Here is a 72,089-nt window from a genome sequence, read left to right on the forward strand (position 1 = left end):
GCTCTCAATAGGGGAGAATTATGACCCCAAGTCACTGGAGATATTAGGCATGTGAAGGCATAAAATTAAACCTGATTTGGGCTGAAAATGAAAATAAAGGCTGTTTTGTGTAAAAAAAACATACAATGCATAGTGGGGATAGTTGAGCACATCTGTAATCCTGGAGACTCAAGAGGCTGGGGGAGGAAAATTTCAAGTAGGAGGCGAGCCTCAGCGATTTAGCAAGGTCCTATCTCAAAAAAATGAAAAAGGGGGCTAGGGATAAAGTATCCCCAGTACCAAAAAAAAAAAAAAAGGCTAAAAGAAAGAAAGGAAGAAAATGTTCAATGAAAGATTTCCTAGGTTACAATTATTAAAAAATATTGTAGGAAGGTTATCAAATTATTCTACAATGATTTCAAACTTTTAAGACATTTGTACATTACAACTTGTGTGCTAAATTAAGTGTTTTCCTAGTGCAGTCACTAAAGCAGAACTTTTTGACTAGTCATCTATTTAAATAGATTGTTTATATAACTTAAAAAAAAACTCTTTAAAATCATTCTCTAGTTCCCGTTTATAACTTTGCTATAGAAGATATGTTACAACTTACTTTTAGGTAGATCTTATCTTAAGATGCGTGGAGACAGTTTGATTTTAATGCTACTAATGAGAGACCTCTCTATATCTGACAAAATTATATCACCTTTTTGCCTTGTTTGTCAGGAAACTCAAGGGTAAGTTTTATTTTATTTTACTTTTTTTAATTTATGTACGACAGCAGAATGCATTACAATTCTTATTACACATGTAGAGCACAATTTTTCATATCTCTGGTTGTATACAAGTATATTCACACCAATTCATGTCAATATACATGTGCTTTGGATAATAATGATCATCGTTCCACCATCCTTGCTAACCCCCGCCCTCTCCCTTTCCCTCCAACGCCTCTGCCCTATCTAGAGTTCATCTATTTCTCCCATGCTCCCTCTCCCTATCCCACTATGAATCAGCCTCTAGAGAGTAAATTTTAATTAAACTCAACTTCATCTGCATTTTTTATATAAATAGAATCCTGACCTCATCACTACATAATTATTTTTAATGATACAAATCAATGCCTGTATTGAGGCAGCATATTGTTGAGTCTCTTTTAAAAAAAAAAAAAAATCCAATCTGCCAGTCTATGTCTTTTGATTGGTGAGTTTAGGCCATTAACATTCAGGGTTATTATTGAGTCCTGATTTATATTTCCAGCCATTTTTGTTTATTTTTGATATTTAACTTGACTCGGTTTCTCACTTGATTAGTTTTTCCTTTAGTGTAATACCTCTATTTGCTGATTTTCATTGTTGTTTTTCAATTCTTCTTCGTGGAATATTTTGCTGAGGATGTTCTATAGTACAGGCCTTCTAGTTGTAAATTCTTTTAACTTTTGTTTATCATGGCTGGTTTTTATTTCATCATTGAATCTAAAGCTTAATTTTGCTGGATATAAGATTCTTGGTTGGCATCCATTTTCTTTCAGAGCTTGGTATATGTTGTTCTGTGATCTCCTGGCTTTGAGGGTGTAGGTTGAAAATTCTACTGAGATATGAATTGGTCTCCCCCAATGTGTGATCTGATTCCTCTTTCCTGTGGCCTTTAAGATTCTATCCTTGTTCTGTATGATAAGTATTTTCATTATAATGTACCTTGGTGTAGATCTGTTGTAATTTTGTACACTCGGTGTCCTGTAAGCCTCTTGTATTTGGTTTTCCAATTCATTCTCCATGCTTGGGAAATTTTCTGATATTATCTCATTGAAGAGATTGTGCATTCCTTTGGTTTGAAACTCTGTGCCTCCCTCTATCCCAATAACTCTCAAATTTGGTCTTATGATGCTGTCCCATTATTCTTGGATGTTCTGTTCATGGTTTCTTATCATCTTCACTGTGTGGTCAACTTTATTTTACAGATTTTATACTTTGTCTACATTATCTGATGTTCTCCCTTCCAAGTGATGTAGTCTGTTGGTGATGCTTTCTATTGAGTTTTTATTTGGTTTATTCCTTCATTTCAAGGATTTCTGATTTTTTTTTTTTTTTCAGAATCTCTATCTCTTTCTTGAAGTAATCTTTTGGTACCTATACTTGCTCCCTTATCTCTTTGTTGGTTGATCAATGGATGCCTGTATTTGTTCCTTTATCTTTTTTATTGGTGTCATTAAAGGTTGCCTGTATTTACTCTTATCTCTTCATTGGAGTGATCAATTTTTGCCAGTATTTGCTCATTTAGGTCATTCTTTAATTCACAGATAATATTAATTGTGAACATTATGAACTCCTTCTCTGATATTTCATCAACTTCACTGTTCATGGGTTCTGTTATTGTAGTATCCTGATTTGTTTAGGGCACTTTCCTTCTTTGTTTTTTCATATTGTCTATGTGACTTCCTTTATTTCAGTGTGGATCTGAGGTATTACTATAATCTTGTAGTATCTGTGCAGCTTTCCTCATCTTGGTGTTGGGCTTCCTGACCCTACGGGTGTCCCAGGATGGATACTACTGCAACTATCAGTGGTGGCGGAAATAGCAAGATGTAACTCAAGATAGTAGCAGAGGGGCCCCAAGATGGATGCAACATCTTCAGAAATGGGGCTGAAAGGGTGGGCCTTACACTGGCTTTGGGATACATACTGCACGATGCAGCTGCTTCTAGGGCCTGTCTGTTGTCCCAAGGTAGAGACTACTGTGTGGGGAAGGCTATGGGAATGGCTGCAGTATCTCAAGATGGAAGTAGGTTAGACCTAGGCTCCCAGGTGGTGGTGGGGAGGGGTAGAGCCAAGCCTACACTGGGCCTGGGCTCCCACAAAGGTTGGCGAGGTTGATCAGGGCCAGCCAGGCCTGAGCTCTGGCGGGTGTTTATATACTCACTCTTTATTTTCATTAGTTTTGCCTATTTTATTTAGTATTTTTTGTAAGTTAATATACTTGAGTATATGATCTTTTGCAAAATTTCTTTTTTTTTGTTAAATTCTACATTCATTATTATTTTCTTTCTTCTAATTCTTGAAATTTAATTTAATAAATTTTGTAATTTCCATTTATTTGGGGGACTGAAAATAATTTAATAATAATAATAATGTTCACAATTAATATTATCTGTGAATTAAAGAATGACCTAAAGCTCAACAACTTTCTTATTTTCTAATATATGAATTTAGAATTACATACTTTTCTTAAATTTATCCTTAATTTTTGTATGTAACTTATTCATTGTTTTAATGATTTATTTTTTGTAATTTCCATTTATTTAGGGGACTGAGAATAATTTAAATGTGTATTTACAAATGCAAATTTTTTTCTCCTTTTACATTAATTTTATGTAAATAATGGTTTTTTTCATAGTACCTGGTTTAAATGATATTTTTTTTTATCCTAACCATTAGACTCTGGTATATAGTGAAGTTTGCAAATGTTACATGTGTACTTTAGAAATATTTGTATAGATGAGTATCCATGAGGACATGAATTTTTATTACCTTTGTTCACAGCAAAAACAGCAGTCCTCCCATAGAGAAGTCCTTTAAAATATATGTAAGTCTAATAAATTTTCTACTTGTTATATGTAAAAATGTGCTGTGTTTTATTTAAAGAATGTAAAGTTCATCCGTATTTTTCTCCTCCCTGGAAAATATAAAGCACCCAAGGCTTTATTTCTAATCTTCCATCTTTCATTTTATTGTTGCATAGTACGTTAGTTCAATTTTGTTTGACTTTATATTTTTATTTATATGTATATTTAATTTCCACTATAAAATTGAAGCCCAAGGCTCCAATTTTTATTTCACGCCTATTTGTTTCTCATCACCAAATTGTACACAAATGTAAACCAATGTAGGATAAAGTTATTTTGCTTACATTATATAGTTAGTAGATTTATTTAATGAATACATATAAATAAATCAAGCTGATGAGATAAATTCCAGGACTTTTATTTTTATCTATTCTAAATCAATTTTTGTTCATCTTAAAGTAGTTCATGTAGATGGTTTAAAAGTTAATGCACAAAAGCTTATAACAAATATAGCTTTTCCTCTCACTCTTTTACTTCTTTAAGTTGCCTCTTATTTAGTTTTTGAACTGTAAACATACAGACATTCACTCCTTGAATATTCTAATGTGTTGATTCATCAGATATTATGATATTAAAGAAATAAATATGTTTTGCCTTCCTTCCTTTTACTTCTCTTCCACATCCATTCACTATAATGCTATCATAATTATTAATTAAATCAATTTGGTATTTTAAGTATTACAATAAAATGTTTTCTACTGAACAATCCATTTTCTTTTCTTTTGATTATTTCTCATAGTTGACAATTTTTCACTTTCTTATGCTTCTTATCAAATTGCTCCATACCTTCCAAGAATTCTGTAAAACACTTTTCAGTGCAATATTACATGGTATCAGATAAGATAGACACTTAACCAAAAATATCCTTCTCAACTACTCCACTTTCCTGCTTCAAATAGAACTTTTCTACCTGCACTGTCTATAGATACTTTGGCTGGGTTGTTGGATTGTACGAGATTGTGGTGTACATTATGTGTGGCACTAAGTGGCTTCTAATAATAGATCTAATAATTAAACATACTTATATGCACAGTCAAAAACTGGGGTGAAAAACACCAGTACACACATTTCTACTCTATAACTCATAACATAGAGGAGAAGAGTGAAAGTCAGGGCTCCTGATGGCAAGTAGCTCCTAAATAAAAAGGGAAGCAAAATAAATGAGACCGTTTATATTTGGAGACTTCTCCCAAATATACATTCCGAATTTATTCTCTTTCTCCAAGAGACAGGTGATGAGGAAACACAGAGAAGCCTCAGTATTACATTGAATATCATCTTTCCACCTATGTATTGGCTTCCCAAGGCTGCTGCAACAGATCCTCATAAACAGAAATATATAATTTTCAGTTCTGGAGGCCAAAAGTCTGGAATCATGTTGCTGGTAGGTCTACACCCCTCTGCTGTGGTTTGATTGTGTTGTTCAAAGTTCATGTGTTGGAAACTTGATGTTTAATAGAACAATAAGAGATGGAAGCTTTAAGCAGTGATTAAGCCATCAGGGCTTGCCCTCATGAATGAATTAATACCATTATCATGGGAGGGGTTTGGTTGTCACAGGAGTAGTTTCCTTATAAAAGAAGAAGTCTGGCACATGTACTTTCACCCAACCCTCATGGCCTTTATAAAAGAAATTGGCTGTCCCACCAGAGTTGATGCAGGAAGAATGCCCTCACCAGTTGCTGGCACTCAATCTTGAACTCGCCCCACTTCCCGACTCATAAGCCAATAAGTTTCTATTCACAATTATCCAGAAATTTATGTTCTGTTATAACAGCATAAAGCAGACTAAGAAAAACCCCCTGAAGGTTCCAACAGGAAGTAAACAGATAGGAGAGCTCCTTTCAGAGAGTGACTCATCTTTGTGAAGAAATTTTGATCTGCCTGTTCCTCATAGATATTGAACTGCTAAAGTCTAAACGGGGACTTACTCTTGCTTGAACTTTAGGGGAGTCACAAAGCCACCCTGTTAAACTAGCTGAGGCATTTTTCCATTGTTCTTGCTTTTAATAAGAGAAGCAAGTGGGAAGGGTGAGCTTGGTTCTGCATGAAGAAGTTATGACAAGAGGAAAGATGTCATGGTGGTGGCTGTAGATGAAGCTTCTAACAGGTTTTGAGGGAGACAGAACTGACCCAGGAGATTTTGAAGTCATTTCCTGGAGAATGTGTGTTGAGAAACCTCTACTCATATCCCTAAAGAAATCTCAGTTAATCTACATTAATTAATGCTAGTATATTAGGAGCTAGAGGTCCCTGCTGCTAACTACACAGAGGTGTCAGCCATAGATCTGGATTGGCACAAGAAAAATTCAGAGAACATTAACATAGACACTGGAGCCAGAGATCTATCGATGAAACTTACCCCTGATAAAAGCAAGGCAAAGATTTTTCTCTCACAACTCTGAGAAACATGAAACGAATTTGTTACTGGTTTTAAATCTTGTTTAAGGATAAAATGGAAGTTGTTCAACCCAGTTTATTGCCACTGTTCAACTTTTTAGGAAGATTATTGCCAATGATTTAAAACCTCTTTTATATTGCTGTAAAAATCTTGCCCCCTTACGTGAACCCAATTGTATACTTTCCTGGTTCTCAACTAAAATATCTAAATGATTGTAGAGAAAGTTGCTCAGGGTTGCACCTTGTTCTCACTACATTTCCATGATTATCAATGGCAGGCAGACCTGCATTGCTCCTGGTAATGCTACTACATTTTTGAGGGGCAGCCTAGTTTTTTTTTTTCTTAACACAATGACTTTTTCAAATTTTCTCTTCTCAAACCACTAGTTTTTCCAATTTGTCCTTCACCCTCAACAGGTGTCTCCACCTACTTCCTGGAAAAAATCAAAATTATTAGGTAAAAGCATCATCAGTTTCTTGCCATCACAAATTTCAATTTTAATTCTAAATGCATCATTTCCTTAGTTTCTTCTGTTGAAGTGAAGCCTATTTTCCTCTTTATTTCCCTTTATTTGGAAGCCTGTCTCTTCTTGCATTTTCTAGATATGTATGGTATCAGTGATGTCTTGTGAAGGAAGTAGATACCATTTAAATAGTTTGGTTGATGGTGGGGACTATTTGTAGATTCCAAGCATGAATAGCTTTTGTCCTTTAGATGATGATAGATAAAGAGAATAGGAAGAAATCATGCTTGCCTCTTAACAACTTCAGTAGGGAACCTGTAGGCCATTAGTGAAACTAAACACAGTGATTGAAACTCCCACAAATATTTCTGCATTATAGAAGAATAGCAAAACTTTTGAAGGTTGGCTGCCATTTCAGTTATGCCATACATCCATTCCAGAAACTTAGAAATCAGAAACCATAGTCAATATTTCCCTTGCCCTGTCTCTCCCATCTTAATTCTACCAACTTCCTTCATTTTAACTTCTTACACATATGCTGACATACTTCCAATGTCTATTTTAGACCCAGATAAAATGCTCTCCCATGAGACTTTGGTAGACTTGTACCTAGTCTAGACTGACTTACACTGACTTCCCCTGTGCATTCACCATTTGCAGCACAGTGATCATTTCAAAAAGCAAATCCTATTATATTTCTCCCCCACTAATCTGGCTTCAAACATCTAAGAGTGAATTTCAGGAAACCTCTTGGTGACTATTAAGTAAGATAAAAGTCAAAATCCAAGACATCATCTGTAAGCTTTTGCCAAGGTTTGGCCCCTGCCAACTAACAGTGTCTTCTCTTTCTCTCTACCCCTTGCTTTCTGTAATATGAGGACATTGTTCTTTCTCTGATTCCTAGAATAGATGATGCTCCCTCCTGCCTGAGAGTATTAGGACTGAGATGCTCTCTACTCCTTTCACCTCTTCAACACCTATTTACTGATCTTACTTCAACTATCAATTTCCAGGGATGCCATCTCCAAAACTTCTGATGAACTAAAACCTTCCAGATTTGTGTTCATGTGCTCATATGAGTTTCCTTCATTGTTCATATCCTTGTTTTATCTTAAACATGAAAGTTTTTGCTTTTTCTGTGAAAGTCTGTCTCCCTACACTGAATCTAAGTTTTATGTGAACAAGAACTTAAAATTATTCTTGCTGCTCACTGTATCATCAAGGCCTTAAATAGTTACTTAACATAAAGAGAGATGTTAAGAATTGTTGAAAAGTGTGACTAGTCTTACAGTCAACACTGACTTCATTTCATGCCATAATCAAGAACTATATAATTTGGTTTGTCCTTTGTTTAGTGACAATGTTGTTAGAATGACCATTGACTACTGGGAAGAATTGCCAGTAAATCTAGGTTTGTAGATATAGGTTTCAAGGTTTATGGAAACAACTGTAACTGTGCCCCCATTCCATACAAAAATTTCAATTTTATAGAAATCTGGTTTTTATTCACAACACTTAATTCATTAATTTATTCATTCATTTGAAAAGTATTTATTTAGCACTTAGTAACTGCAAACGTTTTTCCAATTAAATTTGAATTAAATTTGTCTGTGCTTTCCAGAATATTACCAATTCTTTGTTTTTGCAAAGATGTTCCACAATCATCCTTGTTCACTTTTCATAAGTCCTGCCTTTAACTAGTGCATTAGGTACTCACGCCACGCTTGCCTCACAGATGCCTAGATAAGTGTTTGGAATGGCAATGGTGTAATTATCGTTGATTAGTGACTGAGCTAACCAACAACCCCCTACCCCCACCCTTTATTTCAGACAACAACAAAAAAGAGGAAGTAGATGTTGATTATTAGGCACTAATGTAGAGCATTCGTGCATAGCTATAATTCCACTCATGAATATGCATAAGTTATGCATCAGTTGTTATTCTCAACAGTGTGGAAAGAACCACAACCAGTGCTACACTCACATAGGATCAGAAAACAGACGGGGATATTGGAAAGCAATTCTGGGGAAAATATTGGGCAGGAGCCAGATACTCTTGCTTGTACTCCATATGGAAGCACTCCCTGGGCTTTTCATCATGTAAATTGAGGCTGCTGATTTAAGATCCTAATAGAGGAACTATGGCAGTCTTCAGTAGCAGCTTGAGATAATGCTGATGTTAGGGGTATAAAGCAACTACACTTAAAAGCAACACAGCACAATGGAAAGTCTCTGGCTTCAAAGCAGCATAGACTTAAAAGTCTGCTTCTGTCGCTTTCTAGCTGTGTTAACTTGGGTACATAATTGGCCTCTTTGAGCTTCAACATCCTCAACCACAAAATAGTAATAATAATGTTATCTCTCAAAATGCTCATACAAACTAGAAGAATTATAAGAACTTTAAAATGTTAAAACATGGACACTCAAAGTAATGTTTTTAGATAAAATTTAATCATCTATACTGATGACATTGCCTCTTTTCATTCTTTTGCATTGATATGTGTCAGTAGAATTCATTTTTATATAATTATACAACCATGGAACATATCTTACTCTAGTTAGGACTCTATTCAAATGGATATATATAAAATGGTAGGATTCACTATGGTGTATGCATATAAGTACATTCTTCTCATAAATTGTTAAAAATATGTATTGCTAAAATATTCTCTTGGTGGTAACTGCTTTTTTCCTCTTTCAGTCCATTGGCTATTATTTGAATGGTCACGCATCCTAGCCTCTTTCCCTCTAGAAGATCTAAAGTCATCTCTCTTGTTTATTCTATTCTAGATGAAGGAGATGCATGCATATTAAGCTCAACTCACACTTTATGCTCCATTTGCTCTCTCCTCATATACACAGATTTGTGTTCATGTGCTCCTGTGAGTTTCCTTCATTGTTCATATCTTTGTTCTATCTCAAATATGAAAGTTTTTGCTTTTTCTGTGAAAGTCTCTCTGTCTCCCTACACTGAATCTAAGTTTTATGTGACCAAGAACTTACAATTGTTCTTGCTGCTCACTGTATCATCAATGCATCAATTCCTTAAAGAATTACATAAAGAGAGATGTTAAGAATTGTTGAAAAGCATGAATAGTCTTATAATCAACACTGACTTCATTTCATGCCACAATCAAGAACTATATAATATGGTTTGTCCTTTGTCTAGGGACAATGTTGTTAGAATGACCATTGACTAATGAAAGAATTGCCAGTAGGTATAGGTTTGTAGATAAAGGTTTCAAGGTTTATGGCAATGACTGTAACTGTGCCCCCATTCCACACAGAAATTTCAGTTTTATAGAAATCTGTTTTTTATTCACAACACTTAATTCATTAATTTATTCATTCATTTGAAAAATATTTATTCAGCACTTAGTAACTGCAAATTCATATACACAAGACTGGACAAATAGAGGACATCTGACAAGAGTGAACAAAAAAAAAATAGAGATCACCCAGTTAAACTTGAATTTCAGATAAGTAATACACAATTTCTTAGTGTAAGTATGTCCCCAGAGTTGCATCTGGCACACTTACACTTATTTGCTGCATTTGGTAACTTAGCTGATACAAAATAGACAATCAGGTTTTCTTCCCTCAAAACATGGAACTGGGACATAAACCTCAGATTGTCCTCAAGGGATACAAGGACTGGTAGCTCACATAGATCAGTATTTGTACAGTCGAAAATAAGGAAGACTGGTCTACATTGACAGAGGGAAGAATGACACAGATAAGACCACATGGCTACAGGGAGATGATGAGGGCAATCCTAGTTTGTGACTATTTCCTTGATTCCCTTAATTCTGAATCCAGACTATGAGCTTTTTGCTATTGAATTCCATGAAGTATCCTCATATGCAATACATTCCTTGTTTGATTAAGGTACTTTGAATGAGTTTTTGACTCTTGAAAGCAATATTTCTGTCATGATAGGACTAGTTTTCACTTAGTAACTCTATTTCTCCTGCACCACTTTTAGTGTGGTTCAGAAGAGCCAATATCAGAAATAGTTTATAATCTAGTGTAAAATATGTCTCACCTGGACCATGCATCTACCTGTGTAGGGCAAACAGAGTGGAAATTATGATTGGAGAGAATTAATAAAATCTCATGCATTCAAATTAAGAATGCTTTGAAATGTTTTGGAGTTTGAGAGAAAAAGAAGAGACATCATTTAGAAAGAAGCCAAAATCTAATTTTCTTTAGCAAGCATTTCGACATCCGAATACGATTCCTCCTGAGTTTTATCATCAGACAAATGCATTTAAATGTTAATGAGAAACTCAGAAGATCTCATCCAAACTAGCCTTTAAGTTCCTTGTCAAGTAGTCGTTCAGTTCAGTTCAGTTTCCACTTATTGCCAACTGCAGGTCTGGATGGTTGTTGTTCAGCATTATGTTGGCTATTTCTCAAGAATAGTGATCACATCTGAAACTGTAACATGTAGTAGTTTGAGGAATAGCTATTGTCCCTGTCCTTATGTTTCTTCTCTTTTTGCATCTTGTATTGCATTCTGCTATGCTTGTTCCCCTATCCTAAGAGATTGAGATTACCCATTACTTTATCAATTGAAAGAGTATGTATAGAATGTAAAGTTCTACTGGAATTCATGGTATTTTGAATACAGTTCAAATATTAGTGAAGTACAGATAGATTGAAAAGTAATGAAGGAGGATTTAGAAAATAAAATTGAGATTCTAGTTATAACATCTTATGTTTATATGCATTCATTTTCTGCACATGCTTGGTTGTCCATTATTTACAAGGCATTATATTATATCGTTAAAAATTATAAAGTCATATGTAAGAATCTGTTCATGTGTTAAAATAGCTAATGGTCTAGTGGGATGAATGAACAAGGAAGCACATAATTTAGGGTTGGCTGACAAAGGAATGACAGCAATGTTTCAGCTTCCAAGAGGAATGAAAGGAGAAAAACAAGGAGAGGAGGGAATAAGAAGCCTCTTGCAAATGGAGAAAATGATGCTTTCAAACTTTTAGCTGCATGAGAGAACACTGGAGAGTGTGGAAATTAACAATGGTTCGATATATTACAACAAAAATGTCCATTGACATATTCATTCGACAACCCATTCTTAGGAAAGACAGAGAAGGTTAGGATGGTAAGCTGAAGGCAGGTTCAAAAGCAACTTTGCATATCATAAGTCATTCATGATCCTTTTTTAAAGGGAAGGCTTTCAAACAGGAGAGGCATGATCAGTTTTGCATTTTAGCAGGATCACTCAGATAGTGAATTAAGGAATTTCTAAGGAGGGAAATATTTGTTGCAGAGAATTGGATTATTTTCAGTAAAGCAGACAAACACAATCAGTGTTTCAACTAAAACAATGATGAGAGTCAGCAGCTGTGTGCACTGAAGAGTAGATCTCAGTATTTAGGGAATAGGATGGACAAATCACAGTGATTTCTTGTTAGCAGCAAGAAAGAGAGAAAGTGAATCAATCAGCCATTGCTCCCAGAGTTCTGAGGTGGGTGACTGGAGGACATTGAGGATGGGAACCTTCTCCTTTCAACTCTGGAGGAAAAACATATTTTTAGATCACATGTAATCTGTTTATCACTAAAGAAGTGTAAAGACTTATTATTTTCCATGCTCTTTCTTTTTCCTTCTTTTTCTCTCATTCCTAGATGTCTCCATCTCCCTGTTTTTCTGTACTTCCTTTCAGGTGTCCCCTCTCCCTTCACTTCTCCGCTGGTCAGTCTCACACACACACACACACACACACAGACACACACACACAGACACACACACACACATTTTTTCTTCTATAAACCCATTAATTACTAGGCATCCACTGTTCACACATAGCTGCTTTGAAATATTTGAAAGATTGACACTTGCACTTGTAAACCCCATTGGCTATGAGGACCTTTCAGGAAATGTTCAGAGGTGTCCCTGTGAGCTCCTTTTCTTTCATTCTCATATTAAGAAGGCAACAAACTCTTCAGCATAGGACAGAGGAAAGAAGGGAGGAGAGACACATTCAAATTCCAGGCTTAATGAAAACGGTCTTCTGTTTTAGTGGTACCTCTCTGGATAGAACCTACCCCACTAATTTAAACCCCAAAGATAGTCCATGACAGCAGTCAAAGAAATCATGATGCCCAAGTGACATGGAATGACCTTTTGAAGGTAAATGTTCAAACTACTGTTTAAAAGCTGCTAATTCTGGAAGAGTAGGTCATAGAAACTTGAACCCAATTTTCTCTTCGTTTCTCCCTCTCCCAGGCCTCAAGCTATGGTAGAAAGAACAGATCACATTCAAAAGTCTCTTTCAACTATAAAAAGAATACCCCCAGCAGATCTTCTCTCAAAATATTTCTTCAGGCTGTCTGGGGTTTTATGGAATCAAAGGTAACTTTTAGCTGCTGCGTGTGCACACAGGACTTTGAAATACACATGTCCTTTTCCAATGGGTTGGTTTGGAGACATTCATGATTTGTCTGACTTTGGAATGGTGCTAGCCCTGCAAAGCATTTGTATCTTAGTGGAGAAGATGAGGAAAGAAAGGGATAAAGAAAAGCATCCACATTTTGTAAACATTGCTTACAGTCCAGGAACTTTTGTGTTTTCAGTTTTACCTACATGGTTCCAGGAAATCTTGATGCCTGCACTGCCAGGTGGGTTATTGCTAGCTTATCTTCAAAATGGAGTAAGCCAAGGGTGAGGGAATTTAAGGGACTCACTGTAGGTAGCACATCTTGTTAATGATAGAACCCAGCTGTGAGTGCCTTTGAAACGTTCAGAGTTCCAATGCTTCGGTGCAGAACAAGTGATGAAATATTCTATCTGAAGAAAACATAATTGCAAGTAAGTAAATCTGTGAAACCTTGATCTGAAAGAATCACTGCCAATATGGAGAAAACCTGCAAAAGTGGTATTTCCATTCAGCTGGTGAAATAATATTTTTGTAGAAGACTAATGATATCTTGTTAACAATATGGAAATCCCTTGCTGGACAGCAAAAACATGACAAGTTGCTTTTCCTATTTATTCTCCACAAGTCCATAACTTTGGTGTGAGAGAATTTGAGCTTGTTTTGAAATTAATTTCTGTAGCCTAGGAACTTTGACTTTTGCTATATGCACCAGCTAAACATTTTTACAATGGAAGCTAATACTTTTCAGGAACCATTATGATCAGTATCGTGTTTTTTGGATGCTTAACAATGGACTCTGTGAGGGCAGAAAATAGCCCCTTCAGTTGTAATTCTTCCATATTTCCAAGGTGAGATATCCCTGCCATGGCTAATGTCAAGCTATGCATGATATACTTCATATACATGAAGTAGTCAAGAGATGTCTTATATTTTATTCTTCTGTAGTACTTCCACACATATGATCAAAATATTATAAATAATAATGAAATGAAGTAGAGTAATTAGGAGATGATGAATTTTGAGTATTTTTAACTTTGTCATATGATTTTTTAAAGTTATATAATATAGTTTTTAAAAATATTTTTTAGTTGTAGTTGGACACAATACCTTTATTTTATGTATTACTTAATTAATTAATTATTTTTTTTATTTTTAAAGAGAGAGAGAGAGAGAGAGGATTTTTTAATATTTATTTTTTAGTTTTTTGGCAGACATAACATTTGTTTATATGTGGTGCTGAGGATCGAACCCAGGCCGCACGCATGCCAGGTGAGCACACTACCTCTTGAGCCACATCCTCAGCCCCTATTTTTTTATTTTTTATTCTAATTTGTTATATATGACAGCAGAATGCATTACAATTCATACTACATATATTTACATATATAAAGCACAATTTTTTATATCTCGGCTTTCTTATCTCTGTAAATATACAAAGCATATTCACACCATTCGTGTCTTCTTCATACATGTACTTTGGGTAGTGATTTTTATGTGGTGCTGAGGAGCAAACCCAGGGCCTCGCACGTGCAAGGTGAGCACTCTGCTGCTGAGCTACAAACCCAGCGCTATAATATAGTTTTCAATAAATGAAACTGCTTATCAAAACTCTTGGAAATTTAACATTTGTTTCTCACCAGCTAGCATTCAGTAGTTCCAGTACATGGCTTTCATTCTACTCTTGGCTTCATTGGGTGCATTTCTTCTCAGTTTATTCAAATCAATGCCTCAGACTATTGACCTGTCAGACAAGATGTCTTGAGTCCAATCAAAATAGACCTGGGCAGTTTCCCACTCTTTCACTGCCCAGATTGATATCTAACTTTGAAAACTGTTTAATAGACTAACTATTCCAAAGATATTTATAGGCTTAAGCATCTGTAAGAGTAACTTCTTAATTGAAATGAAGTATAACTGATGATAGAAAATTCTGGAACCATAGCAGAGCATAGGAATTTCCTAGTAACCTCAAAATCACAAGATCCATCTAGTTATCAGTGGAAAATATAGGCCCTGAATCCAAATATTCTAATGTCACAGTCATATGATAGTCAAGTCATCCAATTTTCTTCTGATATAAAACCAGATCTGATTTTATACTAGACCAAACTCAAAAGTTCAGATGATCTTCCTGGGATTTCTTAAGTAAAGCACTCTTTTAATAGGTAGATTATTGCTTTGATTGAACTGATATACTGCAAATGTCATCAAGGATTTAAATAAATAAAAGCCCTAATCTTAGATCTAAGACGGATATTGCCAGGTTATTGAGGTGAGTTGAGCTGAAACCTTCCTTTGAATAGGGCTATATTTTTATCTTCACAGACATATGAAGGTATCTTTCTCTAAAGTTTCAGAGGAAGATATTTAACAGCTGCTTCTGTTCAAATTCAGAGAGAAAGATTTTTTAACTTTAGGAGTCTATTTTTTTCTATCATAACTTAGTAACTGCTGTTATACTTTACATTTCATATTCTTTAGCAATTAAAATAATTAAGAAGTATGAGACACCGCCATCTATGATCATATAACAAAGGCATGTCTTTAAGATCTTTAATTAAACCACCTCCTACCCTTTATTTTCCATGCTTGAACAAGTTCAATCCCTTTAACATTTCCACAGGAACCTTATTTGCTAGTTTCCTCTGTGCAAAAATTCCAATCTCTGCAAATAAGTATATCTTAGGGATTTGCCACCATCACTACTCATCCACCTAGATCCATGTATTTTGCTAACTATAGTGACATTTTAGATTTGGGATTTCATTGCCAGCAACCTGTTGCCATCAAGGAAACAGAACCATCTTCTGAACTGATTTATATCTATATCTTCTCTTTGCTGCCTTTGAAACTGAAGAGGAAACCAGGATCCCTATGCTCAGATGCATCTGTCAGGAAAACAATGACAAGAATAGATGATTGTCAATAAACTCCAAAAGGAGTTCTGCAGATGTTCCTAGAGTAATGGTGGCCGTGATGGAAATGTCAATCACAATGTGTTTGACCAATTGTTACTATTAGTGATCATGCTACTTAATAAAACATATTTTTAACTTAGCTTAGTTACACATTAATAGCATATTTAATAGATTAAATTTTATATATTACAGGTCAGAAGATTTAGTTTTGGCTGTCTTGATTGATGACTTGAACTATTTAACTTTAAAATATCATTGAGAAACTACATTATGTAGAGTGTGATACTATGAATAAAAACAATGCCCTCTGTCTTCAAAGTACTCATGATGTAGTGGGACCAATTCATATCCAAGATCTGTAAAATGTGATTTTGGCTTTTAGATTGATTGCATGAACTCTAGGTCACTCTGATATTTACATTATCAGGAGTGAAGTTGTTTGGTATTGAATATTACTTATGCAATTTAGTTTCTTTTTCTGTTTACAGTATAATATAGAAACCAACAAGCTGCTTTCACCAGCACTCTTACAACTGATAAGTTATCATGACCTTAAAAATTTTTCAAATACTAAAGGTCCTCAGGTCCTTCATTAGCAAAGTCAGAACACTCATATCTACTTCTCAAAGATAAAAGATCAAAAGAAACAATTTAGGCAGCACTGGAATATAGAAAGAACTCAACAAATTATAGTTATTATTATATTAGTTAATAGATTTTTCAAAAGATTGAAATAAGATCATTCATATAAAGTACTTGGAACAGTGTGTTTGGTACCTAGAAAACTCACAAATAAAGGAGATTATATTGTATAATTATTGTTCTTGTTATTCTAAACCAAACACAATATCTCAGTTATATGCATTATGTTCACTAAGAATTCATGAGGCAATATTTTAGTGTATATTAAGAATGAGACTTACTGAGAAAAACTACTGGCTCAAGATCAGAGTCCCCTAAAGTCAACATTTTCTTTTCTTTGTCTTATATCTTAGTGTCTTGAGAAAAACTAAAATATAAGACAAAAGAAACTTCAGACTTTAGAAAGAACATAACACCCCAATAGTTAAGAAGATGCAAAATCAACCAGGCAAATCAAGCTACAGACTTGCAAAATAAGATTTCTCTGTGTAGTCACAGGTAGTGAAAGCACAGGAGTCCTATTTTCTTTTCTTTTTTTTTTTTTTTTTTTTTGGATATCAGGGATTGAACTCAGGGACACTCGACCACTGAGCCACATCTCCAGTCCTATTTTGTATTTTATTTAGAGACAGGGTCTCGCTGAGTTGTTTATCACCTTGTGTTCAACAGGGGTTGGTTTTGAACTCGCCTGGCTGCTAAAAAGCAAAAATAGTCTCTACTTTCATGAAGCTAAAATTCTAGAGGAAAAGAAACTTAATAGCTAAATGATCACCCCCAAATGACAATGGGGCTCCAGGAGAATGTATGTTGACCATATCAATAGGCATTTTGACAGCAGGTGAGGGAATTCCCCATGCATAAGAAGTGATTGATCCACCAAATTTAGGGACGAATAGGAATCGCTTGAGTGGAGGTAGTTATAAATCCCAGCATTCTGAAGCAAGCAGAAGGAACTACCATGATAGTGATATCACTGGTTATCCGTGAGGAGTCCTGCTTCCCCACATGTTGAAGTTTGAGCATTAGAGAAGCACGCCGAGGCAAGCATATAAAGCAAAGTTTGTTTAAAAAGACTTCTCCCTGTAGAGAGAAGGGGGCCATAGCTGTTATCCTGGTATCCCAAGAAGCAAGGTATTCTGCCTTTTTTTTTTTTATGTGCTAGGCTTTCTTTGTTTCCTGCCCTGTTCCCCTTATCTCTCTCCTTCCTGCACATATGACTAGGGCCAGGAATGCTTGGTAGGGTGGCCAAAAGGTGGGAAATATGTGGGCTGAAGAGGGAAGGGCAGGATTGACCAGCCCAGGACACATTAATTAACAACCTTATAGCTCCCCATAGGGATGGGCAATTCCTGGACAGGTTACCTTAGCAACAGGTTGGAACAGAGGCAGATTCTTGTTAAGGATGAAGGAAGGGCTCTGAAGGAATTAACATTTCAGTCCCTCAAGCGGCAGTCTCTAACTTCCCAGACTCACTCAGATGGCCTCCTTGATCTGAACTGACTCTATTGACCTATCTACACTGACTGCCTGTCTAATGCTGGCCCTGCAGAAGGAAAGGAAGACTTAAGAAAGAGTGCCATGTTCAGAGGGCTCTAAGAGAAGCATAGGTAGTCAGGGCCTGAGAGAAGCTGGAATCACATGCTTCTTTAAATGTTCTGCCTTCATCATAAAACCAATGAGAAAATACTGCTCTGGACTAAACTGAATTTCCACCCCTCTGCTGAAAATCCATCAGTGCTGACATCCTAACACTCGATGTCATGGTATTTGGGAATGGGACTCTTGGGAGGTAACTAGAGTTAGATGAGGTCATGTGTGTCAGCCCCTAATGTTGGAATTAGTGGCTTTGTTAGAAGAGGAGGAGAAAAATACTGTACTCTTCCCTCTCTGTGCAATAGAAGAACTTAGGAGGAAGGTGGCCATCTGCAGGCCAGAAAGAGGTCTCTCAACAGGTACTAAAAGACCAACATTTTGACATTGGACTTGGTGGCCTTTGGAACTTGAAAAATAATATCTATTGATGAAGTCACTCAGGCTAAAGTATTTTATCATAGCAACCTGAGCCTACTACTATGCCATAAAAGGCTTAAATTGCTGAGAATAAAATCAAACTATGCCTCTCAAAATCCAAATTGGCTATTAGGGCAATAATAAATTGGTATGTATAATTTTACCATTCAAGGAGATAACTCCAATTACTCCTATATTTGACCTTGGAACCGATACATTATAACTTGCATAAATGAAGAATTTACCTATGTCAAGATTCTTTTCTCATCAACAGGGACTCTTATGATCCTATTAATACAAAGCAAAACAGCATTATATTTTACTACTCTTTTACTAACCAAGTGTCTGGCCAGATCTCTTCAAATTTGCTTCAGAAGAGATCCAAATGACACAGTATCTTTACCAGTCCTTTGGAGTGCTATCCATATACTGCCACCATATTCATTCATTTAGCAACTGCATACACAGGATCTGTTATATACACAATATTCTAGGAGATGAGAATTCATGAGTCAATCTGAAATAAAAATCTCTTCTGTCAGAAGTTTATCTTTTCATGAGAATAAGATCATAATGAATGAAGAAAATAAGGTAAATTTCAGATTATGAATCTATCATAGTGTGATTAATACTACATATAATACTAGAGGAGTTACAAAGAAAAAATAAGTCATAGAGAAAGATTTGCAAAGATGATGGAGTAGGTTATTTTGAATAGGCACTTGGATATATGAGTCTGGACACCTCAGAAGATATTCATACTGGAGATTAAAACTTAGAAACACCAGCTTTATAAATAGCTGAGATCACCAACAGTGTATTTTAGGGAGAAGAAACAAGTAGAAAGGCACTGGTTTGGGAGAATACCAAGGAATAGCAAGCAAGTTGGTGTGACTGGAAGAATGAAGTAAAGTTAGAATCCAGAAGGTGCCGCAGTCTGGCTGGGCAAAGTAACTGGGGGGTGACAAGCAACTTGTAAAGGTTGATACAGCGGGAGCCGCTTTATTATGGAACAGAGAAGTATATATACCCAACTAATTACACACAGCTTAACTTAATTAACATAAACTAGATACAGCAGTCAACCAATAAGGAATCCTCATCATCTTAATTATACACAGCTTAACTTAATTGACATAATCTAGACACAGCGGTCAGTCATTAAGGAATCTCCATCATCTTAATGGCTCCCTGGCGTTACTTCTCAAACCAGTCCTCTTGGCAAAGTGCCAGGCGCCATCTTGACTTGTCTGTGGCCCTCATCAAGAAGGCAAGCTGGATGTGGTGGTGCATGCCTATAATTCCAGAGGCTGGGCGGCTGAGGCAGGAGGATAACAAGTCCAAAGCCAGCCTCAGCAATTAGAGAGATCCTGTTTCAAAATACAAAATAAAAAGGGCTGAGGTTGCAACTCAGTGACTAAATGCTCCTAGGTTAACACCAGTACCAAAAAAAAAAAAAAAAATACAAAAGGCAAGATCAGAGATAATGTGATGTGGACACCCCAGATTATGTAGGAACTTAAAGACCATTCTTGGGGATGTTAGATTTTATCACTAATATGCAAATCCGTGAGAAATGTTTAAGTAGGAAGCTAGTGTCCAGATCAGAATTTAATATTCTAATAATTACTTTCAATGCAAGAAAAAGCAAAACATAGAATAAAGACAATCAGTTAGAAAGCTATTGTTAAAACACAGGTTAGAGAAGATGATTGATTGAATCAGTGGAAGAAATGGAATGGGCAAGGAGGTAGAGATAATTTATATTTTGTAGGCAGAGACAAAAGGACTTGCTGATAGGTTAGATATAAGGGTTGAAATTTAAAAAAAAAATGACTTCAAGACCTTTGACCTAATAAATAGAAAAAAAATTAACTTCCATATAGACATAGAGAAGACTGTAGTAGATCTAACTGGAAGGGAGAGCTGGATTTTGGTTTGGGACATAAGAAGTCTGTGTGGTCTATTAGAGGGGTTATTTTGAATAGGCAATTGGATATATGAGTCTGGATACCTCAGGAGATATTCATACTGGAGATTAAAACTTAGAAACACCAGCTTTGTAAAGAGCTTAGAACACCAAGAGGGTGGTACAAGCAAGGAAGTTCTAGGTCTGAGCACAAGGGCATTCAGTATCTTTTAAATAGGGAGATGAAGAAGAAGCAGACCATGGAATTGTTTGCAGCGTTGAAGAAGGGGTAAGTAACTGAGAAAGTGCTTTCTATTCAAGCCAAATGAATAACTTGCATCAAGAAGAAAAGAGTAATTCACTGCATTAATGCTAATAGATCAATGGAGGATGATGCAAGAATTGACCAACCACACTCTGCAATGAACAGGAGGAAGGAAGACCTTAGACATGTGTCACTTAGGGAATTCATACCTTTCTAGGGTTTTGTGATAACAGTCATTCCAAAATTTCCAGTAACTCTAACAAGAATAATTCTGTGCTCATGAATTAGAACCCAGAGTGTAACAGTTAAACATTTAAAATGTCAGTGGTGGCCATATGCTTTTTTTTTTTTTTTTTTTTTTGCTTCTTATCTATACCACTAATCAAAATCGGTTATAGTTCTCCATAAGAATGTATTCAGACCCTCTCTTTGAGATAAGCATTCTCCATTTTGCTTTTTTCTAACTTACAGTGCAGAAGATGGTCATTATGATAAAAATACTAAGTTTTAGGGAAAAAAATGTCAGATTCATACTTCTAATACCAAAAAAGTGCAGATAGAGACAGTGTTATAAATCCTGTTCTGCTGAAGCACGAGATTCAGAGAGGTGATACCAATTGTGTTTGAAAATTTTCTTTTCTAAATAAGTTAAACAAGAGAGCTTTAAAAAATGTGTATTAAAAAAGAGAAAGAGAAAAGAAAAGGGGTGGAGGGAGCCATTTCAATTATCTAAATGGAGCATACCAAGAATCTACCCTATGAGGACAAATACAGAATTACATTTACAATGGAGTTTATTCAATTCTCTCCCTTAGTTAGGGGTGACTGTGGTTTGTTTCTGAAATCTGACTGGTTGGCCTATGTCTCTAATGAGCCCATTTTCTAGTACCAGAGACTGAACTCAGGGGCACTCTACCACTGAGGACATCCCTAGCCCTATTTTATATTTTATTTAGAGACCAGGGTCTCACTGAGTTGCTTAGTGCCTCACTGTTGCTGAGGCTGGCTTTGAATTCACCATCCTCCTCCTTCAACCTCCCAAGCAACTAGGATTACAGGCATGCACCACTGTGCTCGGCTGAATCTTGTGTCTTAACTTACACGTGCCCTCATTTCTTCATCAATAATAGAAGGATAATATAATATTGTAATTGGAATTTTGTGAGGATCAAGTGTCAGCAGAGAACATGGGGAATGGTTGGTCTAATAAGTGTCTTCTTGGAAGAGGACTCCTACTTGGGAAAGTGAGGGTAGACTTCCTAACCAAAATTGCTGATACTACAGTTTTTTCTAAGTTCTATTCTGGACCATAATCATACCTACCTCTCTTTCATTGCAGTCAAGGTAAATGTCATTATAAGCCTAATTCAAAATTTCACTGGGCCTGGCTTGTTGCTGAATAGGACAGGCTGGTTTCTTGCAATACTCAAGATATAAATACTAACTTGAAAGTTTCATTGGCAAATTATAGTGTTGTCCAAGCATTATGGCAGTCTTAACTTATGTAACACTCAAAACCAGAATGACACAGGGGATCAAAGTTGGGCAGAGGACAGTAGCAATACTGTGTAAGATGTATGTGAAAGATCGTGGAGAGAGCTGGTTCTACTGTCCCATAGAGGCTCAGCTTTAATATTATGGTTCAGGGTCACCATCGCAGGCCCTGTATGCAGAACAAGGCAGTGCATTAGACATTTGTTGCTCTCCTCCTTCTATTTTCTTACAGTTCTGGATATATGAGGTATTTAGCTTAAAGAATCCCCCTTCCTTTTCTGAACCACATTGGACTCTTCGCATCTTAGGCAACTTCAGAGAATATGTAAGAATCTCTTGATTTTCTCAGAACCACATAGTTTTAGGTATAAAATATGACCATTAGACAAGTAAAACCATTAGAAGGGCACCTCAGAGGAAGGTCTGAGGCCAAACAAAATGCAATCACCTGAACTAGGACACTATTGATGTCATGCATGAAGAGTACAGAAATTCAAGTGGCACTGGGTGTAACTTGTTAAGAGTGGTCTACCCAGGGCACCACACGGAGCCCACAGCATACACTGCTGTAACTGCAGAGGCTAAGGCAAATGAGACAAAATATAGAGTTCGGAGAAACAGGGCCTCACCTGAAAGGAAGAACAAAGAATTTAGTCAGGTCTTGACTTTGTGTGCAATTTATGTTATTCCATGATTTTAGAGAGGTATCTTTCCCTGAAGCCATTTAACCATATTGTTGTTATTACATTTAAATATTCTTTACTTTCTGGCATTTTCTATCTACATAGAAATCTATACATGTTGCTAAAATTTAAAACTACTCTTACGTTTTCCCAAGCAAATCATCATGTAAATACAATAAGAATAGAGTAGTAACAGTTTTCTATTCATCTATATTTTAATTAGTTCAAATATATCATACATACCAACTCATTAATTCTGTAACACCTTCAAATAAGGAGGCCAAGGTTTTTATCACCCCTCTATAGCTGGAGTCACAAAGAATTCAAGTGCATCATGCTGGTAATTTAATGGACAGAGTCCAGCTTTGCTGAATCTTGCAATAAAGTGCACAGTGTTAATATCATTGAACAGAATTTCTTTCGTGTCCCCCCTTTTTTTCAAAACACTGCTCTTTAGACATTTTGGTTTTACTTATTATTCCCAAAAGATTCTACTGAGACTGTTAGAATTAATAAACAAATTCAGTGAAGTTGCAGGTAAAATTCAACATAAAAATCCGTTTATTTCTGTATACTCATAACATACTATCTGAAAAAGCAATTTAAAATATTCATTTGTAAAAGACTAAAATACATAGGAAAAACTTTAACCCCAGAGGTGAAAGATCCATATCTTAAAATGCTAAGACTATGTCAAAAATAATTGAAGATAATACAAATAAATGGAAATATATCCTGTGTTCATGGAGTAGAAAAAGTAATATTTTAAATGTATATAATACCCAAAACTGTCAAAATTTTAATGACTTTTTTCCTACCGTAATAAAAAAGCACTCCTAAAATTTGTATAGAACCACAAATTACCCTGAATAGAAATTTTTTACTCAGTAGTAAAAAATATTAATACTGAACAGCCCGAATGATCATGGCAAAAAAAGATTAAAGAAGGAGCTATATTATTAAGCAATATTTATAAGATCAGCATGGAACTGACATAAAAACAGACACAGAGACCAATGTACAGATATCCTTAGAATGAGCCCATGCTTGTACAATCAACTAGTCTTGAACAAGAGGATCAAAAACACATGATGGAGAAAGAACAATCTCTTCAAACACATGATATTGGGAAAACTGAATATACACATGTGAAAAAGAAACCAGGCCCTTATCTCACACCATATACAAAAACACAACTAGAAATAGACTAGAAACTTAAATGGAAGACCTGGAACTGTACAACTCCTAGGTGGAAAAAAAAGAAAAAGAAAAAGAAAACTTTCCTTGACATTGACTTTGGCAATGAGTTTTTCAGATATGAGCAAAAATAAACAAATGGAACCACATTAAACAGAAGGGCGTCTGCCCAACAAAACAAACAATAAAATAAAAAGGCAAAACACGTACTGGTCAAAAATATTTTCAAGCTTTATACCTAATAAAGAGATAATATCTGAAATATATAAGGAACTCACACAACTCAGTAGTAAAAAATATTAATACTGAATAGAAAAAATTAATAACAAAATTAAAAACTAGGTAAAGGACCTGAAGAGATATATAAAAAGATGTTCAATTCACTCATCATCAGGGAAATGCAGATCAAAACTGTGTAAGATAAAAATGTCCCCTGCTAGGATGACTGTTATCAAAAACAAATAGGTGATAACAAGTGTTGGTGAGGATGCATAAAAATAGAGGGGAACTTTGTACATTGACAAAACTTTGTAAATTTGTATGATTATGGGAAATTAAAAACAGAATTGGCACATAATGTGTCAATAATATTCTGGGTAAATTTTTAGAAGAAAATGAAGTCAATGTCTCAAAGAGATGTCTACACCTGTATGTTCATTGCAGAGTTATTCACAATAGCCAAGATATGGAAACCACCAAAGTATCCCCCATGGATGAATAGATAAAGAAAACGACATGAATGAACCTGGGGCACATTATGGTAAATGTAATAAGCCAGACAAAGAAGGAAATCGGGGTATGATCTCACTTACATGTAAGATTTTTAAGTCAAACTCATCAAAAGCAGAGATAAAGATGATAGTTACCAGGAGATAAGGAGAGGAGGAAATGCGACCCTGTTGGTCAAAGGATGTGAATTTTTATTTAAGAAATGAATGTGTTCTGGGCATCTAATATACAGTATGGTGGACATAGTTGATAAAACTGTACTATATACTTGAATTTTGATAAGAGTAAAAAATAAAAATTTAGAGCTAGGGAATCTTACTGTGTTGCTATGGCTATCCTTGAACACTTCATCCTCCTGCCTCAAGCTCCTGCGTAGCTGGGGTTGCATACATGCACCACCATGCCTGGCTAAGAGAGAGTAAATCTGAACTGCCCTCACTGTATACCAACAAACATACGATCACACACACACACACACACACACACACACACACTCACAAATATAATTACTGTGTGGTGATGGATGTGCTAATTAATTTGATTGCAGTAATTATTCCACAGGGTGTATTTATATTAAATCATTACATTTTATATCTTGAATATTAGCAATTCTTGTCAAGTATACTTCAATAAAGCTGGAGAAAAACAAAAACAAAAAAATGTATAGATGCTAATCTTGAAAAATAGTGTGGTCTATATATTTTTTTAAATGACACTTCTTTTTCCATTTCAACTTCTACATGCAAAAAGTAATGTCCCAATTTATGATTGTTAAGCTTAGCTAAAATTTGAAGAAATAAGGATATCTGTTTGGTATTGTCAGACTGTGGGATGAAACAAAACTGAGTTCGAGTACTGGCTCCAGAGCTTTACAGGTATGAGGCCTTGGACAAGTTGTGGAAGCTCAGTTCTCTCATCCATAAAGGGTGATAACATCTACAATGCAGACTTGCTAAGAGGATTAAGTGAGATAATTTATGTGGGATTTTCTCAGAGCTCTTCAAGTATTTTCTGACTGGCCAAGTGTAATTCTGGCTGTCACCTGGGCAGGATGCTCAGAACCGCATACCTTCTTTGGAGACCTGGGATTCCTTATTTAAAGCTCCAGTGTCTCATGGATGAAGACATTACTTTCCTTTGTGCACAGATGAAAAACAATGATGTAGCTTCAGCCTCCCAGCAAGGGATCAGAGATTGAAAGCCAGAGTCACTCTCTACCTCATCTACTGTTGTTCAAGGGAAGATGGGAGGGGAGGGGAGGGGAGGGGAGCGGAGGGGGGATAGTAGGGGATAGGAAAGGTAGCAGAATACAACAGTCACTAATATGGCATTATGTAAAAATGTGAATGTGTAACCGATGTGATTCTGCAATTTGTATTTGGGGTAAAAATGGGAGTTCATAACCTACTTGAGTCAAATGTATGAAAGATGAAATGTCATGAGCTTTGTAATGTTTTGAACAACCAATAAAAAAAAAAAAAAGAAAGAAAGAAAGCCAGAGTCACGCTCCGAAGAAAGAGCATTGTGATCACCTCTGTAGAACCAAGAATCCGACACTTAACAGTGACCGCAAGACTAGAAAGACATGAGCTGCTCTCTTCTTATAAGCCATGCTTGGGTTTATTCTTTGCACACAGATTGCTGAGTTTAGGCTTTGTTTTAAAGTGAAGGCTCACCTATGGCTTGTTTTACCTTCTCTTACACTAACGTGTCCTGCATTTTCTTTTGGAAAAAGAGCAACCTAGTTTCTACAGAGAAAAACAGAATAAATGAATTTGCTTATAGGAAATCTGAAATATGTGTCCTGCATGCTCACTGTGTAAGAAGATTGAGCACTAATGTATTTTCTATTACAAACACTAATGAAAATGTAAAGCCACTCACTCATCTGCAGACATAAACCACAGGTAATAAGTGGAATTGGATTGGCTTGAGTACTCTACTTGAGAGAGAGAAGAGTGACAGTCCTCAAATGACTAGGTACTTATACTTTTTATTACATAAGTGACATAGCAGTTAACTCCCAATTGAAGCTTAATACTTGTAAAGTGGGGACATCCAGATCTTATTCACCTGACAAGTTTCCATTTTGTTTTAGGTTCTAATGAGATTTTTAGGAGTTTATATTTTAACCATAGACATTTGAATCCCAGTACTTTTCTCTCTTCATTTATTTGTAATAGGTCTTCAGACATAATTGTGGTAGAATGGCCGTAAACAGAGAACTTGCTGTATACCTGATAAATAGCTATTCTGAAATCCAGCAGGGTATCCTAGCCATAAGTCATGTGCTCATTTCCTCATTACCAGAGAGATATGTGTGCCTTATGTTGTCAAGTATAATTAAAGGCTAGGTATTGCAGAAGGGTGGGTGGTTTGGCAAGGAGGTAAAATATTAGTACATTTGTTAGGTAGCCACCAAGACCCAGACATTGTGCTATACATATACAGACTCATTCAACATTGTGAGATAGATAATATTAGCGTCATGTTGTTTGCAAGATTAAATATCAAATTAGAGAAATGAAGTGTTTACACAGAGCTAGAAAGTACCTTGGTTTTGGACTAGTTAGATGAGTTGCAAAACTCCCCTTCCTACACTGCCTCAGAGTAATCCCATTACTCAGATTTAAATAAGTGTTTTTAATTTTTGAACAAAACATTGGAGTAACTGCAATTAATCTCACGTTTCCTTCATCTTTGGAAGACATGAATTTAATCATAATTTGTTCAGGATTAGGTACTCTTCACAATACACATGCAGACTGCACACATTACTTGAGTTAGATATCCAGAGATAACACCCGGCCACTTATGCAATATTAAATTATGCCATTTTCTTGGTTTTAAATTGTCATCAAGTACATGCCATATCACAGAGTTAAAATGATTATTTAAAAATAATTTACCTTTTTTATTTCAATGAAAGTATAAAATTTATCTTTTTTTTAAAAAAAAAAAGTGCATAAATTCTATGGCATTAAATACATGACAATATTGTGCAGCTTTTACTGTTATCTGGTTCCGTTGGCCCCTCTCCACCAAAAATCCAACAGTGATTAAGCAGTCACTACCACATCTTCCTCTTCTCATTCCTTGAAAAACACTAATCAATTTTTGTCTCCAAGGATTTGCCTATTCTGGATATTTCAGAGAAATGGAATCAAAACAATATGTGAGCTTTGTGACTGACTTCTTTCACTTAACATAATGTTATGAAGATTTATCCATATTGTATAATGTATTAGTACTTGAATACTTTTTATTGGTGGATAGTAAATTCCATTGTATGGATATGCCACTTTAGTTTATCCATTCATCAGATAATTAACATTTGTGAGAAGGAAAACAGAAACTGTATATTGAATTTATGTATCAAGCAAAAGATGCATTCACCACTTCAAAAGGTGAAAATATGGCAAAACATACACTTTAAATTGCAGTGAGGTCATTTACTGAAAAAGTATATTCAAACAGTATCCCTTTGTGAACTGTTTTGTAGAGTTGAATCAAATGTTGATATAATGTATTTTATAAATTTTAGTTTTATTGCTCAGACACCAGTACCTTTATTTTCATGTAAAAAAAAATTAGGAAAGAAGAGTCAGCAAATAAATGAGCCAGATATGTTATTTGTTAACTTCCACAGGTTTTATTAATTCTAGGAAAACCTAATACATTCGTTGTAGATGTCAAAAAGTGTTGTTGTTGTCTGAGTTTCTGAATAAAATATATATTAAATCAAAATACATATCCTTCATGTACATGCATGTTCATAGCAGTTTGTTCATAATAGCCCCACTCTTAAAACAAATTCTTATCAACAGGTCAATTGGCAAAAAAAAAAAAATGGTATTTCTAAACTAAATACTACTCAGAAATAAGAACAGCTGAGCTTTGAGACATACCATGGCATGAATGGATTGCAAAATAATTTTGCTGAATGAAAGGAGTTGGATAAGAAATGCACACTGCTCTTGAATGAAGTGTTGCACTCCTATAATTCTAGCAAATTTGGGAGACTGAAGCAGAAGGATTGCAAGTCAAGGTCAGCCTGGGAAACTTAGGGAGACCCTGTCTCAATGTAAAAAAAAAAAATTAAAAATAACAAGAGCTGTGTATGTGATCAGTGGTAGAGTGGAAGAGTGCCCTTGGGTTCAGTCTTCTGGGAGAGAGAGAATGGGGGGGGGGGGCAGAGAGAAAGAAGAAAGGAAGGGAGGAAGGGAGGGAGGGAAGGGAATAAATGCACACTGTATAATTCTATTTATATAAAATGCTAGTAATGCCTAATGCCTAACACAAAGCAGATCAATGGTTTGGTTAGAGAGCAAGAACTTTTGGGAGTGATGGTTATGCTTTCTGTCTTGATTAAGGTAATAGTTTCATGTGAATATGTGTGTGTGTGTGTGTGTGTGTGTGTGTGTGTGAATCATACATGTTAAATTCATGTTTATCACATTTCACTTATACACCATAAACTGTTGTAAAAATGCAAGAGGAACTAAATGAATAAGTGACTAAATAAACTCAGGTCTCAAATTTATGGTTGCTAATTATCTTCATCCAGAGAAAATATGAAACAAATTATTGCTACTAGCATTTAAAAGTGTATTTTATATGAGGCATCAGGACTCCATCCTGTTGGTTGGCTGTACTGAGGGAAGCATTTTCAGCTATATACAAACTTCTATTGGGGTCATCTGGCAATGACTAGGAGCTTCTATTTAGAACCTCAAATTTTAGCCATAACCATACCAAAAATATGCATGCCTTACATCCTCCCCCACACCATGGAGAGAGAACAAAGATGAAAAGGCAGATGGGTCTATCTCACTATTCTAAGTAGATAAAACCACCAATAATACAGAAGAATGGAAACAGATTTGTTTTTATGCTTTTCTTTGGCAGCATACTCCATATCTCACTAATTTAGATGTGGGAGAATCCCATTAGTGCCCATTCTTCATGGACAGGCTGACCAGGATAGAAACACATAATTCACCATTTACATGATGACTAGAAAGTTCTCTGCTGAAAATCCTAACACTGAACATGGGCACTTATTTATTGAGGGCAAAAATTTTTGTGATGAGAATCATGTTTGTGGAGAAGAGTCCTAGACAATTGCTTTATGCCATATTTGATGCTTTGCCACCCTAAACTCCAGTATTCATCACTTAGAAAAATGGACTATTAAGCACAAAGCAAAAGGTATAGACTTGAGTTCTTGTAAAAATGTTTTGCATCCCACTCATGTGAATACCCTGAAATCCTGTCCATGTATGATCTCAGCTTCTTTTTATTAGAATCTCTAGTATGGTATTTTGGATTTGGTCATTTTCTGTTAATTCACACAATGTGTGATACTAGAGAACTGTTTTTTTTTTTTCAACTTCAATATTCTAAACCAATGCTATCTTTAGTGCTTTTAATTCTTTCTTAGAATCATATTAATTTATTTTTACACACACTCACTCATACACACTCACTTCAGTGAGAAGATTTTGCTTCAAAATCTTGCTGAAAACCCACTGCCTATTGGGCAGAAACATGGAAGCATGAATCCTACAATACATACTTGTACAATTCCATTTACTATTCCCCAGGCAATAGTAGCTCAGAGAGTTTCTGCTTAATCATTTCATGCCTAGCATTATGTGAGTTCTGCAAAGCTGAGCAGAAATCTGTACTACCTAGTGGAGGTCAGGGTGCTGAATGTGCCCACATGCATCTTGCAGAGAGTAATTTTCTCTCAGTACTGGATCCCAGTCTTCTAATTGTGTCTTGCTAATACAAGAAAAGTGTGCTTCTTCTTACAACATGTTCCAAAGGGAATTTTTTTAAAACCCATATCAGGCAAAAGACATAATGAACAGAAAATATTATCTGGGATATCCGATGCCTTTGCCTTTTGATTTCCATTTGCTTTGGTAATTGGAAGGTGGAACAGATGGTGACAATCTCATTGAATATGTTGTGCCCATTATAATAGCCCATTCCGCCAAACAATTCTTCACAAGCAAAGGATGCATTAGAAGGGACTGTGGCTTTCAAAACTCATGATGAGCTCAGTTTGATGGAGAATCATTCAGGGGGTAGAGTGGGCGGTTTATGGCCCTTAGATGCAGCTGCCTTGTGAAATTTTTGACACCTGTTGCAATTCATAGAGAAAGAAAATAGGGACATACAAACGGGAACTATTTTTGACCAAATTATTAGCACCCCCTCCAGATTAGAGAAGCTCACATACAGTTAGTTCTCCCATGAGGCTAACATCTTCCAAAACAGCCCAATTTCTGGCAAAGCCAGAAGACCAATTCCAAACCATGTGCATGCTACATATATTGAAAAGCCATAAAGATCAAGTTCAATTATGGGCAGCATCAATATAAAATATAATGTATAATGAGTTCACTTTAAGTCTCTGGCAACAGTAATTGTTGAAATAATCCAGCTTTCTACTTCACTATCTCATTGTAAAATTCCTCACCAATAATTTTAGCAAATGAAGTCACTTGAAATGAAATTGGTATAATATGTAAAATCCCACAGATGAATGACAATCAAGGTGCATGTAAATATTGGGCTTTTATTTTCTGGTTTGTTGGGCATTTTATAGAGACTTATTTAAGCATTGTTTGGTTCTATCTTGTGATGGGGCATTTTTTTTTTTAAATCAACCTATAGGTTTGAATATACAAGACAAGCAATCATGAAACTGTTTATTTCCTTCTGGGCATTTTTCACATAATTGGAATAAGCAGAGAAAGAAAATAGGTGTAAGCAGGATTCTGCTGGTGTGTATAAAAGAAACATTATCATTTAAGAAAGCACTATTCTGGGCTGGACATGTCACTCAGTGGAACGGTATTTGTCCAGCATGTATTAATGTTCAATTCCCAACACTGAAAAACAAAACAAAACAACAAAACCTATTATTAAAAATAAAAAAGCCAATACAGAAAAAAAAACTCCCTGCTCTCATTAAATATCTGCTTGAGACTTCATGTTGATTATGTGTTCCTATTAAATATAAAATGCGATTCTCAACAGCATTTCTACCTATCTTTTCTTAATGGAATCATGTATGTTTTCCTATTTTATATCCAAGTTTATCAACAATTCCCTTTTTAAAAATAGATTCAAATAGATGAATAGATATTTATTTAATTTTTATATTATGAAAATAGTGCATGCTTATTAAAATGAAGCCCAAAGGGGGGGGGCATTGAATTTGAAGATACATGTTCACGTTCACATTTTGATGTGTCTTTTGCTTTTTTTCTCTGCAAGGTTTTCAAAGACTTTAAGAAGTCATTGAAGAGATATACTCTATATGCTTCATTTTGCATAAATTGGTAGTATGTACTTTGTGAATGAATGTTTACATTGTTCTATAATATCCTACAGACTAGATTTCATTCAGAATTTTTAAATATTCCTTGTCTTTTTGAACATTCAGGTTGTTTCTAAATGTTTAGATAGTATAAGTAACATTCCCATGAAGAATTTTATAACATAAGACCATTTTATATTATAATTATTTATTTAGGAAAAAATTCAAATTTAGACTCTATCTCTTCTAGAGCTGTTCCATTTTATACCCCATTAGCAGTTTATGAATACTATTATGGATATTACAAGGCTTTTTAAATGTTTGCTAATTTGATAAACAAAAATGGAATCTCATTTTAATTTTCATTTCTTTGATTACTATAAGGTTCAGTATTTTCTCATTTGTTCCTAATCTAATTTGATTTCCTCTTTTATGAATTTTCCAGGTCTTTTGTATATTTATCTTTTAAAGGTTTTTGATTCTATGCACAGTTTGGGTATTCTCAACAGTGGGAGTTCACTGTCATACTTGATGTATTTTTGATTCCTAACTTGTTACCTTCTTTTTAATTTTGATTATTACTTCTGGGAAAAGTTTGTAACATATACATAGATAAATATTAGGCTTTCATTTGTCATTTATTATGTTTTAAGCTTAGAAAGTCTCCACTAATGCCCAATTTCAGAGGCTCAATAGATTAAAAAAAAGATTATATGGATTTTTTAATGTATTTTACCCTTTAATGCATCCAAAGTTTATATTCTGTAATAGACTGCAGAAATCAAAATTGATTAATTCTTCTATAAGAGTTAATAAACTGTCCTATCCCCAGTAACTGAATAATCTTTTTTCTTGTCATTTTCTAGGATACTCCATAACACACACACACACACACACACACGCATCATGAAGGTAATTTATTTCTGTTCTCTTAACAAAGTGATGTTTGCTCTAGCCTGAGATTGCTGTCTTTCCTTCAGATATTACTAGGACAGAGATTTCTGTCAGAGTGCCCTACCTGCTGTCAGGCTACCCAGTGCCATCCCAATGAGTTATATCTGAGGTCAATGATTTCTCTTGAGCCCTGCATACTGGAAATGCTCACTACTTACCATCTTGGGCCAGTTCCTTAATTCCACCCATATCATATCTATTCCCAGCTCTCCCCCTTTAATTTTTATTAATGTTTTCCTCAGAGATAACACAACAATGTCCAAATAAGGCCCCTAAACAAACCGAAGGACTCAATGACTTAGAGATATCCAAAATAGATTCTCCTTCCAAAACTCAAGAAGAAACCCAAGACAATTGTTTGCTTCTCCCATCAAAATTTGTCTTCTTCATTCCCTTAGGGCAAGATTACACTCTTGACTTGCCCAAGTAGCAGATAATGTATCAAATCAAACTCCTTCCAGATTGACACTATTTATGCTTTCAGAGGCTGTTGTACTTGGAATTTAGTTCCTATTGCAATTGGAACAAATATCCATATAATACAAACTTAGTGAATTAAAGCAAATTTATTTTCTTACAGTTCCAGAAGTCAGACATCTGAACAGAGTTCACTGGGCTAATATACAAGTATCAAGAAAACGGCTTTTCCGCTAGGCTCTAGGGAAGAATTTGTTTCTTTTTCTTTCCTAGTGCCATAGATTGAATCTTGAGTATTCCCCAAAGGCCTGTGTGCTAACAGCTTGTTTTCCATTGGCACTACTAAGATGAAAGAAACTAGGAGAAGAAACTAGTGAGATGTCTTAGGTCACTGGGGACAAGACATCCAAGGGGATAATGGGACCTAAGCCCTATTATTTTTCTCTTTTTTTGCTTTCTGGTCACAAGGTGCACAATTCTGCCCCATCTTGTGCTCTCCTTCATGATCTATTGCCACAGGTACAAAAGCAATAGAGCTCATCAGTTATAGACTAGAGCCACTAAAACTATGAGATATAATAAACCTTTAGTCTTCATAAGGTGATTATCTCAAGTACGCGTTACAGTGATGGCCAATTGACAAACAGGCATGCCCAGCACTAGACACCTCCTTTATTTCCTAGTTCATGGGTATTTATTCCATCTTCAAAGGCAGTTTTGTAGCAACTTCAAACCTCTCACAGACTCTCCTGTCTCCTTATTTCACTTATAAACACCCTTATGATTACACTGAATTTACTTGGATAGGCCAGGATAACATCACTTTGAGAATGTAAATGTGTATTTTACCATGTAAAACAGCACATTTTTAAGCTCCAGAGAATTCTATGTAGATATCTTTAGCAATCATTATCGTGCCTTCCACACTAGATTTGGACCAATTGAGGTCAAACAATGATTCCACAGTGGTGGCTCTTTCAGGTCCATAATAGGATCTGTGTGGTATTAACTGCTTGTGAATGTTGAGTGGAATATTTTACATTGGTTTTATTTCACAGTTTGTTCTTTATTATTATTATTATTTTGTTGTTAACTCAAAAGACACAGCATAAAAAGGGTCTCACCTATTCATTGAGAACACAATGTCTGGTTTAATCCTTGACTCTGAATCCTGGTGTCTAGCAAATAATTTATTAACTACTTTATTCTTTGTTTTTCTCAAATAAAAAATGTTGATAATAAAAATATTCATCGCCTAGAGATCTTGTGTACATAAAATGAATTAACACTTGTAGATAGCTTAGAAAAATGTCTAACATACAGAAAATTTGAAGAAAAATTAGGAGATATTTCCACCAGCATTATCACCACCATCTTTACCACTGTTATTCATTTGTTCACTTAATAAATGATTTTTTATTTCAAGTCGTGCAATTTCTTTCAAAGTTTGAAAACTGTAGAAGAAAATACAACAAATAAAAAATTGAGTGACAAACAATACTTTTCTTATGTTAAGATGTTTAGAGACTACAGACAAATGAACAACTGATTCTTTTCCAAAGCTGATATCATGAAGACATGGACTATAGAAGTCTTCACTGAAAATGTGCCATTTAAGTCATAAATTGAATGACAAGCAAGAGTTTGAGGGTTGAAGAATTTAATGTATGCTTATGTCTCCTCCCTCAACAGAATCCATTTGATTCAACATTGGTTTAAAAACATTTGCATTTTTGAGTTCTGATCCTGCTACTACGTGCAGTGGTAGATAGAGATGCACAATATCAAAAAGAATAGAATTGTCATCAAGAGCCATGTGAGACAAGTCTAATATTCTATAAATAATGAAGACAAATATACCTAGATACTTTGGGAATAATCAAAAGAAAGACAGGGGGAGCAATAAAATTAAATTTATTTTTTTAATTTAACTTTTTAAGATGTGAATAACAATTTCATAACAGCCATATTTGTTTTTTCATTCTGTGAATGAAGAGGCTGTGACTTAGATTTACTTAAGTCCACAGCTTTTAATCAAATTCTGGTCACATGACATATGATGAAGGGCTCCTTGGGAAGGATTCTTAAAAAATTTTCTTTTGTCCTCTCTGATTTTGAGTAACATGATACACACCTCTGACACAACTCCATTGTCTCATTAACAATAACTACATTTCTAAAAATCTAAGAAAATATTCTGTACATTTTATACTGAATAATGTTTTTCAGTTTAATAACTAGTAATAGATAATAATAATAATAATAATAATAATAATAATAATAATGATCATGATTAAAAGTACAGGTCCTCTTGTTGCTACATAGATGTGCATGCTCGAAGAGTAAAATACTCTTTGATTCAGGTCTCATGAGATTTTGGGAAGCATTATCAGCATTTTATGTAAAAAACAATGTTTAAATTATCAAATAACTTACTCAACATTACATTACTATTAAGGGGGAAGTCAGGATTGAAACCCATCACCCTGTTTTTTTAATACTATGCTCTATTACCCTTGAAAAATTCTTCCTAACTTTCTCTTCAAATGTTTATGTAAGCATTGAATTTATTGATTATTATAACAAAATGTCTGAAGCAGATTAAATTCTTAAGAAGAAATAATTTTGTATAACTCATTTTGGGGGGTCTCAAAGTACAAACAGTAAATGCAAGCTCTTGCCAGGCTCCCCTTGCCTGGATCACATCCTGGTGGGTGGCAAATGACAGGAGCGTGTGTATGGACAAGCCACCCGACCTTAAAACAAAAATCTGGACTGAGACTGGGAGGGGCCAGGCTCAGGTTTTATTACAATCATTTTATAAAACCTAACTGGGGTTCCATGTGTTATATCTTGATCCTTTCCAAAGGCAGTGCCCGCCCTCAGTTGGCCTAATGACTTCACACTAGGCCATATCACTTAAAGTTTCCACATACCCTCTCAATACCACCATTCTAGGCACCTAGCCTCCCACACATGAATCTTTTCAGGGATAAACATCATCTAAAGTGCAGCATTGGCCTTGAGAAAACCACTAAACTTTGTCGATTCTCTAAAAACGTGGCCACATTTCTTTTTTTTTTAGCAACATCTGAGACAGAATCACTCTTTGGCTAAACAAAGTTTAGGTCAAATAAGAGACCAAAGAAAACAATAAATACTATGTTCTTCAATAGCAGATGCAGCCAGTACCTTCATACCAATGTGTTCTCCAGAGAGACTCAACCAGAGGACAGATTACTAACTGGCCAAGTAAAGACCATAGGGTAAGTGGGGCAGCTCATCAACCATCTCCAGCCACTTTGCAAATAGCACACCCTTGAAAACAAAGTGAAATTTTACATTAAAAAAAAAAACCTCTATGTTTGCTGATAATTTTCAAGGCACTGTTTTTGTTAAAGACAAGAAAGGTAGAGCCTAATTGTCACTTGTCTTAACCACTTCACTAATATTTTTCCAGAAAAGGCACATCCGTAGTTAGTTCCATTTCTCCCAAGTCATTGTTTTTAATGCTCTTTCCACTTGACCTAGAAAAATGTTAAGAACAGTGGTAAACTCTGGATTTATCAGAACTTTTATTCTTAATGCAGGTAGGTCATAGCATTCTCATGTCTGTGTAGGTTAGAATCTTTATCCTTGTGGTTAAGGAAATCCCAAGGATAGCGTGATTGCTGCCTTCTAAAATTTGAAGGTCTGTCACATGAAGAGGAGAGGGAAATGTTCTCAATTTAGCAGCAAAATTTGTAAGGAGAAAGGCTTGAGGGAAGTTGGGCAGTCAGCATATGCTATGAGAAGGCAGATGTGAGGTCAAGAGAAGAAAGCACTTTCTGACAAGGAGTACTAATCTGAAATAAAATGAACTTCCTCATGAGGTAATGAGCTTTCATCCTAAGAAATATGCAAACAGAGGAGGAAAGGTTGCTTTTTGGGAATGATATTGAAGATTTGCCTATATCGGTGAGAGATTAAAACAAATGACATTTGGGCCCCTTTCTGCTCTGAGATTAAGTCTATGTGATAAAATCCCTAGAGTAAAAAGACATTATATCCCAAAAGTATTATATAGAGGATAAAATTAACTTGCTGAATTAAGGCTATCTTGATTAATGACTAAATGAACAATTGGTGATTCTTTAAATAATAGTGTTCTAGAATATAGAAAGGAATCATAGCTTTCAGAGGGGGAATTTCTTTCTTCCACCTTTTTTAAGCAACAGATCAAGGAAATATGTTAAGAAACTTTGTGTCATTGCTATTATTGTTTAATGTTTAAATCCTTTGCTCATTTCAGCAAGCATCCTTGGAAATACTGCAAAGGAAGGAGACAAATTAGACTAATTCCTGATTTTACCAAACCAAGATTTTATTATTGGTAACACACAATTAGTCACACAAAAATTTTAGAAAAATGTTGCAGTTAGAAACTTTTACTTCGATGATGCCCTTTCTAAAATATAATAACTTATCTGTCTCTGTATAACAAAACACAGCTCAACTCTATGGCTTTAAACAGCAAACTTAGTTCTCATGCAGTTTGAATTGGGCTTAGCTGGTCTCCATTACACACGCCTTTCTTGGTCAACTATAAGTGAGCTAAGTTTCTCTGCTTATGGAGGTTGACTGACATTTGTCATGGGGAAAATGATCCATGTTTCTCTCATTATACAGCACGTATATTTGTTAAAGCAAGTTTTATAGATTGGATTATGCTGCCCTCACCAAATTTACATGTTGAAGTCCCGATCCTCCAGTACTTCAGGATGTGACTTTGTTTGGAATTAAGGCCATTGCATATATAATTAATGAAGATGAGGTTATACTGGAAAAAAAGTAGATGGGTAGGGACGCATCTCCAATATGACTGAGTTTTTATGAAAGGGGAAATCTGAACACAAATACACACACAGGGATAAAACCATGTCATGAATGAAATTATGCTGCTGTAAACTAAGGAGAAGGTAGGAGAGACTTAGAATAGGTCTTTCTCTGGTGCCTTTACAAGTGAACATAGCCCTGCTGAGACTTTGACATCTAACTTCTACTATCCACAAGAATAAACTAAATGGCTAAATGTTCTTTCTGATATATGGATATTAACATATGATAAGGGTGGGGGAAGGAAGAATAGAAGTTCATTGGATTAGACAAAGGGGAATGACGGGAAGAGGGGAATGGGAATAGGAAAGACAGTAGAATGAATCAGACATAACTCTCTTATGTTCATATATGAATATACGGCCAATGAAACTCCACATCATGTACAATTGCAAAAATGATATCCTAATTAGAATAAGTTATACTTCGTGTACATATAATATGTCAAAACACTCTCTACTGTCATGTATATCTAAAAATAACAAAAAAGAGAGAATAAGATGATAAACTTCTATTATGCAAGCCACTGTGCTACTTTGTTACTGCACTGTTGGAAAACTAACACAGCAAGTCACATACCAAGATTGGAAGGGAGAGAGGACTACCTACTACTGAAGCACAATGCTCAATAACAGAGAGTAAAGAAGTAAAACAGTAGGAGACTGTCCCTAGTGTAGACAATTAAGTATGTAATTCAAATTGCCTGGGTTTAAAATTGTTGTCAGTGCTTCCTCTGTGTTGCTATGCCTTCAATTTGATACACAGTTAGGTTCATTTGTATATATTTCTTTTGAATTTTAGGTAACATTTTAAAATTTTGTTTCAGAATGATGTAATTTATTTATATTGACCCAAATTAAAATCCATAAAACAAAGTAGATTTAGAGAATTTTAACTTTCCTGGCTGTTCCCACCCTGGGGGCAGTTTTGATTTGTAGATAGCATATGAGATTTCTTTCCTTCTTATACCTTCCATCATTGTAGCCCACATAATACTGAATTATAATACTTGAACACATTTCTATTTTTATCCGTATGAGTTCTCCAATGAGATAAGTTATCTCATTTTTCTTTCTGTCCCTTAATGCCTAGCTCATATTAATTTAATTATTTATAAATTCAGAAGATAATTTTTTTGGTGTTATGGTTTATATATGAGGAATCTCCCAGAAGTTCTTGTGTGAGGCAATATAAGAAAGTTCAGAGGTGAAATGGTCAAGAGTATGAGAGTTGTAACCTCATCAGTGGATTGATCCACTCAAATATAGGTAGGTAGGGTGATTTAAAGAAGTAAGTCACTGGGGATGTGCCTTTAGAGTTTATACTTTGTCGTGGGTGAGCAGAATTCTCTGTTTCCTGGTGCCATGTCCTGAGCTTCCTTCCTTTTCCAGACCCTCTGCCATGATGTTTTGTCTCAACTTGGGCCCAGAGCAACGGAGTTGGCCATGTATGGACTGAGACCTCTGAAATCATAATCCTCAAGTAAATTTTCCTCTTTTTATTGCTCATGTCAGTTCTTTTGGTGACAGTGATGAAAAGTCTGACCAAAACATTTAGTGACTACAACATACTAGGTCTTAGAGACAATGCGCCTTTTCTTGGAGTCTAAATTCTCACAGACGTGAAAGGTATAGCTACAGCAAAGTGTAGCAAATACCAGAGAAGAGAAGAAAGACTTAATAAATCCTTATTCAAAATAATGTTGTTTTTTTGCCAATGCATTGCTTGGATAATTCTCAATATTTTACTTCTGTAAGGCTATGACCTAAAATAGGATTGAAATTAGTCTAGCTGAATTTGTGTGTGAAAAGTTTCTTAATATTTTCCACTACCCAAGCAACAGTGACCAATTACACAATTGGCATGAGGAGTAGAGCTGCTCTGGGGACTTGTGAGCCTTTTGGGTGACACTTTTCTGCAGTGTTGCTACACAAGTCAATCACATGTAAGCAGAAGAAAGAATGTCAGATTAGATGGGAACAAGGAGCAAAAGTAATAAACATGGAAATTAACCCAAAAAGCCTGTACCATTCAACCGATTAAGTCTGTTTATTTCATACAGAAGGAGCTCAGGTCCCTTCAGTCACAGAAGTTAATCGGGAGTAGGAGCTAAGCAAGGCTGTTCAATTATTCATGGACACACATCAGTAGCAAGCAATTATTGCATTTGGTTGTAAGGCTGCAGTTGGCATTGAACATAGAACCAGATGTCTTTACAGGAACATATACAACCTCTAGAAGAAGATAACATCAATGTTTAATTATTAGCCATTGCATCCAATCTGCACCTCCTGGAAGTTTAATCCAGCATTCTTCAATACTGGATGCACATAAGAACCACCTGAGCAACTAAAAAATCATGGGATCTATTTCTGTCTACATTTCTGATTTAATTGGCTTGAGGTTGGGCCTGAGCATCATGTTTTTGTTTTTTTTGTTTTGTTTTGTTTTGTTTTGTTTTAAGCTCTGGGGGACACTCTAATGTGTCACTAGTAAGAATAACTGGAGTGATAAACCTGGATCATCTTTCAATAAAAACAGTGAATAGAATCTTGTTAATATTTACTTAACCTATTGTCCTTGTATACCATTGGTAGTAAATCAAAAGTCTTCTTGGAGATCAGTGTTGGAGTCAGGACTTATGAGTATTAATTCAGGCTCTGTTGCTAATTCATTCTTCAACTATAGGAAAGTTATTTTAACTTTTAAAAACTAAGCTCCCTTATCTGTAACTAGAAGGTTTTGGTCTAACTCAGAGACACAAAGATAAACGCCAATAAGCAGAACAAAAAGAACAGAACCTGAAGAGTAAGTGTAAGGGCTCTGGAGTCAGATTCCCGGCATTTAAGTAGCTTCCTTCACTGTTACCACCTAACGGAGCACTTAATTTCTTCCTATCTTAGTTTTTAATGAAAAGTAGGAATTTTTACACTACCTTGTAATATTGTCACAAAAATTGAAAGAGTTAATATATGTGAAGTGCTCAGAACAGTGCTAGCTAGTGATTTTGTCATTTGCAAGGTAGTATAGCTTATAAACTGATAACTTATAAGCATGAGCTTGGAAATAAGCTAATGTGTTATGTCTGAGCCATGATGGCTTATTTATTCTATTTATTCCATCAACCTAATTATTCTGATTAATATGTTCCTGAAAATGGAATGTGAGGCTTGAATAGTTAATGTAGGTAATATACTTAGAACACTGGCAAATAGCAAGCTGTGTTTAATAATTGAGATGAATATCTAAAGAAATGCCATCATGATGATGATGATGATGATGACAATGACAAAGCAGGTAAACATTTCAAATGGCAGAAGGTTCATGCTTTCTGTAACAGGGATCTAATACTCAGCTTCAATTGATTTTTTTTTTAATGCCAGATCTTCTGATCTTTTCCAGCAAAAGACCTGAAATCTCTGGATTTGTTATATTGACATCTAGCTGAGTTTTTTTTTTTTTAAATAATGTTAAACATATTTAGTGTTACCAGTTTACAACACGTGGTCTAAATTGTTTTGAGAACACTTCTAATCACAGGAATGCTTGATTGTAGTACTTAGATCCTCCCAAATGGTGTAGTTACACAGTGTTTCTCAAAGTGTGGTCCCCAGATCAGAAGCATCAACATTACCCTGGAACTTATTAGAAATGCAAATTCTTAGACCCCACTCCATATACAGTGAATCAGAAATTCTGGGGATGGGAATCAGCAATTTGTTTTAAAAGAGGTCTTCCAGGAGGCTCTGATGTTTGCTCAGACATTGAACCACACATGTGATTAAAACAACATGAAGTTTGAAAGAGCTTGAAATTCCATATTCATATCTCCATATCTGTGCAACCTTGATCAAGGTGGTCAACTTGAAGTCAGCTGTGATATACAACACAGTATGGTGAGAAAGAGGGAAGGGTTGACTACCTTGATTTGATTGTTACACACTATATAGATATATTAAATCATCATGCTGTGTCCCATAAATATGAGCAATCAAAATCATATTTTTAAAAGATCATACTATATATATATATATATATATATATATATATATATATATATATGTATATATATATATATGCATAACAGGTGAATACTGATTCTTGCTTTCAGTTTGGTCCCTCATTGCTGTTTCCATGAAAAATAGTCTCAATTTTTTCCTCTTGTAATTCCCTTACTTTTAGGATAATCGGTCAATTAAAATGTTCAAATCTTGTATTTTAGGAGTCCGATTCAATGGCAGTCCATATTTATATGAAAATAATCATTTTAAACAGAAATTTTGCTCTCAGGAGTCTCCTGGAAAATTCTCAAGACACCAGAGCAGTTAAGTGCTGAAACCTTAGCTTATCTTTTTCCAGTCTTACAGTGAATTTTCATAGTGGTCCTTAGGTTTCTGACTGTGAACCCACAGAGAACTATCCATCTTTTCTGATCTTACTTTTGTGCCAAACCTTGTTTTGTTTTATCTTACTTTGCTTTGAAATACCAAAGTAGTAAACCTCTGAATTTATTCAACTAGCAACTTAGACCTTTATATTGGCTCATAAAAAAAGCGTAAGAACAAAGACTAACTCCAAAATCCTAGGGCACATGGATGATACAAGTAAAATAGAAAAAAAAAATCACAATTATTTTCCTTTTCATTCCTGGCCTACCTTGGTCTCCTGCAATCGGGAGAAAATACCTACAACAAGTAAAGGGCAAGGACAAGTAATAAGGTCACAGATACTTAGGGTTGTGAAACACTACAAGGGATCTAGTCCTATCATTCCCAATAATAAATATACTTCCCAAATGAACTGGGGAAAAGTCTACCAAAAAAATACAGATTCCTGTGAAGCACTCAAATCATCAAAACTACTGAATCATATATTGTTAAATTGGGACTTCTGGATCTGAATTTTATTTTTGAGCTCTGATACAATGACTCACATTTGCAAATCATCCATCTAGTTCTTCCTCCTTGTTCAAAGCTTGAAATCCACCAGAAGTTTTTCCATTTAATTTGTTTCGGTAAGAGGGAACTCACTACGAAGAGATGTTTACGGATGTAGTTTGCAAGCCAGACTGCCTTTTTCCCAATCGTAGCTCTACAACTGTGTTGTGTTTGTTTCTTTCTCACTATTTCCCTCCTGATACTTCTTTTATCTTCAGGTGAAATAAAGAAGTAGAATCCAGGACTTCTTCCCAGAGTGGAAATTGACTGAAGATCAGGTAGCCTATGCCCTATTTCCTGGATGGTATGTGGTCTAAACCTGGGTAGCCAGTTAGACGCTCCTGCTTGAGAATCCCAGTGAAAAATGATGTAGGGATACTTAGACCTGCAGCATCTATGGTGTGACAGATCAGCTGTGGTGACTCCAGCAGTGAGTTCCACGATCTGACTTTATCTGTTTCTCAACAAATGCTTCATCACCCCAACCCCATTCTCTAGTCTTTGTATACATTCTTTGTGTTACCCCATTTCTTTTAATAAACTCCTTTTCCTCTTAAATTTTCTAGAATTACAAAGTATGTCATTTGAAAGAGGCAGATACCTATTGTTATTCACAACCGAATCAAAAAAGGGTTTTGGCCTAATTCTGTTATGATTCAGAAATAATAAATACTTAAGAAATATTCCATCAGCCACTATCCTACCATTGGGAACACAATGCACACAAAGGGAGTTTCAGGAAACTGTCCTAAATCCAACTAGGAAATAAAAGAGGGACTCAAAATGGCTATCTGACAACTCCTTTGACCATTTTAAAAAGCTTAGCTCTGGAAGACAGTCCCCATATTCTCACTAGTCTTTCCATATTGTTTTTTGTCCCTCACACTTTGACATGCAGATTTAAGACAATACTGGTTGCAGTCTTGCAGTGATGATTCAGTTATAATGCCAAAGCACCTAGTAAAGATTGTAGTCAGTGCACCTTCCTAGAGCAAGTCAGGACTTAACTGTCAAACAGAACAGTAAATTCTTTGTGTACAGCACTTTGATAAGCTGCAAATGTGTAAGTACAAGACAATGATAACAAAGGAGATACATTCAATTTCTCTAAAATTAACTCCCCTGTGTTCTAGGATAACGATAACACTGCACATATGAAGAGGTTCAGTATTCACTTTGATGGAGTACATTTATAAAAATACATTCATTGGTTAAAGAGAATATTGGCTCCCTAGAGAAATAAACAGCATCATGAAACCATCTTTCATGCACTTCCTAATTTTTCCCTGGCAATCAGTGAAAACATAACCTAGTTTACTGCATCATGACTAATTTCCTTAGTAAATTCAAGGTCATTGCAGATTACGGAAAATATTTATTTTTTACTGACAAAATGGCACAGAATAAGTTCTTCACTAGATGTGCTTGTCCTCTTTAGAAATAGCTTCAGTTTGACATCAGGGTTGGGGTGCTGAGTCTCATTAAGACAGTCAAGAATTGTTCTGACAGTTCTGGATAACAATGAGTTTGAAGCATCTTGAGGATGGACGCCGCTGTGTTAACAGCAAGTGGGACCAACTCAGCTCTTATAAGAAAGCCTATTGTAAAACTGAAAGTGTAAAAGAGGTGCAGTGTGGGCTTTCAGAGTAGCAGTTCAAATAGGGTTAGAAGTCAAAGAAAGAAGCTTATTATAAAAATCTATACCCTTTGGGTGATGCTTTTGTATACATACGTTCATCAGCTGCATATACTGCTTAATTACCTGTTTTCTTTCATCTCTACCTATTTTATGCTGAATAAAAAAGCTGTAGTAGGACAGTCAAAACTGTGAAATTAATATATAGTCTTATTCACTGAAATGGATGCTGGAGTACGTAAGTTAGGTTCATAAGAAATGCTAGCCCAGAAAGATCTTCTTGTTAGCTGAACTTGTTGGCAGTTTAGCCTTCAGAAATTGGTGGAGAATATTGAGCTCGTAGAGATCATAGTCTAGAAAATAATAAAGGGATCTATCCACAGGGTCATGAGGTCTTCAAGTCAGATACAGCTACACATAATGATGAAAGCCATGTCAAGAAGCCTAACTCTTACTGCAGATGACAAATTAAGTTTATTCCCTCTGGAACAGATTCCCTACCTGAGTTGAGCTAAGTAATGTGCCCTTGTATATACAACCTCAACCTCGGCAAATTAAATTCTCTCATAATTTAAATAATTTTGTTACCTAAAAAATATGCATACTTGCCTAGCATATGCAAGGACCTCGGTTTCATGGCCAGTGTAGAAAATGAAATTCTCTCAATAATCTCTAGTGAAAGACAAGATCCTTTATACCCTGTTCTTGTATTTCTGGTGCTTATCACAATTCTGCCTTCATAAAAGATGCTTAGAAAATTACACAAGTAGAGAAAAGGCAAGAGGAAGAGAGGGAGGGAGGAACAGAAGAGAAAAAAAGGGAGAGAGAGAGGAGAGAGAATCCAGAACATGTAGGTCTGGAGTCAGCATTAGAAGGTCCAGAAATCAGTGGGTTTTTAAGAGGCAAGATGAATAAGTGGTGCATGTAAAGATAGACGACAATGGATCTAGTTGCACAACACAACATGGAAAAAGATCAAGGAAGAATCTTTCCAGGGCCTATCAAGAATAATAAGAGATTCAGCCCTCCAAAAGGGGAAAGTGGGTGATGTTTCTATTTGACATCAGGAAGATGATGAAAGAACAAGTTCAGTTTTTATTGGTGCCTATTACACAAAACGGTGAGTTTGATTGTGGCATATTGGTATATGCATATAGCACAGCTGGATCACTTTCACTTTCCAATACCTTTCTTACCCTTTCCGTCCTCCTTCAGCCTGATGCCCTTCTTCCCTGTTGGTCTCTCTTCTACTTTCAAAACATCCTTTTTTTTTTTTTCTATGAGCTTTCACGTATTAAAGAAAACATCACACATCTTTCTGAATCTGGCTTAATTTTTTTTTAGCATGATGCTCTATAGCTCCATCCATTTCCCTGAAAATAACATATATCAATTTTCCTTAAGACTGAATGATTCTCCATGGTGTATGTATATATACCATATTTTCTTTATCCATTCATCTATTGACAGACATCTGGGCTGATTTCATAACTTGGCAATTGTGAATTGAGCTACAATACACATGTGTATGCATGCTGACTTTGATTCTTTGGGATAAATACCATGAAGTATGTAGCTGAATCATATTTTAACTCTACTTTTAACTTATTGAGGAAACTCCTATTTATTTCCATAGTGGCTATACTAATTTACACACCCAACACCAGTGTGTATGAGGTCTTTCCCCCACATCCTCACCGATATTTATGTTTATTTGTAAAAAGCAAATGTTTTAAAAGAACGTGAGTGCAAAATGCAGAATATGGTAAAAATCATTGATGACTGTTTTAAGTTTATAATATTTTACTACTTCATAAACTTTAAGTAAACTTATCCCCCCTTCTCTTTTATATATTAAGGCATTAGTTACTCAAAGTTCACCCCATCCTTTAACATAGTTAATCTCATAAAAAAATGACAAAATCAGTCTTGTGTCAGGGAGTATATTTGAAAATCACTTACCTGATAAAAGACAGGTATTCAGAATACATAAAGAACTTTCAGATATAATAACAACAACAAAATGATCCACTTTAAATGGCCAAAATTTGAGTAGATACTTCTTCAATGAACATATGTGAAGAGCAAACAAACACATTAAAAGGTGCTCATCAGCATTCAGTTACTATGGAATTGCAAAATAAAACCACCCAGAAGTATCACTGCACACCTGCTTGGTTGTCTAAAGTTGAAAAGACTAACCATACCAAGAATTGAAAAGAATTTGAAACAACTAGAATTCTCACATAGTAATGGTGGATATGTGATATCTTATAAAAACTTTGGTAATTTCTTTAAAGTTTAAACATACACATACACGTACCCTTAAAATATAGTTCAATCATTCTACTTTGGAGTACTTATTTATGAGACATAAAAGTGTATATAAACATTGGTAGCAGATTTATCTGCAATAGCCAAATGCTGGAGACAACTCAAATGTCTACTAAGTAATGAATGAGTGAACAAATTGTCATACATCCATATGATGAAATATTATTCAGAGTTAAAAAAGAACTATTGATGCACAAACTAACATAGATATCAAAATAGTTATACTGAATGTAAAAAGAAAAACAGAGCACCACTATTCTTTAGTGGTACAATAAGTGTTTGAAGTATTATTTACCTAATGCTCAAAACCTATATTTGCTCAACTTGTATAATGCTTTGATTGTCAGATCTTGTAATACCTCAGTGCATATTAACAATTATTTATATTGCTCTATAAGCTAATTGCTATTTGTGTTAGTCATTTTTTTGGTGTTTTTGTTTGTTTGTTTGTTTGTTTGTTTTTGGTCACTGTGACAAAATACCCAAGGAAAAACACTTAAAGGAGGAAAAATTCATCTTGGATCATAGTTTCAGAGGTCTCAGTCCATGACAAGCTAACGCCACTGTTTGGTGGGTGAAGCAAAGCAGATCGTAGCAAAAGAGCATGGTAGAGGGTAGATGCCACTCGTAGAAGTTGGGAACTAGAAAGACAAAGTGAGAGGAAAAAAAAGAAAGGGTCAGGGGTAAAACATGCCCTTCAAAAGCATGCTCCAGTGACCCACCTCTTCCAACTAGAGCTCACTTCCTAAAGTCTCCAACACCTCCCAACAGCACTACTGGTTGGGATCAAGTTTTCCACAAGATTTGGGAGACATTCCAGGTCCTATTACACTATTACAATCTCTTATTGACTGAAATTGTAGGTATCTACTTATTTTAAAGTTTTTTAATATCATTAGTTTGTCGTGATGTCCCAGTACAGAATGTTGAAATATAGTTTGATTCAATCATGATTATTATTTTAACAAGATGTTTGAGGTAAACAACAGTATATTAAATGTACTATTATTAATTTCTTTTAGGCTATAAAATATGTACTAATTGACATTTCTCTAATGGGGTATAGCCTCATTTATCTACAGTAATTAAGAGTAGTCAGTAAAGGATTCCCAGGCTAATATCATTAGGCAGTAACTATTTGGAGTCATTATAGTTGATGGGTATAATTCATTCTGATAAATGGAACAGTTGTTTGTTACCAAATTTTATAAATTGGAAAATGTAATGAGATAAAGGTCCGAAGGTAAAGACATTTATGTCAACATGAAATTGTAAAATGCAGCCTTGACTATCATGGGCAGTACAACTGTTATCAGTCTCTGTGCTGTTATTCTGAAGAAGGCAGCAGTTTGATGGTGGAGGAGGGCAATTTTACTTTTTGCTGACTTGGGCATGTTAACTTTTTATTGACTCTTGGTTCTATCACATGTGCCTATACTAGTGAGAAAAAATGCAAATGTCTTCAATTGCATTCCCCTAAGCCAGAAAATAAACTATGCTTAAGCATATGAACATATAAAAATGCTGCAGGATCAGATAATCAGATCAGATGTACAACTACCAAGAAAGCATCAAAGGGCACAATTTGGATCAATTAAATTTGTAGTAGTAAAGAATACAGAATTAAAGATTGCTGCCTGGATTTAATTCCTGATGTTAGGGCAGATTGGCAGTGTTAGCTTTGAGAAGTTACATAACCTTAATTTTCTCATTTATAAAATTGTGGTAATAATGTTCTCTAACTTATAGAGATTCTGTGAAAATAAATGATATATTATTATTTTACTCCACACTCACAAAGTGCTTATTATATACCAGCCTATGTTCCACACACTTTATAAATGTGAACTCATTCAATCCTGATACTTCGTAAAACACAATATGGCACAAATTAGTTGCTTAATAATTGGAATCTTGTTTTCTGACTTTTTGCGTACACTTCTTTCCAGAAAATTAGATGATCCATAAAGCATGTATAGTTGTAAAGACTGAAATGTATCTATACTCCCACAAATTCAGAAGAAACCTTGCACATATTTAGGCATAATTCCTTCATCCTTTTCCTTTCTTGTAAAAGTAATTCTGTTCATACACGTTACAACATATTATCATGCTTTTGATGTACCATTTTTGTTTATTTAAATTTTGCTTTATTTTTAAAACTTTTTTTTCCAAGCAATCTTGAGTTTACAGAAAAATTGAGCAGAAGATGTAGACATTTCCAATAGACCTCTACCCCAGATAGATGTAGCTTCTGCACTATTGACAATCCCTACCAGAGTGGTACTTTTGTACAAATTCACATTGACAGATTATTATCACCAAAAATTCATAGTTGACATCTTGTTTTCTTAAGTCTGACATGTTTTATGAACGTATTATGATATGTATTCATTTCAGTTATCATACAGAGTAATTTCTCTGCCCTGAAAGTTCTCTGTGTTCTGCCTATTCACCCCTCTCTGGGCCCGAAAGCTTGGCAACCACTGATCATTTTACATAATGTTGACTTTTCCAGAAAATCACATAGGTATAATCATGTGGCATGTAGCCTTTTCAGATTGGTTCTTTTTATTAAGTAATTTGCCCTTAAGTTTCCTATCATGATTTGAAGTTTCTTTTCTCTTTGGTGATGAACAATATCTACTGTCTAGAATATGCAACAATTTACTCAGCAGTTCACCTACATTCAGAAGCTTGGTTACTTCCCGGTTTTAACATTTACGGAAAAATAATATAAGAATTCATGTACACATTGTTATGTGAACAAATGTTTTCAGCATATTTGGGCACATATCAAGGACTATAATTGCTAGATCATGCTGGTAGAGTATATTAGTTTTGTAAGACTGCCAAAAGATCTTGCAAAATGACTATACAATTTTGTGTCAATAGAATTGCATGAATGTTCCTGATGATCCACATATTTTCCATCCTTTGGTGTTTTATTTTGAATTCTGGCTATTCTAACAAGTGGAGAGTGGTATCTTATTGTTGCAATTAATTTGCGATTTTGTAAATAACAATTTTGATCATCTTTTTTTTTAATATTTTTGCCATTTATACACCTGCTTTGATGAGGAGTCTGACTCTCCATGTCTTTTGCCCGATTTTTTAAAATGGTTGTTTACCTTATTGTTGAGTGTTAAGAATTCTTTATGTTTTGCATAATTATCAGACATAATTTTGAAAATATTTTTTACCAAATGTATAGCTTATCTTACTTTCTTGAGGGTGGTGTTGTGCATAATAGAAACATTCAATCTCAATGTTGTCCAATTCTTTCTTTAGGAATTATTCCTTTGGTGTTACATCTAAAGTGTGATTACTATACCAAAATCATGTGTGTTTCTTATAAGTCAGCTGCTGAGAATTTTACATTTTTGCATTTTAAATGTTGATCTATGATTTAGTCTCATTTACTTTTTTGAAGAGTGTAAGACCTGTGTCTAGAATCTTTTTACATGTTTGCTTGTTTTTTGCATGTTGATGTCCACTTGTTCTAGAACCATTTGTTTAAATGAATATTTTTCTTCCACTAATTGTTTTAGCTTCTTTATGAAACATCAGTCACCTTTATTTATGGGAGTCTATTTATTTTACTGTCATCTGTTCAGTTGATATACTTGTTCATTTGCCAATACCTCGTTGTATTGTTTATGGAAACTTTATAGTAAATCTTGATTTGGGTAGTGATAGTTCTCTGATTTCTTTCCTCTTCTCAATATTGTGGTGGCTATTCTGGGTCTTTTGTTTCTCCACATATATTTTAGAATCAGTTTGGTAATATTCACAAAATAATTTGCTAGGATTTTTTTATTGGAATTGCATTGTATCTGTAGAGCAAATTGGAAAGAAATAACATTGTCAGAGTGTCAAATCTTATCTATGATATGGAATATCTATTTATTCACTTCTTTATTTTTTTCTTCAGAGTTCCATAGTTTTCCTCAAATAGACCTACATATATCCTGAGATTTATGCTTAACATTTTATTTGTTGGAATGTTAATGTAAATGGTGTTATGCTTTTAACATCCAATTCTGCTGGGTTCACACCTGTAATCCCAGCTACTTGAGATGCTGAAACAGGGGAATTGCAAGTTTGAGCCAGCCTGGAAAACTTATAAAGTAAAATAAAATAAAATAAAGGTTTTAGAATGTAACTAAGTGGTCAAGCATTCCTGCATCCAATCCTTAGTACTACATACACATATACACACATAAAAACAAATAAATAACATAAAACTCCACTTGTTCATTGGTAGTACACAGGAAAACAATTGATGTTGTATCCAGTAATCTTGCTGTAGTTACTTAATGGTTCTAGGGCTTTATTTGATGATTCGTTTGGGATTTTCTACATACATGATCTGCCATGTGAAAACAAAAATGGTTTATTTCTTTTGTTCTGATCAAACTGCCTCTTATTTCCTTTTTATGTTTTAATGCATTAGATTGTGGAAAGGAATGGTGAGAGGAAACAACCTTGTATGGTTTCTGATGAGAGTTGCCAGATTCTCACCATTGGGTTTGATGTCACCTGTGCTTTTCATAATGTATGCTTAGCCATGTTGAGGAAGTGACCTTTGCTTCCTAGGGTACTCAATACTTTTACCATAAATGGGTGTCAGATTGTGTCAAATGCTTTTTCTGCATGTGTTGATATATTTATGTGATTTTTCTTTCTTAAGCTGTTCTTGCATGCTTCTACATTACCCATTAGAGCCTCACGACATTTATCACTGGTTTGGGGAGATCCAAATGGCAGAAAGCAGCAGGTTGCAAATCCCATTTCCTTAGCAGCTGAAATCAAACAGCAAGAGAATAGTTACTAAGTGAGTTTAATTTTAATTTTACCTTCTGTATTACCTAATTTTTCAACCTATGATACGTTATTACTTCTGTTTTTCATTTTTGGACTAGTAGATGTATGGGCAACATTTCCAATCAGTTTTAAGTTTGATTAATGTATGATTTGCTCTCAAGTAGTTGCAGTTACTGGTGATTATTATCTCCTCTCAAAGGGTGGTAGGGACTGATCACAAAACAGAACCATGGTAACAAAAACTGCATGGTACTAGCATAAAAACAGACATATAAACTGATGGAACAGAATAGATGACACAGAGACAAACCCACACAGTTACTCTTGTTTGATTCTTGATAAAGGTGCCAAAACACACACTGAAGAAAATACAGCCTTTTTAACAAATGGTACTGAGAAAACTGGATGTATATAGATCTTGAAACTGTATGTTATCTCTGAACTTGAACAAAAATCAACTACAAATGGACCAAGAACTTATTATAAGACCATAAACTGTGCAAGTCTTAGAAGAAAAAAAATATGGGAAACACTTCAACTTATGGACATAAGCAAGAGTAACCATCAATAAATGGAAAGGCATAAGATTAAAAAGATTTTGGAAAGCAAAGGAAACAACTAACTGCATGAAAAGACAAACTACAGAATGGGAGAAAAACCTTTGCTAACTATTCTCATGACAGAGGATTAATATCCAGAATATTCAAAGAACTCAAAAATATCAATAATAGTCATCAAGGAACATATTGTTGGTGGGAATGTAAATTTGTAAACCACTATGAAAAATTGGTATGGAGGTGCCTCAAAAACTTAAAATAGAACTACCATGTGATCCAGCTGTGCCACTGTTTGGTGTTTATCCAGGGGAATTAGAGTCAGCATACTTAGAGATATATGTGTACTCATAATTATTGCAATACAATTCCTAAGATCCAAGTTGTGGAACCAGTCCAGGTTTCCATCAACATATAAAGGTACAGAGAACATGTGGTATACACATAAAAGAGAACATTAGTCATAAAGAAGAAAGAAATTATGACATTTGAAGAAAATGGGTGGAACTGGACATCGTAATGTTGAGCAAAGTCAGACTTAAGGAGAAAAGTATCATGTTTTCTCTGATATGTGAAAACTTGAGGGAAAAAAAAAAACAACAGGAAACAAAGGTGCACCATGACAGTAAAAAGGAAGATTTTCAGGGTAGAAAAAGGGGAGCAGGAAGAGAGTACTGGGGAGACACTGAAGAGTGAAATTGATTAAATTATGTTTTCTTTATGTGCGAATATGCCATGGTGAAACCCACGATTCTTTATAGTTAATACAACCAACAATTTTTAAAGGTCTGCTAAAATTATGCTATCACTGCCGTATTTGAATCTGGTTTATTATAGTTATGTATTATAAGTCTTAATCACATGGAATCACATAAAACCTTCTAGTTTGTTTTCTTTCAAAATGACACTTAGATATTTTAGTTTATTGATTTATAATTTTTAAAACCATCTTGTCTATATTTGCAAGGATATTTCTGGGATTTTATACTAATTGATCTATGTGTTCATGTCAATTTGAGGTGATTTGACATATTTACTATGCTGAGTCTTTTGATTTTCAACTACGGTGTACTTCTTAATTTATTTAGGATATTTTTGATTTCTCTAATCAGCCTTTTGTAGTTTACAGCATGTACGCCCTACACATGTTTCATTAGTTTCACAACTGATTATTTCTATTCTTCAGCAATGGTTTTTTGCACATATATAGACATACAACTGAATTTGCCTATTTATCTTGTATCCTCATGGACCAAGAATTCATTTTTTTTTTCTAGTTCTAAGAAGGTTTGAGATTCCTTGGGATATTTACCTGTAAATAATCTTGTAATTTATAAGTAGAGATAGTTGTTTCTTCCTCTTTGGAATTAATGTCATCTCTTTATTTATTTATTTATTTATTTATTTATTTCTCTGCAGGCATATAGTGCTATCACCCATTTCAATCCTTGTCTTGGTAATTTGTGTCCTCTCTCATTTTTTCCTTATCAATCCTGCTAGAGGCTTGTCAATTCTTTTGATCTTTTCAAGTTAACAGCTTTTCATGTCCTTTATTTTCTCACATTTGTATAAAGTTGGTTACTTTCCACTCATCCCCATTGTCTTATCTGTTGGCTGTCTTTGGCCTTACTTTGCTTTTGATTGTTTTGCATGCTCCTTGTTTGGTAACTTTGATTATTGGTTCAAGACTTTCCTTTGTGACTAATGTAAGCCTTTCATGGTAGCAGTTTTCATTTGCCAATGCTTTCTACATGTTCCATGCCTGTCATTTAAATTTTTTCCTATATGAGTAACATTCATATTTTAATCACTGATATCAATTTTTTTTCTTTGTAATTAGTTGTCAGAAGTGTGACTTACTGTGTCTTGGGGAAGATTCCTCTGAATCATTTAGTTTGGCTTTTCTCTACTTTTGAGTATCTGCAGCTGTATTTTTTGTTTTTGCTTTTTAATTTGTTGCTCCATCGTTTTTCTTTCTAATCTTCAGAATGGGTAATTTCTGTTGTGTTTTCAAATTGCTGATTCTTTCCTCTCTCCTGTCCATACTGCTACTAAACCTGTCTACTAAATTTTCTTTATTTTGGTAATTATATTTTCCAGTTCTAACATTTCCATAAAATTTAATAAAAATATGTCTTCTACATATTTGCTAAGACTTTCAATTGATTTTTGTTTTTTCACTTGCCTCAAATGTTTTTGCAATGTTGACTGAAGATTTTTTTTTATTGGTTGTTCAAAACATTACAAAGCTCATGATATATCATCTTTCATATATTTGACTCAATTGGGTTATGAACTCCCATTTTTACCCCATATACGAATTGCAGAATCACATTGGTTACACATTCACATTTTTACATAATGGCATATTAGTGACTGTTGTATTCTGCTACCTTTCCTATCCCCTACTATCCCCCCTCCCCTCCCCTCCCATCTTCCCTCTCTACCTCATCTGCTGTTGTTCAATTCTCTCCCTTGTTTCCCCCCCTTTCCCCTCACAACCTCTTATATGTAATTTTGTGTAACATTGAGGGTCTCCTACCATTTCCATATGCTTTCCCTTCTCTCTCCCTTTCTCTTCCCCCACTCGTCTTTGTTTAATGTTAATCTTTTCCTCATGCTCTTCCTCCCTGTTCTGTTCTTAGTTGCTCTCTTTATATCAAAGAAGACATTTGGCCTTTGTTTTTAAAGGATTGGCTAGCTTCGCTTAGCATAATCTGCTCTAACGCCATCCATTTCCCTGCAAATTCTATGATTTTGTCATTTTTTAGTGCTGCGTAATACTCCATTGTGTATAGATGCCACAATTTTTTTTTTTTTATCCATTCATCTATTGAAGGGCATCTAGGTTGGTTCCACAGTCTAGCTATTCACGATAGCTAGACTGTGGAACCAATTCACAATGACTGAAGAATTTTTAGTGAGAGCTGCAATAAAATATATCAAATGATCTTGATATCTTAGTACTGACTTCTATTTATTCATATTATTCATTCAAACTGAGAGATCTGGGTTCTTGGTATGATGAGTAATTTTCTATTAAAACCTGGACATCTTTGGTACAGTGTTATGAAACTGGACCTTTTTAAAATATTCTGCTTCAGCTGGCCTCCTTGGACCTGTTCCACCATGGAAATAGAAGGGTCACACTTTATTACTGCCAGTTGGGGTTAAAGTGTGGATTTTTCACATGGCCTCTATGGACTCTCAAGGAGGCCTGGCGATTCTAGCACAATACCATGACTCATCTGGTGTAAGTGTTGTCAGGAATGGCATAAGTGCCTCATTACTATTGCTACATCATCCACGCTGAAACAGTGTGGGAATGATCTTGAAGCCAGAATTAGGTAGTCAGTATAGATAGGTAAAGGGAGTCAGGTCAGATCAAGGAGGCTAATTCTGAGTGAGTCCCACAAGTTGCAGACTGTCCCCTGAGGGATTCAATGTTAATTCCTTCAGAGCCCTTCCTCCACCCTTATCAAGTACCTGCCCCTGCTCCAACCTGTTGCTAAGGTAATCAGTCCCAGAAATTGCATCTCCTATAGGGATCTATAAGGTTGTTAATGTGTCCTTGGCTGCTCCATCCTGCCCTTTCCCCTTCAGTCCACCTGTTTCCCACCTTTTGGGCATCCCAAAGAGCATTCCTGGGCCTAGTCATGGACTCAGGAAACAAAGGAATCCTAGGACATATAAAAAAGGTGAACACGTCACCTGTTGGGATATTAGGATACCAGCTATGACCCCTTCTCCCACCCAGGAGAAATCTGTTTTACCCCTTTTTAAATAAACCCTGCTTTATATGCTTGCCTTGGCATGTTCTCTAATGTTCAGACTTCAACATTTGAGGGAGAAGAACTCGTCACTGATAACTGGTGGTATCAATCTTGTTACCACTGGGTATTGGTCCTCCATTATACCTTCTCTGACACCACCCCAGTGGAAGTAGTGGGACTCTTCATTACTGTGTGTGGGGATAAACCTCTGGGCATCCCACCCAGTTTCTCCTAACTCTCTGTGGGGCAAACGTAACCTAATTGTTGAACATCAGGAATGAGGTCTCTCAGCTGCCCACAACCTTCTTTGACAACAACCCTACATTTGGGACTGGGGTACTACTGGCACTGACACAGTTGGAAGTCTACACTATTCACTTAGCTTTTGCTGGTAGGTGTGGGAACAGAGTCATATTTTTGTCAATTTAGGAATGTATATCATTTTTCTTAATTTCTTAGAAGTAATGCCCTAAATGATTAGAAGTACACAAGAATTTTAAAAATCAACCATAGGGCTGGGGATGTGGCTCAAGTGGTAGCGTGCTGACACACACCCCAATATTATATCTTTTTAAACCAGGAAATTTATTAGGCAAACATCAAGTGTATCTTATCTCTATAAGCATTTATTAGATTGCAAGCAAGATTGCAAAGGTGTGAAGATTGTATGTATTTGCTTTATCTTATTTCTATTTCTCTGAGTTATTCATTACTATTTCTATCATGTGTTCATAGTTTTATTATATTTAATTAACATACAAGATCTTCATTTGCTAAATATTTATTGTAACTAAACTTCTGGCAAATAGCATCCCCCCCCCCTTTTTTTCCATCCTTTGGTGTAACTTACAACATGTAAAGACATTTTCTTGTGCACAGGTATTTTACATATTCTGTTGTGAGACTTATGCAGTTTTTTCTTTGGTACTTCTTCCTTTGCATGTCTGTAAACAGAATTCTCCATATACAGAGAAGCTAAATAATTACTGGTGTTTTCAAGTGTTTTATGATTTTAGTTTTAAAATTTAATACTTTGAAACAGTGGTTCAATTTGATATATATGATATATGTTTAATGATATAATTTAATAAATAATTGCATATATAATTTAAAGATCTCAATTTTAAAATACAATTATCAAAAAGAGCAGCAGTTCTTTACACTTTGCACATCTTTATCTAGCTTAGTAGAAAATAGCTGTATTTTTAGTCTACTTCTGCATTCAATCTGTCACATTAGATTGCTTTGATCAAAGTGTGTGAAAAATACCTGGTCTCAAAAACATATGTAGTTAGAAGTGTGGGGCATTTTCATGAACTTTTAAAAAATATTGAATATTTTCCTTTTGAACTCGACAAGCCAGTTTCTTAAATATAAATTACAATGTGGAATCTGAAGCCATATCAATTAGTTTTTCATACTCTGGTACATTAAAATTTATTAATCTTTTTATATTTTGAATGGATCCTTTGCTCATGCATGATTTTGGAACAAAGTGAATCACTCAAAATATTGGTCACTAACTTACATAGTTCTTCCAAGTTTTGACACAGTTAATTATACAATGTCAAAAAAACTCATTGACTACTATTACCACTGATGCCCTCAGAAAAATTGTGAGGTCTTTGGACACTGTCAAGCTCATGGTAGTGGTTGCAAGTATTCCAAAATTCTAATTTTTGCTTGAAAGCTCAAATGTTACTATTAGAAAGTTCCCAGCCACTTGTTTTCTTTGATGTGACAGGCTCACTTTGCTTATTGACCCTGATTTGTCTGTCAGTGGTTCTTTCAGAGGAAAATGGTGTTTTATGGAAAACAAAATGCAACTAGTTCCACTTTCAACACAATCACAGGTCCAATTTTCTTCAAAATCACCATTATACTTCCACACAAGGAAGAATTTTTAATGTATTTTTCTGGGTTTCTGGATTTTTATTTTATGTATTTTAGTTTTTGTGTTTTTTATATATTTTATGTTTTCCAATTTTTAAAACAGTATATTTTATTTTTTTTTTTTCGGCTTAACTTTTTTTTTTTTTTTTATTGTTGGCTGTTCAAAACATTACATAGTTCTTAATATATCATATTTCACAATTTGATTCAAGTGGGTTATGAGCTCCCATTTTTACCCCATATACAGATTGCAGAATCACATCAGTTACACATCCATTGATTTACATATTGCCATACTAGTGTCTGTTGTATTCTGCTGTCTTTCCTATCCTCTACTATCCCCCCTCCCCTCCCCTCCCCTCCCCTCCCCTCCCCTCCCCTCCCCTCCCCTCCCCTCTTCTCTCTCTGCCCCCTTTACTGACATTCGTTTGTCCCCCTTGTATTATTTTTCCCCTTCCCCTCACTTCCTCTTGTATGTACTTTTGTATACCTCTGAGGGTCTCCTTCCATTTCCATGCATTTTCCCTTCTCTCTCCCTTTCCCTCCCACCTCTCATCCCTGTTTAATGTTAATCTTCTTCTCATGCTCTTCGACCCTACTCTGTTCTTAGCTACTCTCCTTATATCAAAGAAGACATTTGACATTTGTTTTTTAGGGATTGGATAGCTTCACTTAGCATAATCTGCTCTAATGCCATCCATTTCCCTGTAAATTCTATGATTTTGTCATTTTTTAATGCAGAGTAATACTCCATTGTGTATTAATGCCACATTTTTTTTATCCATTCATCCATTGAAGGGCATCTAGGTTGGTTCCACAGTCTAGCTATTGTGAATTGTGCTGCTATGAACATCGATGTAGCAGTGTCCCTGTAGCATGCTCTTTTTAGGTCTTTAGGGAATAGACCGAGAAGGGGAATAGCTGGGTCAAATGGTGGCTCCATTCCCAGCTTTCCAAGAAATCTCCATACTGCTTTCCAAATTGGCTGCACCAATTTGCAGTCCCACCAGCAATGTACAAGTGTACCCTTTTCCCCACATCCTCGCCAGCACTTGTTGTTGTTTGACTTCATAATGGCTGCCAATCTAACTGGAGTGAGATGGTATCTTAGGGTGGTTTTGATTTGCATTTCTCTGACTGCTAGAGATGGTGAGCATTTTTTCATGTACTTGTTGATTGACTGTATGTCCTCCTCTGAGAAGTGTCTGTTCAGGTCCTTGGCCCATTTGTTGATTGGGTTGTTTGTTCTCTTATTGTCTAATTTTTTGAGCTCTTTGTATACTCTGGATATTAGGGCTCTATCTGAAGTGTGAGGAGTAAAGATTTGTTCCCAGGTTGTAGGCTCTCTATTTACCTCTCTTATTGTATCTTTTGCTGAGAAAAAACTTTTTAGTTTGAGTAAGTCCCATTTGTTGATTCTAGTTATTAACTTTTGTGCTATGGGTGTCCTATTGAGGAATTTGGAGCCCGACCCCACCGACTGTAGATCGTAGCCAACTTTTTCTTCTATCAGACGGCGCGTCTCTGATTTGATATCAAGCTCCTTGATCCATTTTGAATTCACTTTTGTGCATGGCGAGAGAAAGGGATTCAGTTTCATTTTGTTGCATATGGATTTCCAGTTTTCCCAGCACCATTTGTTGAAGATGCTATCCTTCCTCCATTGCATGCTTTTAGACCCTTTATCAAATATAAGATAGTTGTAGTTTTGTGGGTTGGTTTCTGTGTCCTCTATTCTGTACCATTGGTCCACCCGCCTGTTTTGGTACCAGTACCATGCTGTTTTTGTTACTATTGCTCTGTAATATAGTTTGAAGTCTGGTATCGCTATACCGCCTGATTCACACTTCCTGCTTAGCATTGTTTTTGCTATTCTGGGTCTTTTATTTTTCCATATGAATTTCATGATTGCTTTCTCTATTTCTACAAGAAATGCCGTTGGGATTTTGATTGGCATTGCATTAAACCTATAGAGAACTTTTGGTAATATCACCATTTTGATGATGTTAGTTCTGCCTATCCATGAACAGGGTATATTTTTCCATCTTCTAAGATCTTCTTCTATTTCTCTCTTTAGGGTTCTGTAGTTTTCATTGTATAAGTCTTTCACCTCTTTTGTTAGGTTGATTCCTAAGTATTTTATTTTTTTTGAAGATATTGTGAATGGAGTGGTTGTCCTCATTTCCATTTCAGAGGATTTGTCGCTGATATACAGGAATGCCTTTGATTTATGCGTGTTGATTTTATATCCTGCCACTTTGCTGAATTCATTTATTAGCTCTAATAGTTTCTTTGTAGACCCTTTTGGGTCTGCTAGGTATAGAATCATGTCATCTGCAAATAGTGATAATTTAAGTTCTTCTTTTCCTATTTTGATGCCTTTAATTTCTTTCGTCTGTCTAATTGCTCTGGCCAGTGTTTCGAGAACTATGTTGAACAGAAGTGGTGAGAGAGGGCATCCCTGTCTTGTTCCAGATTTTAGAGGGAATGCCTTCAATTTTTCTCCATTCAGAATGATGCTAGCCTGAGGCTTAGCATAGATTGCTTTTACAATATTGAGGTATGTTCCTGTTATCCCTAGTTTTTCTAGAGTTTTGAACATAAAGGGATGCTGTACTTTGTCGAATGCTTTTTCCGCATCTATCGAGATGATCATATGGTTCTTATTTTTAAGTCTATTGATGTGGTGAATAACATTTATTGATTTCCTTATATTGAACCAGCCTTGCATCCCAGGGATGAATCCTACTTGATCATGGTGCACAATTTTTTTGATGTGCCTTTGTATCCGAGTGGCCAGAATTTTATTGAGGATTTTTGCATCTAGGTTCATTAGAGATATTGGTCTGTAGTTTTCTTTCTTTGAAGTGTCTTTGTCTGGTTTAGGTATCAGGGTGATGTTGGCCTCATAGAATGAATTTGGAAGTTCTCCCTCTTTTTCTATTCCCCGAAGTAGCTTGAAAAGTATTGGTATTAGTTCCTCTTTAAAGGTTTTGTAAAACTCTGCTGTATACCCATCCGGTCCTGGGCTTTTCTTAGTTGGTAGTCTTTTGATGGTTTCTTCTATTTCCTCAATTGATATTGGTCTGTTTAGGTTGTCTATATCCTCCTGACTCAATCTGGGCAGATCATATGACTTAAGAAATTTATCTATGCCTTCACTATCTTCTAATTTATTGGAGTATAAGGATTCAAAATAATTTTTGATTATCTTCTGTATTTCTGAAGTGTCTGTTGTGATATTGCCTCTTTCATCCCGTATGTTAGTGATTTGAGTTCTCTCTCTTCTTCTCTTCGCTAGCATGGCTAAGTGTCTGTCGATTTTGTTTATTTTTTCAAAGAACCAACTTTTAGTTTTGTCAATTTTTTCAATTGTTTCTTTTGTTTCGATTTCATTGATTTCAGCTCTGATTTTAATTATTTCTTGCCTTCTACTTCTTTTGCTGTTGTTTTGCTCTTCTTTTTCTAGGATTTTGAGATGAAGTATGAGATCATTTATTTGTTGGTTTTTTCTTTTTTTAAGGAATGAACTCCAAGCAATGAATTTTCCTCTTAGAACTGCTTTCAATGTGTCCCATAGATTCCGATATGTTGTGTCTGTGTTTTCATTAATCTCTAAGAATTTTTTAATTTCCTCCTTGATGTCTTCTATAACCCATTGATCATTCAGTAACCTATTGTTCATTCTCCAAGTGATGTATGCTTTTTCCTTCCTTCTTTTATCGTTGATTTTCAGTTCCATTCCATTATGATCAGATAGGATGCATGGTATTATCTCTACTCCTTTGTATTGTCTAAGAGTTTCCCTGTGACATAATATATGATCTATTTTTGAGAAGGATCCATGTGCTGCTGAGAAAAAAGTGTAACTGTTTGATGTTGGGTGGTATATTCTATATATGTCAATTAAGTCTAGGTTATTAATTGTGTTATTGAGTTCTATAGTTTCCTTATTCAACTTTTGTTTGGAAGATCTGTCCAGTGTTGAGAGAGGTGTGTTGAAGTCTCCCATGATTATTGTATGGTGGTCTATTAGACTCTTGAACTTGAGAAGAGTTTGTTTGATGAACATAGCTGCACCATTGTTTGGGGCATATATATTTATGATTGTTATGTCTTGTTGGTGTATGGTTCCCTTGAGCAGTATGTAGTGTCCCTCTTTATCCCTTTTGATTAACTTTGGCTTAAAATCTATTTTATTTGATATGAGTATGGATACTCCTGCTTGTTTCCGAAGTCCATATGAGTGATATGATTTTTCCCAACCTTTCACCTTCAGCCTATGTATGTCTTTTCCTATCAAATGCGTCTCCTGTAGGCAGCATATTGTTGGGTCTTGTTTTGTGATCCATTCTACTAGCCTGTGTCTCTTGATTGGTGAGTTTAAGCCATTAACATTTAGGGTTATTATTGAGATATGGGTTGTTCTTCCAGCCATATTTGTTTATTTATGTTACTAAACATGGTTTGTTTTCCACTTTGATTATTTTCCCCCCTTTAGTGTCCTACCTCCCACTGTTGGTTTTCATTGTTATTTTCCATTTCCTCTTCCTGTAATGTTTTGCCAAGGATGTTTTGAAGAGATGGTTTTCTAGCTGCAAATTCTTTTAACTTTTGTTTATCGTGGAAGGTTTTAATTTCATCTTCCATCCTGAAGCTTAATTTCGCTGGAAACACAATTCTTGGTTGGAACCCATTTTCTTTCAGTGTTTGAAATATGTTATTCCAGGATCTTCTAGCTTTCAGAGTCTGTGTTGAAAGATCAGCTGTTATCCTGATTGGCTTACCCCTAAATGTGATCTGCTTCCTTTCTCTTGTAGCTTTTAAAATTCTCTCCTTGTTCTGTATGTTGGGCATCTTCATTATAATGTGTCTAGGTGTGGGTCTCTTATGATTTTGCACATTCGGCGTCCTGTAGGCTTCTAGGATTTGGGGTTCTGTCTCATTCTTCAAGTCTGGGAAGTTTTCTCGAATTATTTCATTGAATAGATTGCTCATTCCTTTGGTTTGAAACTCTGTTCCTTCCTGTATCCCAATGACTCTTAAATTTGGTCTCTTGATGTTATCCCATATTTCTTGGATGTTCTGCTCATGGTTTCTTAACAGTCTTGCTGAGCTGTCTATGTTCTTTTCAAGTTGAAATACTTTATCTTCATTGTCTGATGTTCTGTCTTCTAAGTGTTCTACTCTGCTGGTAGTATTCTCAATTGAGTTTTTAAGTTGGCTTATTGCTTCCTGCATTTCTAGGATTTCTGTTTGTTTGTTTTTTATAACCTCTATTTCCCTGTTTAGTTGATCTTTTGCTTCTTGGATTTGTTTATGTAATTCATTGTTGAAGTGATCTTTCATTGTCTGATTTTGCTGTCTGATGTCTTCCTTGAGACTCCAGATCATCTGAAGCATGTATATCCTGAATTCTTTATCTGACATTCCATCAGCTGCAGCTATTACCTCTTCTAAAGTTGAGTTGACCTGCAATGCTTGTGGTCCTTTCTTTCCTTGTCTCTTCATACTGTTCGCGTTCCTTTCTTCTTGGTGAAACTGTTGTGCTATTGAATTTTCCCCCTATATATTTATATTGGTCTTGTATAGTTGCAAAGTCTCCCTCGCAGGCACGGGCGGCGGCTCTGCCCCTCCGCCAATTGGGGCAATGTGCCTACCACGCCGGCAGGCCGCTGGGCCTGCTCTGCCAGTCGGTAGCAGGTCCGCCGTCCTTGCAGGCGCGGGCGGCGGCTCTGTCCCTCTGCGGGCCTCTAGGCTTGTTCTGTCGGTGGTCGCCGTTCTGCCTACTTTGCAGGCGCAGGCAGCGGCACTGCCCCTCTGCAGGCCTCTGGGGCTGTACTGCCAGTGGGTCGCAGGTCCGCCTACTTTGCAGGCGTGGGGGGGGGGCGGCTCTACCCTTCCTCAGGCCACTGGGCCTGTTCTGTCTCTCGGTTGCAGGTCTGACCTGTTCTGATGGTGGTCTCAGTTCCGATTACCTTGCAGGCGCGGGGGGGAGGGGGCGGCTCTGCCTCTCAGCAGGCCGCTGCTCCTCTTCTGCCGGTGGGTCGCAGGCCCGCCTACCTTGCAGGAGTGATTGGAAGCTCTGTCCCGCCGCGGGCCACTGGGCCTTTTCTGTCGGTGGTCACCCTTCCCCTACCTGGCAGGCGAGGGGGGTGGGGGGCGGCTCTGCCCCTCAGCAGGCCGCTGGGCCTGCTCTGTGATTGGTCCCAGTTCCGTCTACTATGCCAGCGCAGGGGGAGGGGGCGGCTCAGCCTCTCAGCAGGCGGCTGCTCCTCTTCTGCCAGTGGGTCGCAGGCCCGCCTACCTTGCAGGAGTGATTGGAAGCTCTGTCCCGCCCTGGGCCACTGGGCCTTTTCTGTCGGTGGTCACCCTTCCCCTACCTGGCAGGCGAGGGGGGTGGGGGGCGGCTCTGCCCCTCAGCAGGCTGCTGGGCCTGCTCTGTGTTTGGTCCCAGTTCTCTCTACTATGCCGGCGCAGGGGGAGGGGGCGGCTCAGCCTCTAAGCAGGCGACTGCTCCTCTTCTGCCGGTGGGTCGCAGGCCCGCCTACCTTGCAGGAGTGATTGGAAGCTCTGTCCCGCCCTGGGCCACTGGGCCTTTTCTGTCGGTGGTCACCCTTCCCCTACCTGGCAGGCGAGGGGGGTGGGGGGCGGCTCTGCCCCTCAGCAGGCCGCTGGGCCTGCTCTGTCTTTGGTCCCAGTTCCCTCTACTATGCTGGCGCAGGGGGAGGGGGCGGCTCAGCCTCTCAGCAGGCGGCTGCTCCTCTTCTGCCGGTGGGTCGCAGGCCCGCCTACCTTGCAGGAGTGATTGGAAGCTCTGTCCCGCCCTGGGCCACTGGGCCTTTTCTGTCGGTGGTCACCCTTCCCCTACCTGGCAGGCGAGGGGGGTGGGGGGCGGCTCTGCCCCTCAGCAGGCTGCTGGGCCTGCTCTGTGTTTGGTCCCAGTTCTCTCTACTATATATCAAAACAGTATATTTTAAAGGTCTCATTAAAAGTTCTATATCAAATAAAATAATAATTTTTATGGCTTCATCAAGTACATCTTAGAAGAACTTACATTTTCCTAGTAGAATTTGCAGTGAAGAATACACAGACTACTAATACTGTTGGTGCACCAGCAGTTTTGTCTATATTGCTTTAAATTACTTTTATCATTATGATTTTTTTAAATCTTGCAATCTTGTGAACATCAGAGACCTCTAGAATTGAGAGACAACAATTTGAGAAGTGCAACTTGAACTATTTATAATTTTTACTATAGTATTTTTATAGAACATTGCATTTTATTTCAGAATATGTAACTACATTTTCTAGCTTCCCTGAGTGATTTGTAAAAATTAAAAATACTGTATCAAATATATGTCTTTTTCTTTATGGATAATTGATTGGTTCATGATTCTTTTATCACTATTGCACTTGATTACTTACCTTCAAATAAATCTCCTTCATGAAAAGGTCTAAAGTGTTTTCTTGAAGTTTAGTCACGTAGGTAAAATTGTTTTCTCCTTGCCAACAAAATAAAACAGGACAAAATATATCAATTGCAGTTGAATAAAATTGATTTTTGCATAGAAAAAAACTAATCCACATAGTTGGTCATGCACATAAGTTTCTTTATAGACTTATTAAGTATAAATATATTTAAAAATTAACTTAAATATGGTTTAAAATTTTGTGCTTCTTGGTCCTTATCTTGGTCCTTACCTGATTTCTTTCCTGGGGTGACATATGATTATGTCTTTAAATCTCTTAATAAATAGCTATAGCTTTCAATACACGTTTCATACTATTGTTACTATTTGAATTCCTCACTGTTATTGTTAGGCTTATGATTATTTCTTTTAACTTTCTATTGCTAGTATATAGTAAAGTGATTTTGTTTCTGTTATTTTAGATACACATTGTATTTCGGTCATGAAATTGAACAATTTTACAAAAATTTCCACTTGGCTTTACTGAATTTATAAGAATACTCTTAAGTCTCATATGTAATAAAGATTCTGTTATTTTAGAAAAGTTATTATAAAAAAGATAATTTGCTAGTTACTTGTTTCATATCCTATTTCATTTTTTAAAGTCTATAACAGTTTTTTAAGTTTTTTTCTTGGGGTAGGGTATGAGGGATTGAACTCTGGGTCACTTGACCACTGAGCCACATACCCAGCCTTATTAATGAATTTTATTCAGAGATAGGATCTCAATGAGTTGCTTATCATCTCACTTTTGCTGAGGCTGGCTTTGAACTCATGATCCTCCTGCCTCAGCCTCTGGAACAGCTGGGATTACAGGCCTGAGCCACTGTGCCCTGCTGACAGTTTCAAGCAAAATGGTATTGTCATCTTACAGGGAAAACCTCTAGTATTTCATCAGTAACTATGAAATTGATAGTCAATTTGAAAAAAAAAATATTTTACTATGAAAGAATCTTCAGTCTAAATATGTAAATTAGTATTAAGTTTAAAAATAAATAATAAAAAGGGAATGGAGCACATTTTTATATAGCCTGGGTCAATCTTCATACTTTTGAAGATAAAGATTCCCTATGTATCCAAGAAAAAATAAATAAATGATATTAACATTAGGTCGGCCTCAGATTTCTCCTATGAAATACAATCTTAAGACAAAGGAGTTGCATTCACAAAGCTATAAAGAAAACTCCTAGCCCAATGACAACATATGCCATTAGCAATATCTTCCAAATGCATCCACTATTTTTTTTAAAATGTTTTCCTTCTAAAAATAATTAACTCCACGAAATAAGCTTATTTCAGCATAAGTATAGTTTTTAAAAATCTCAGAGTAGATTCTTTGAACTGTAGACCCTTTTCATCTTTCTGGAAATTTTCCCTGTTTACACAACTTTGCAGATCTCTGTTCACCTTGCAGTTCCTTACAGTGAAATAGAAGCTAAATTCATTTCTTGTATAAGATTCTGCTAAAGTCTTTCACCTGCTTGATTCAGAACAAAAGGGGCTATTTAGTCAAATATTGATGTGGAGAACCAGCAGCTGTGGAACAGTAGGAACAGTTCCTTAAAAGGGTCTAACCCTAGGCCCTACTCTTTGTTATGTGACTGTTTCTATCAGAAGCAAAACACAGGTGTTCTCCTATGTACCTGACAACATCTAACCATGGCTAAAGCCTAGACAAGGTGAAATCCAAGAGATGGATGATCTTACAGCACTGCAAAGTTGGCTTTCAGGTAGGGTCCATGCTCTCTCTGTAGGAGATATTGCTTGAGATCTGCTGTGGTCTTCTATCAAATACATCTTAGACATATCCTCACCTTAGGAGGGAGAATCATAAATCTGTCTCCATGGACTTCTGCAGTATTTCTATTATACGACATTTAGCAATTTCTTGTGTATTGAATAAACTCATCTTTGACTCCAAGCAGTCTTGGTACAATACTTCTCCCCATTATATGCATTGTGGTTAATTCAATGGAAATATGATTGAGAAGGGGAGAGGAGGAGGAGATGCCACATTGTCTGGAGTTTCACGTTTGGTCTTTTGTTCTGAAAACATATACTTCTTAAATATTATCATAATTTCTTTATACATGTCATTTCTATATATTTTAATATTTTTTCTAGGTATGTAACATCAGATAAATAATACTTCAAATTTCCATTTTAAATTTCATCATATACTAAGCAGGAAAATAAGATATATTTGGAAATAGAAAGACAGTGTCATAGTAACGTCTCAAATAAAGGCCATGAGAACAATTTGGCTTAAATTCTTGTATATATGCTGTGTTGCTCTGTTGACTTAAATTAAAGCATTGTTAATTCACCACTGTGACTCTATGATTTCCAGGTTTAGAGGTTCTGATCTCCAAAGGGGTTAAGAGTCACAATGATATATAATCTATGGCTTTTTCTTGGCTACTTTTGGATCCTACTGTCCAAAGACAAGCAATAAATAGGAATTATCATGATTTTGGCAGGAGTGTGCACCATATAATTTATATAGCTTTATATTGGAACCCCCTTAAACCTGGCAATCCCAACCAGGAGTCTATATTTCCTACACAAAAGCATTTATTTTCATGTTTGTTCTCTGATTCTATATTGGTTTATTCTAAATTTTACTCTTGAATTTAGATTTTAAAGTTCAAAACAATGAATGATGATGGTGGGATGATAATAAAAATCACCATATTAGGACCTAGAATTTAAGCCCTATGAGAAATTTTTCTTTGTTTTTTTATAACTACTAAATCTCTAATGACTAAGGACATTGTATGATATAAGTCTTGAGAAAAAAATTTATCAGTAAAATTACTATGAGCCAGTACTGGTATATAATTTTCCTTACTATTATAACCCTTGAGTTAGATTTTTTTGTTTGCACAAACTTTATGGATAAGGTAGTTGAAGAGGTTGCACAATGTACAAAGAATTGTTTAGCACAACATGCCTTAAAATTTGATGGAGACATTTGAGATAAAACTTTGCAATTTGGGAGTGAGATTGACTTGGAAGATTTGAACATCCTCCAGCATAAGGAGTTGAGCTAGAATTAACAAGGAAGCTCAGTGATTATTGAATAAAAGAATGAAATGTTGATGGTGTACTTGAAACTTTTGTATGTATCACAATGTAAATGTGAAAATATCGGGCAGAAGGTCCAAATGCCTTTTTCCAAAACAGGCATTCTCCTCCTGGTTTTATTTACTTATTTATTCATTTTTATTTATATATAACAGTGGGATGCATTACAACTCTTATTACATATTTAGAGCTCAATTTTTCATATCTCTGGTTGTATACATAGTATACTCACACCAATTCGTGTCCTCATACATGTACTTTGGATAATAATAATCATCACATTCAACCATCATTAATTACCCCATATCCCCTCCTTCCCCTCCCACCCCTCTGCCCTATATAGAGTTCATCTATTCCTCCCATGCTCCCCTTCCCTATCCCACTATGAATCAGACTTCGTACACCAAATAAAATGTTTGGCCTTTGGTTTTTGGGGATTGGCTAACTTCACTTAGCATTATCTTCTCTATCTCCATCCATTTACCTGCAAATGCCATGATTTTATTCTCTTTTATTGCTGAGTAGTTTTCCATTGTGCATATATGCCACATTATTTTTATCCACATATCTGTTGAAGGGCATCTAGGTTAGTTCCACAATTTAGCTATTGTGAATCTTACTGCTATAAACATTGATGTGGCTGTGTCCCTGTAGTATGCTGTTTTTAAGTTCTTTAGGTATAGACCAAGGAGAGGGATTGCTGGTCAAATGGTGGTTCCATTCCCAATTTTCTAAGAAATCTCCATACTGGTTTCCATATTGGCTGCACCAATTTGCAGTCCCACGAAAAGTGTGTGAGTGTCCCTTTTTCCCCACATCCTTGCCAAGACTTATTGTTGTTTGTATGCATAATAACTGCCATTCTGATGCAGTGAGATGAAATCTTAGAGTGATTTTGATTTGCATTTCTCTAATTGATAATGATTATGAACATTTTTTCATGTGTTTGTTGATTGATTGCACATCATCTTCTGAGAAGTGTCTCTTCAGGTCCTTGGCCCATTTATTGGTTGGGTTATTTGTTTTTGGGGTGTCTAGTTTTTTGAGTTCTTTATACACCCTCCTCCTAGTTTTAGATGTTGCTTACCATTTGGATACAAGCTGCAGCTCCACTCAGCCATAAACAGAATCCATTCCTAAGAGCAAGATGATTTCTGTTCCTATATACATCTTTAAACTCTATACAGTGGCAATTATTATTCAATTGATTTTCAAGTAGAGAATACAACCAGAATTAGAATAGTTCTGCATATACAGAGACCACACATATAAGCAAGCATATACAAATATTCATTTGTTTTTAACCATTAGAGAAGGAAAATAAAAGTTTCAGCTATTGATGACTAAATTTAGAAGAGTTCCATAATGTATTCCCACCATTTTTTTATGGTAGACCAAAAACCATCAAGTGTTCATGTCTAATCATCATCCACTCATTTTCTTATTCATATATTTATCAAGCAACTGATAATTGAGTACTTACTATATGCAAGTTGAGTCCTAGGAACTGAGATAAAGCAACAAACAAAATGGAAAAAAATCCCTGCTCTTATGTTGATATTTCTTTCCTCCCTTTCTTCCTTCTGTCCTCCTCCTTCCATTCCCTCCTTTATTCTTGTATCCCTTTATTCTCTTCCCTATTTTTCTTTATACTTTTCGTGTCTTCTCTTTTTGAAAAAGGAATTACTAAAATAGACACAATTGATATTTATGACATTAAATAGGTGTATGAATAGCTGTGTTTTCCAGGGGCATCAAGAGAAGCATAGCAATAAGGAGTATTTCCAAACTCGTTCTGCAAGTCCCAAAATGCCCCGAAACCAAAGGCAGACAAAGATACTGCAAGGAAAGAAAAACTACAATCCAATATTCCTAATGAACACAGATATGAAAAATCTCCAACAAAATGTTGGTCAACTAAATATAACAACATATTAAAAGATTCAATCAATGTAAATAAACCACATTAACTGAATGAATGATAATAAATGATCATCTCAGTCTATGTAGAAAAAGAATTTGAAAAAGTTTAACACTATTTCATAATTTAAAAACCCTCAACAAATCATGCATACAAAAATTTACTTCAACATAATAATGCCCATTTATGAAAAGCCCACAGCTAATGTAGTTTTCAATGTTTTAAATCTGAAAGCTTTCCTTCCTTCTGAGATCTGAAACAAGACAAGGATGTGTATTCTCATTTTCCTATCCACTATAGTACTAGAAGTCCCAGCCAAAGAAAGTAGGCAGAAAAAAAGAAATTTAAAAAAAATGTATAAATATAAAAGGAATAAAAGTACCTCTGTTTGTGAGTGAAAAGACTTAGAAAAGTAAACACACATCCACATGCCCTCACCCATGCTCCTGTGCTCTCATCTGTCAGAACTAATACTTAGGCAGTCAAGTCAAAGAATACAAAAATCAATATACAAAAATGTTTGCATTTCCATATACTAACAATGGCTTATCCATAAAGAAATAAGAAAACAATAGTATTTACAATAGCATAAAAAGAACTACAATACTCAGGGTAAACTTAAACAATATGGTATAAGAATTGGATTCTGAAAACTATGAATACTGATTAAAAATTTAAAGACACAAATAAATGGAAGACTATTCATGGCCATGAATTGGAAGAATTAATATTTTTAAAACATTCATACTTTTCAAAGGAACTTATAGGCTTAATGAAAACCTATATCCCTATAGCATTTTTTGAAAGAAATAGAATAAAATAGAATAAAATTCCTAAAATTAATTTGGAATCACAAAAGACTCCACATAGCCAAAATGACTTTAAACACGAAGAACAAAACTGAAGGTATCACATTCTCTTGCTTCAAAATATATTAGAACGTTAGACTAATCGAACAGTATGGTACTGCCAAAAAAAAAAGGGGGGGGGGGAACTCATACATATAAACATATCAAATGGAATAAATAACCCATAATAAACCCATGCATACATATAAAGTCAATTGATTTTAATAGTTATGTCAAGAATATACAATCAGCAAAGGACAGTCTCTTTAAGAAATGTTTTCAGGAAGATTAGGTATCCACATGCAAAACATCAAAGGAGACCCTCCTCTCATACCGTATATAAAAACTCAGGATGGATTAAAGGCTTAAAACAAAGAATCTGAAGTAACAAAACAGCTAGAATAAAAACAAAAGAAATAAGTTTGTAGATATTGTCCTTGACAATTATTTCTTAAATATGATACCCAAATCATAATCAATAAAACCAAATGTATGCAAATATGTTT

Source organism: Marmota flaviventris, chromosome 9, assembly GCF_047511675.1.
Source record: "Marmota flaviventris isolate mMarFla1 chromosome 9, mMarFla1.hap1, whole genome shotgun sequence".
Classification (NCBI taxonomy): Eukaryota; Metazoa; Chordata; class Mammalia; order Rodentia; family Sciuridae; genus Marmota; species Marmota flaviventris.